General features: G+C 40.9%; 1 protein-coding gene and 1 pseudogene across 6 annotated transcripts in view; one reads left to right on the forward strand and one right to left on the reverse strand.

The window, feature by feature from the left end:
• Positions 1 to 3,127: 3,127 nt before the first annotated feature.
• LOC118584580 lies at positions 3,128 to 32,005 on the reverse strand (annotated as a pseudogene).
• Positions 32,006 to 44,127: 12,122 nt separating this feature from the next.
• The window catches only part of Hecw1 (HECT, C2 and WW domain containing E3 ubiquitin protein ligase 1), a 272,667-nt gene continuing 244,705 nt past the window's right edge, over positions 44,128 to 72,089 (forward strand). For 5 of the 6 annotated variants that reach the window (XM_036187474.1, XM_036187473.1, XM_036187478.1 and 2 more), the window contains exon 1: positions 44,128 to 44,481. Coding sequence is in view for 4 of the 6 variants with exons in the window: in XM_036187473.1 (XP_036043366.1) it covers positions 44,452 to 44,481 (30 nt within the window). In the remaining 2 variants the exon portion in view is untranslated. Of the gene's footprint in view, positions 44,482 to 45,429; positions 45,870 to 72,089 lie in introns of those variants that run through there. The other variant, XM_036187475.1, reaches the window with a different exon arrangement.

A 72,089-nucleotide genomic window follows, 5' to 3' on the forward strand; every position in this document is an offset into this window, starting at 1 on the left:
CATGAATTATGGAGAGCCTGCTCCTTGTGCAGCTCTTTAATTGTAGCTGATAGGGCTGCTGCTTCAAATGCTCCTAATGCACTAGCTCTTGAATTATTGATGGGTCTCCAACCTCAGCACATTTGCCACTGGAGCCTATTTCTTTAGTGTCAAGCCTTCCGTATTGCAGCAGGCTCCGTCCAGAGACATGACTAGCAAGGTTTCAGTTTTATGTTATCATTATTATTATTTTATATATGATATACACTCAAAGATACAATATGAATTTTAATGACATGGGTTGAACCTTCTGCTTGCAATGCTTTAAGATTTCAGGGACTCTTTCTAGTCTACCTCCAAATTTAAATATGAATTTACTTTAATACTAGCTAAGCTTAAAAAACATGTTCTCTAAATCTTCTCATGCCCAGTCTTCTCCAGTACCTGAATGACAAAAAGAAATAAAAAAAAAAAAAAGAAAAAAGAAAAAGGAAGGGCACGACTGCTCCTGGGTGAGTTTGAGGAGAAAATTTATTGTAGATAAAAGGGAAAACATAGCCATAGGCAGGGACATCTGGAACAGTCCAAAGTGAACATGACCCTGAGCTGGGCCATGTGAGGAGAGGGGAGCACCAGGAGACCAGGAGGGTAAAGGCTAGACCAAAAGGGTGAAAAGGCTGGGTGACCAAAATGGTTGAATTATACAGCGAGGGGCTGGTGGAAGAAGCGCAATTCCCTGGGCTGGAGAAGTTTAGGGTACTGGATGGGGTATGCCAGCCATACCTGTAACAGGTAGGGACTGAGGGATGTTGGGAGAACCTGGGCCAGGTCTACTTTGATATGTTAATAGGCACCTCAGATAGCCATTTATCCTGGGTTTGAGTGCTAACAGTACCTCAGATGAAATCTGAGAGAAAAAAAAAAAAATCTGGTTCTTTTTATTCTTTTAAAGACATGGAGAAAGATTTGTCTCAAAACAAAGAGGATTTTTAGAGGCTGGAATTGAATATGGCCATTAGGTTATGCTCAGCTGACCATGGGATATGCCACAAAAGAGCCCCCATAAGATAAAACAAAGCTAGACAGCCGATACAAATAGAAAGGCTCACTACCCAGTAACTTTCCAACTATCTGCTGGTCTACCTCCATCTTTTCTGTTGCTAGAAAGGAAGTACACACAACAACAAGTTGCTATCCTGGGCATAGTCATAAGGGCACTGTGTGAATGTGACCCAGAACATCTTGTGCAGGTGCCAGGTGATCTGATGCTGATGCTTACCAGAGAATTAGGTGCAGAATGTAAAGTACTGACCACTTCTATTCTACGGAAAGAGACTCTGACCCAGGAAGCAAGAATATGGCTCAGATAGCTGGTCACTTTTTCCTAGGGGCCTGTGCTGTCCAGTCAGAAGAATTCACTACCTGAGGCTGAGGATTAAATCACCATCACCTCCTTGTTTACATCAGGAAAACTAGAGAGAGCTGGATCAATCCCCAGGGTAGAAAGTGTTCTGCTGTCTCCAGGGATTTTCTGTCCAGTGTAGAATATGATATTTGCCAAATTTGTGAACATAATGAGCTGCCCAGAAAGATGCAGGCTAGTTAGGGAATTCCAGGCTAATTGAACCTGCCTGTTAAATGTGTCCCAGATTAGTTCAACCCTGACTGCAAAAAGGATGGAAAGGCAGTCATGTTTAAAGAACATAATCTCTATATTTTCAGTACACTTGCTTGTGCAATGGACAATGACTTGCAAAACTAATGAAGTCTGCAGCTCTGGGGTCCTAAAATAGTTCCTTTTCTATTCTCAGCACAAGTTGCCAAAGGGACATATTTATTTTAGACTTGAATGTTCAAAAATGTATGATAGCCACCCTGCTACACATGGTTGAGTTCACTGAGAGAACTCTATTTTCTCATTTTCATTTTACCTGTTATTTTCCTCCACTAAAATGATTTTCCTGGACCTTCAGTGAGAACTCTTTAACATGTGACTATGAAAACGATGAAGACTACAATCAGATTAATTGTCTGAAGCATATCTTGAGAAATATATTCTCCTCTCTGCAGCCTTCGCTTTCTTCTTTGCATCCCTAAAAAGGATTTTCAGAGTGCTTTGAAGCTGTCTGTGAAATGCCTCCCGGTGTGATCCTTCCTCTCTGCCCTGACAACAACTGCATGCCTTACTCCCTGGCTCTGTTTCTTCTCAGGCCTCCTCTTGAAGGAGGCGAAGCTTTGCTCATGCCGGCCTTTCTCTTACTTTTCTGCCTCCAGTGATCATTATCCAAACCAGAACTATAAAATACTAATGAATACAGTGCTCATCAAAATGAAAAATGTTATTTACACATATTTTTGAAAAGACAGAAAATCCACAGCCTGAATTTGATTCTGACTTTGAATTCAAGCTACATTGATGTTATTTTGTGTCCTGTAAGGTACCTTGAATTTTACCCAGTCCTTTTCAAGTGTTAGTTACATTAATGAGCCATTGTCACACTGGTGCTATTCGGCAAACTGCTCCACAGCCAGTGTTAGGTAACAACAACACCAACAACATGGCTGACCTGTGACTTGTGCAGGATGTGGCTAGCCTCAGACTAGGCCAAGTGGTGGGTGCAAGACAGTTCCCACTATTTCTCATTCTTCAAGAAATGGTAAACAAGTACAGGCAATGATGAGCACATGTGCAGTAGGACAATACAGCCACTCAATGCATTTTAAGTCTTTGTGGGACATCTGTTACATACTGACAAAAGTAAGTCACAGGCCAAATCCATGTGTGGCAATCTAATTAGATACATACAAACTACAGCCAGGAAGTAAAGAATTGAGACAATAAGTCAGTCTACCATATTAGAACTTTTCCTTATAGTATCCTTGACAACTTTCAACAGAATACACATAAATATAAATTAACAAAATTTAATTAACTTACTAGGTTAAATATTATGGCACCTTTAAAAAACATTTTAATAAATTCTCCTTCCTCCTTGAAGGATGAGAAATAATGGGGACTGTCTTGCACCCACCAAGTATCCTAGGAGGAAGCTAGCCACATCCTGCACAACTCACAGGTCAGCCATTTTTTTTTTTTTTTTTTTTTTTTTTCTTTTTTTTTTTTGTTACCTAACACTGGCTGTGCAGCTCAGGACCAGCCAGTGGTGGCTCCAACCCACTTAGTGGCCTGTGCTGTGGGAGCTGCTGACCAGTCCTCAGTGGCTTGCTGGGCACTTCAGTCCTCAGTAGGGAAGTGATGAAGAGCACAGAGGGCATCCGCGCACCCTCAGACCAGTGGGGGTCCTCTGGCTGAACAGCAGTGAACTCTGGAGCTGGCACAGTCCATTCACCCTGAAATTCCTCCTCAGTCACAGCTTTCTTAGCAGCAGCCTGCTCATCCTTCTCAATCTCTCTGTCTCTGTAGAAGTAGAAATCAGACATGACTTTCCATGAGTGCTCACGGGAGATAATGCTACGCATGCGGAGTATTCTCCAGCCAGCATCCACATCAAACCCACCCAATGAGCTCCCTTGTTGTTACATGGGATGGAAATGTTCATGTAGCGCAGAGGAGAGCTGGTGTTACACAGAGCAGTGGTGAGCAGGCTGATGTAAAATGCCTCTGTGAGGGACTGGTGGTAAGCCCCCGGGATTAGTCACCACTAGAAGCCATGTTTCCGTGGAGGCTGTTTAAACCTGGTTAGTGAAGGTCCTAGGTATGAAGCGGCCAGCAATTGGAGTGACTCCAGGGGCTTCAGTGAACTTCAGCACGGCTTGCTGGCCTGTGCTCCTGGAGATGATGCTGAGACATCATATACATATACATATAAATATATATGACAGAAACCTTCTGAATCTTTTAAACATGAAAACTTATTTTGAATAAGGTTTCTTTGTTTGTTATGATTGTTTGCTTACCTTAAATCCCTACCTTATTCAAAATAAGTTTTTGTGTTTAAAAGATGTATATATGTATGTATATGTATACAGGTATACACACATATTATATATTTATATATATATATATATATATATATATGTATGTATTTATATATGAGCAAGAGAGATTCTTTTTTTTTTTGAGCTGAGGACTGAACTCAGGGTCTTGCGCTTGCTAGGCAAGTGCTCTATCACTGAGCTAAATCCCCAACCCCATATAATAAACTCTTTATTATTATTATTATTATTATTATTATTATTATTATTTATTATGTATATATTATTCTACCTGCATGTTTTGCCTGCAGGCCAGAAGAGGGCACCAGATCTCATTATAGATGGTTGTGAGCCACCATGTGGTTGCTGGGAATTGAACTCAGGACCTTTGGAAGAACAGCTAATGCTCTTAACCGCTGAGCCATCTCTCTAGCCCGTGATTCTTATTTAGTATAATTTGGATAAAGCAAAAGTATCTTATTTTTAAATTAACTTTTAACTCCATTTACTCTAACTAGAGATGTGCAAAGATTTGAGACAACTCTTCTTACCCAAATTATACAAAAGACATCACTAGTAACAACATTCATATCTTAAGTGCTGATGTTTCCTGATTAAATGAATATCTAAGATGTTGTAGTGGTTTGAATAGGTATGACTCCCATAGACTCTTGTGTTTGAATGCTTGGCCCATAGGGAGTGGCACTATTAGGAGGTGTGACCTTGTTGGAGTAGGTGTGACCTTGTTGGAAGAAGTATGTTACTGTGGAAGCAGGCTTTGAGGTTTCATATATGCTCAAGTAACATACCCAGAATAATAATAGTTCATAGTTACTTCTTTTTTTTTTTTTTCATAGTTACTTCTGTTGCCTGTGGATCAAGGGATATCTCCTTCTCCAGCACCATGTCTTTGTGCACACTGCCATGAAGATAATGGACTAAACCTGAAACTGTAAGGCAGCCCTAATTAAATGTTTTCATTTATAAAAATTGTCATGATTGTGGTGTCTCTTACAGCAATAGAACCCATAACTAAGACAGCTATTAGTACCAGGGACTGTGGTACTAATGCTGTGATAGGCTGTACCATGCTTTTGCTTAGAGGAATTTGGACTTAGAGTTTGGGTTAGGAGAGCAGTAGAATGCTTTAAGTACTGTTTAATGGGCCAAACTGGTAGGAACATGGAAGACAGTAGTGCTGAGAATGACTGAAACTGTGGGGGCTGGCTCAAGAGGTTTCAGAGGAGAAGAATCTAATATGTTGCCTAGAGATTGGTCTTATGATACTTTGGTGAAGAATGTGGCTGCTTTTTGCCCTTGTCTGAAAAGTTAGTCTGAGGATAAAATGAAGAGATTTGGATTAACTCTCTTGGCAGGGGAAATCTTAAAGCAGTCTAGTATAGACTCTGTCATATGGTTATTGCACTCATTCTTATGAAGATCTATAATAAATAGGAGCAAGCATAACAAGAAAAAATACAAAGTGTACATTTTGAGGAGAAAAGGGGCACTAGGAAGTGGAAATAAACTAAGTCCTGTATTCAAGGAGATAAACAAATTAAGGAATGGAATAAAAGGAGTGGTAACCTCAGGGAAAGACTCCACCCAGCCAAGCTTCCAAGTTGTGGAAAAAAGCTTAGAGCCAGGTATGGTGGTGCACACCTTTAATCCCAGCACTCAGGAAGGCAAAAGCTGTCAGATCCCTGAGTTTGAGATAAACAGAGTGAGTTCCAGGACATCTTAGCTTAGGCAGTGAAGAAAAGCATTGAAAACAGAAAGTTGGTAGAGATATAATTGAACAAGGGGGCCATGTTCCAGGCCCAGCAAGCAGCAGAAGTTGGCAGTTTTAGCCATGTGGTTCTGGCTTTAGAGTCAAGAACTGAAGAAAGGGGTATGGAATCTCCCTCTGCAACTAAGGAAAGCTGCCAAGGGCATTTGTGTATCAGGAGTGTCCCTGTGTGGAGGCCAAGAGAGACCATTTCATGAAACTGTGAAGTTGAAGCCTGGATTGCTTGGAGACCCTAAGATGTTGGAGATGTCACAACTATGGAAAACCCACCAAGTAGAGCTGCTAACAGGGAGTGGAACCCACCCAAGAGAAAGAAGTGTGTTGCAATCAACAAAGCTGAAAAGAGTTGGAGATCTGAAGAGTGTTTTAACATCAGACATGAAGATACAGAGTTTGGAGTTTGCCCAGCTGGTTTTTTGGTCTTGCTTTGGTCCAATATTTCTTCACTATCCTCCCTTCCCTATATTTTAAAAAGGTAATATATATCCTGTGCCATTATATGTTAGAAATATGTAATCTGTATTTTGATTTTTATTTTTTGGGGATTACAGTTTAAGAGATTGAATGAATCTCAGAGAGACTTTGAACTTTTAAATGTTGTTGAGACTGTGATAAACTATGGAGACTTTTGAAGTTGGACTAAATACATTTTGCATTATGTTATGGTTACAAGCCTGTGGGGGCCAGGGAGTAGAATGTGGTGGTTTGAATAGGTATGACCCCCATAGACTCAAGTGTTTGAATGCTTGATCCATAGGGAGTGGCACTATTAGGAGGTGTGGCCTTGTTGGAGTAGGTATGGCCTTATTGGAGGAAGTGTGTTACTTTGGAGGCAGGCTTTGAGGTCTCATATATGCTCAAACCACACCCAGAGTGACAGTTTACAGTTGCTTCTGCTGCCTGTGGATCAAGATGCAGAATTCTCAGTTCCTTCTCCAGCACCTGTCTTCCTGCATACTATCATGAAGATAATGGACTAAACCTCTGAAACTAATAAGCTGGGATTAAAAAAATTAAACAATATTTTTTTCTTTTTGCAAAGAAAATGACAATACCACAGTGACTCCTTTCAGATCCCGTTCCTAACTATTTAAGTAAGATAGTTCATAGACTACAAATAACTATGAATACAGGGACAAACATACAGTTAATCTAGTATTTTTTAAATATGTAAATTTTAGTTATTTAAAATGCATGTCTTCTTTATCTGTTACCTTCACTCCATTAGGCCAAACTGTGTTCTTGGTTATTTTAACTGTAGGCATAATAATCCTATTATATGTTATATGTAAATTTTACATTAGATATAGAGGGCATATGGAAAGAAATCAGATCCAGATCATGATCCAGGGATTGGTTTCTTAATGGCTTTACCATCTCTTCCTCTGTCCTGAAGACTGCTGCCCTGTCTACTCCTCAGTTGTATCTACATCAAATCCTAGGAATGAGCTTCCTAGATAGGAAGGACTTTATAATATTTAATAAATAATATGTGTTCCTCTCCATGTACAAAATGTGATGCTTTGTCAGCAAGAGAAACTGTCAACAAGAATTAGTGGAAAGAAGCTGTGTGTGCAGAGACTGATCGACTGACTGTTTAAAATTATAATGCTATGAAGAGATTAGAATGTTTCAGGTCCAATGGCTAATTACCTTATTTCTGGCTAACATTAGATCCCTGAATAGCCATTCCTTGCTAATCTCTGCATCAGAACTAACATCGTTTGACTAACAGATAAAAATTCTTTCAGAATCTATTAACTAGCAAACCCCTAGCTTCCACCAACCCAAAAGCTGAGACTGTCATTAGATAGCATCTGAGACCTATAGAAAAACTTCCCCCATCTTGCTGTAACAACTTTTTTGATGTACCCACCACTGTATTTTAAACATATCTTAATTTATGACTTTCTTTGTTCTGTAAATCTATAAAATTTCATGAAAGTCCCTCCACATTAGGACATGAAATTTGGAGTAACCTAAATCTGAGTTCTTAGGTGACTTAAAATGGCCCTAGAATAAACTATGTCTTATTCTCTTTAAGACGAGAGATACATTTTCTTCACTGGCAATGGAAATAGCAAAAATAGAGAAAGAATAGGGGAGAGTTCTGAAAGAAACACTGGTCTACTGTAGGCTACGGCACATGACACGGTAAATAAGACAAAACAACAGCCTACAGAATGAGAAAAGATCTTCACCAACCCCACATCTAACAGAGGACTTATCTGCAAAATATATAAAGAATTCAAGAAACTAGACATCAAAATACCTAACAATCCAATTTAAAAAAAAAATGGGCTACAGAGCTAAACAGAGAATTCTCAACAGAAGAATATCAAATAGCTGAAAGACATTTAAGGAATTGCTCACCATCCTTAGTCATCATGGAAATGCTAATCAAAACAACTCTGAGATACCATCTTACAACTGTCAGAATGGCTAAAATAAAAAACACAAATGATAACTTTTGTTGGAGAAGATGTGGAGCAATGGGAACACTCCTCCACAAAATTGTACAGCCACTTTGGAAATCAGTGTGGCAGCTTCTCAGAAAATTTGGAAACAATCTACCTCAAGAAGACTCAGCTATACCACTCTTGGACATATACCCAAGGGATGCTCAATCATACCACAAGGACACTTGCTCAACTATATTCATAGCAGCATTATTTGTAATAGCCAGAACCTGAAAACAACCTAGATGCCCCTCAGTGGAAGAATAGATAAAGAAAATGAGGCACAGGCACATATACACAATGGAGTACTACTCAGCAGTAAAAAAAAGCAATGGCTTTATGAAATTTGAAGGCAAATAGATGGAACTAGAAAACGTCATCCTGAGTGAGGTAACCCGGACTCAGAAAGACAAACATGGCATGTACTCACTCATAAGTGGATACTAGATATAAAGCAAACGATAACCAGACTGCAACTCACAACTCCAGAGAAGCTATCTAACAAGGAAGACCCTAAGAGGGACAGATGCATGGATTGCCCTGGGAAGGGAAAATAGATGAGATCTCCTGAGTAAACTGGGAGAGGGGCAAGGGAGGGCAATAGAGGGTAAGGGATGGGAGATGAGAACATAAGGGAACAGGACGGTCGAGGTGGAATAGGGACAGAGTGGGAGAGCAATGAAAGAGGTATCTTAATAGAGGGAGACATCATGGTGTTAGTGAAAAAACTGGTGCTAGGGAAGTTCCCAGGAATCACAAGACTACTAGCAATAGTTGAGAGGTTGCCTGAGCTGGCCTTCCCTGGTAATCAGATTGGTGAATACCCTAACTGTCATCATAGAGTCTTCATCCAGTGGCTGATGGAAGCAGATGCAGAGATCCACAGCCAAGCACCAGGCCGAGCTTCAGGAGTCCAGGCAAAGAAAGGGAGGAAGGATTCTATGAACAAGGGGCATCAAGATCATGATGGGGAAATCTACAGAGACAATCAAACCAAGCTCGTGGGAACTCCTGAACTTTAGACCAACAGCTATGGAGACTGCATTGGAGTGGACTCGGCCCTCTACATAAGTGAGACAGTTGTATAGGTTGGTCTGTTTGAGCGGACCCTGGCAGTGGGGATAGGATCTATCCCTGGTACATGAGCTGGCTTTTTGGAGCCCATTCCTTATGGTGGAACACCTTGCACAGCCTTGATGCAGGGGCAGGGCTTTGGACCTGCCTAAACTGAATGTTCCAGGCTTTGCTGACTCCCCATGGGAGGCCTTACCTTTTTGGAGGTGGGGATAAGGGGTGGGTTGAGGGTGGGGGGGAAGGCTGGTGGGGAATAGGAGGAGGGATGAGAGGGGGATCTGTGGTTGTTATGTAAAATGAATTAAAAAATTTCTTAGTAAAAAGAATCAGTTTGACACGGATGAATCATTTTTGTCTTGAGCCATTCTGTAGAGTTATAGAGAATCTATCACTTCCAAACCAAGACAAAAAGTAAGTGGATGTTAGGTGAAAATGGACTTGGAATTTGAATTTCTGTTTGCTGGACTCTAAAGTTTTTACAGAACACCTGTTGCCAAAGTAGGATACAAAGCTAACCAGGAGCCTTGCCATCTCTAGATTTATATTTTATTTCCAGTTAATTCATTAATATTATCATATGTAAGCAGGACAGCAAATAAACCACTGAAATGGCTGCTCCATTAGGGGGAAGGTTTTTATATTGTACATCAGAGAGAAAATATCCAGAGGTATCTGAAAGAGTCTAGAGCAGTGAGAAAAGAAGTAGACTGGGTATGTCCAAGGCTAGGGAAGCAGGAGCAGAAGAGAACAGAGGAGACAGAGAAAAGCAAGGTAACAAGAGAACACAGTACAGAGAATGACCAGACAGCAAGAAAGCAAGGGGACAGCAAGGAGAGGATAGCAAGGGGACAGCCAAGGAGAGTATTGGTGAAATTATTAAGGCCACTCCACATAGTTAAAAGGGAGGTTCATTTTGTGGGATAACGTACAAATGAAGGGGTAAGTTGCAGGGTCTGGCAAAGGTATGGCGCAGTCCGGCGGTGTTCTCTGGAGAACTCTCTCGGTCTACCTCCAGTGTCCAGCGTCCCGGAACCAAGAGAGAGACCTCCTCTTCATCCTTGGTCTTCCGCTCCCTCCTCTGCCCCGCCTTGTGGGCGTGATCATTACCGAAGACTCAATGGGGGTTGGAACTTCCAGGCCAATGCTGGGATGGCTATCCACTACAGGAGAGGATAGCAAGGGGACAGCAAAGGAGAGGATAGCAAGGGTATCCAGGTTCTGAGGGGGAGAAGCAGCAGTGGGGTAGAAGAGGGGGATAGAGGTGTGGTGGGAAGGGCTAAGATGCTAGCTAGCTGCTAGTGTGGGAGCTTTAAAATGTGTCCTCAGTACTTGTGAATAGGGACTGAGACCCTGGAGGCCAGCATGGGCTTTGATATGCAACCACTAGGTGTGTCCCTTCTGCCAGCTAAGGGAGACTCTTTTTGGGTGATAGGAGGAACCTGTTTCACAAGTTCTGGAAGAATGCTTGTTTCCATCTTTTTACCTAACTGCCAGAAATCCTTCTATTGTCCTGCATGAACTCATTTCAGGACATGTACTGCCTGAGACCTGTAGCACAAATTGTTAGACTGTCTTATTAATAAAAACAAACCTGGAGCCAGGTATTGGGGTGAATGCTGGAAGATCAGAGAAGCAGAACAAGCCACAGCCACCTCACCTCACCAGTTTCTCAGCTGATCCTGTTTCCTCAGACTGGAAGCCTCTGAGTCCTCATCCAAATGGATCTCAGTGAACTGCTGCTCAAAAGCCTAAAAGCTTAACCAGGCTCTAGTTCCTGGTTTTCATGCCTTAAATACCTTTCTGCTTCCTGCCCTCACTTCCTGGGATTAAAGGCTCTTGTTACCTTGCCTGGCTGTTTCCAGTGTGGCCTTGAACTCCCAGAGATCCAGATGGATCTCTGCCTCTGGAATGCTAGGATTAAAGGCATGAGTGCCACCATTTTCTGGCCTCTGTATCTAGTGGCTGTTCTGTTCTCTGACCCCAGGTAAGTTTATTAGGGTGCACAATATTTTGGGGAACACAATATCACTAGAGAGACCTAACAATTATATTGTGTATAAAACACAAAATTCTTTTTTAATTTGTTTAGCCATTCTTTGTGAAGGTTGATAATACTTATTCTTCATTTCTCATGGGACATTAAAATAGTAATTCCGTAAGTAGTTATTTCTGAGGACAAATCCTTACATTAAAAAGACAACTACAATGAAGAGCTGGAAGAGCTTTTAGAGGCCCCTTGGTGTTGCTGCAAAGGGTGGGGTGTAGAGGGAGGGAGGGACAGAGAGAGAGAGAGAGAGAGAGAGAGAGAGAGAGAGAGAGAGAGAGAGAGAGAGAATGAATTATAAGAAACAAGTTAGCAGAAAAAGTCTGGGCTACGTGTCACTAAGCATGTATAAGAAAATCCCCATTGGTTATACAGACTCAGGAGATGTTGAATGCTATGCAAACACCCTGTAAAGAACCAGAACTCAGGCAACTCAGAGCCTTGAGCATCTTTTCCTAGCTCACCAGCCCACTTCTCCTCTCAGGACTGTGGACTTTTTAGCTGACCTGTGCAGATCTTGTCTGCTGGACATGGGATCTGAAGACCTGAAAGAATGGGGCAGACTACAGTCTAGTGCTGTAGACAGCCTTACTTCAGGTTCAGTGTACGTTTATACATGAATGAAACAAAGAAAATAATGATCCAAGAAAGGCTGTTTGAGTTCAGAAAAACACAATTAGAAATATATAATCAGAAAAACATGTAAATAAACATCAGTAAGCACCTACTAAACATTAACAGAGCAGCTCTTCCCCAGAATTTCTCAGAACAGACCAGTTTAAACACAATTCCTGACATGCACTGTAGATTATATCTGGGAAAGCAGGAAAGCAAGGAAGAGGCCATGTCCAGACTCAGGTTCACTGACCAGATTGGGCTCTATCGCTGTGTTCTGACATCCAACAAGAACAAGCATATCTTATAAATTTAATGTAAATGTTCATCACAGGAGGCATGGATTCATATCCAAGCACAATCCAGGTAACAAAATGAACATGAGGTAAAGACCCTTTGCCTTTTCCCTGGAGTCTCTCTCACAGTTCCCCAAGGCGTTGTTCGCCATGCTCATTCTTTTGACTGTGTTCTGACAAGGACCCTTTGCCTATACTAATAATTGCCTTTACTTTTACAAACCATTTGTCTCTGGTCCAATGTATTGCTCTGGTACACAAGAACATGGAAATCTTAGCAGCAGCCCTCTGGACTCTGGTCTGCTCTTGCAACACTGGGGAAACCTCATTCAACAGAGGAAGAGACCAGGTTTAAGAAAAAAAAAAAAAGGCTTGATTGTGAGTTCCTCACTGACTTCTCTACAAAGGAGAGTTAAGCTGAGGCAGAGGACTGTCCTTCCTTGAGGAGATGAGGTCTGGTTGACAACAGGTCAAACTTTTGGTGACTTATGCAAGGACTGTCTTCTAGCATCCTTCTCTGCAGGCCTACAGGGGGAAGAAGAGAGAAGCGTGGCTCCCTCTGGGCTAAAGCACATTGCAGCATCTCACCAGTTTCAAACCTTTGCCCAGCCCACTCAGAAATAATAAAAGTGATTTCTAACAATATAGTAAGTGAACTTACGTGAAATATTTATAGGATCTAAAGTTAGTTGATACATCATACTTTGTTTTCACTGCTTATCACTTCCCTGTTCTCAGATCACCCTTGCCTAGCAAAGCCTAGAACTAGGGCTCCAAATGATTCTGAAGGTTATAGAAGGGATACTTATGTCACCTGGATTTCAGGGTCCCCTCCTGGGATTCTTAGCTTTGGTAATAAAAAAATTAAGATTGGACTCAAACAGAAGCTCAAGTACAATTCCATTGAGTTTGAAAGAAAATCTCCAAAGGAGACAAGCTGTAAATCTTGGCATCTGCCCAGAGAGGGAGAAGGAGAAAAGGGGAGTGAAAGCCATGCCATTTGAGTTAGGCTAGCATGGAGGCACAAGGCAGACAAGCAGCCAGCCACAGAGGAGAGAGGAGCTTTAAAGAAACCGTGAAGTCCCAAGTGCTGAGGAAAACCTTCTTAGGCTCTGGCATCTGGAAAACCAAAAAAGACAGAAGGAAGAAAAAGTCAAAATTATGCAGGCCCAACAGGTATGTCTCCACGGACACTCTGAGGTGGACTGCCTGCAGGAGGGGCTGGGAATTCTCTGATGAAAATGTGCATTATCTCATCATCCTGAGTAGTCCTTTAACCAGGTGATCGACCTGCTCAATCTACCAACCAAGGGAGGAGACAGCGGTAGGTAGATTCCATTCTTTACTGTAAGTAACACTCATATAACCAAGAGGTCTAGGCAGACCTGGAACAGCAGGTATCTGCTGAGAAGTCCAAGACAAAACCAAACAAAAACAAAAACAAAAATAAACCTATTCCAGCGAGACTCCTAGTCAAATATGTGCCTTGCTTTTTTGCCTCCATTTTCAACTGGAAAATAAATTCAACAATATAGCCAATTCTTTCAACATATGGCTATTCAAATTTAACTGTAAAAGAAAATGGGCAATATTATTAGTGACCAAAGTGGAAATGGGATTGAATTTTAGCTATGTATACAGAAGAGAACAGTGATTCTCCAATTCCCCATCTCCAAGTAGGATATGCTGTGCACAGTGCCCTGGGGAGGAATTAAGCTTCTCATCATGCCCTTAGTAGAAAATGAAAATCTGCCAAACTGTGCATAAATTAGCAAAAGGCAACTTATGCAAATTGTTCATTCATCCTATTGTGCTGATTGGTGTTAAGTGAGAACAGGTTAATTATTGTTACTGCTGGATTCCACACAAGAGAACTGGAAAGCTCGAGTTGTTACATCAACTTTTTGTTGTTGTTGACGTTTGTTTGGGCATTTGAACTTAATTGACTGAAACAGATACAACCTATCATCCAGAAATCAGCTTTAAAATTAATCTTTCTGTTAGGCAGTGGGGTACACACCTTTAACCCCAACAGTCAGGAGGCAGAGGCAAGTGGATCTCTGAGTTCAAGGCTAGCCTGGTCTACAGAGTGAGTTCCAGGACTGCCAGGACTACACAGAGAAATCCTGTTTTGAATATATATTCTTCAGAAGAAAGGTTTTAATCTAGATTGTCCTTTCTGGTGGAATTTAGAAAATAATTTCTGTCTAGAGCCTGCTATCAAGACCTTGAAAATTCTAAGAGCCATTAGTACTTTAATTTGATTGTTTTACAAAAGCGTAAGAAAAATGAAGAGCAATTAAGAAACAAAGTGGCTTAAAGTGAACACTAAGACCCAGCAGACAGGGAGGGCCACCTTTCAAAGGCTGGCAATGTAGTGGCCATCAGGATTGAATCTTCTCTATTTCAGCATGGCCTGAGCGCTTATGCTTTGCGAAGAGCCTATGGTAGTTATGGAAGGATAAAAAATGTATTTTTCTTTCTTTCTTTTTTAAATAAAGTACTGTTTTTTAAGTTTATTTATTTATTTTATGTGCATTTGTATTTTGCCTGCATGTATGTCTGCATGAGGGTGTTGGGCACCCTGGAACTGGAGTTTCAGACATTTGTGAGCTGCCATATGGATACTGGGAATTGTACCCAGGTCCTCTGGAAGGAGCAGCTAGTGCTCTTAACCACTGAGCCATCTCTCCAGCCCTGGAAAAATGTATTTTTCATTAGGCAAATTAGGACATGCAATCCTAAACATAGAAACTGAACATTTTTGTGAGCTCATGGTAATTAAGGTGAGATTTTCAAGTTTCACAATATCCATCCGTGAGTCCACATAACATTTCATTTGGCTGTGGAATCCATTTCTTCTATCTTATCTTCAATACCTGAGATTCTCTTTCACAAGTCTTACAAGCTGTTGGTGAGACTTACTGCTGAAATTTTGTTTGACTTCCTAAGTTTTTTTATGTCCAGTTTTACTTCATTTTTGGGTTTCTTTAGTGATTCTGTTTCTTTGTTAGATTCTATTTTCAGGTCTTGAACTATTTTCATTATTTTATTCAATTGTTTATGTTTTCATGGACTTCATTAAGGGATTTATTCATATCCTCTTTAAAGTCCTTGAGCATATTCATAATCGCTATTTTTGAAAGCATTATCTTATGATTCATCTGCATTGAATTTCTCATACTACTGTAGTGTGGTTATTAGCTTCCAATGGAGGCAGATTGCCTCGTGTGTTTATGTTTGTTTGTGTTTTTTTCTAAGCATCTGGAATTATGATGTTTGAGGTGTTTCTGGATGTCAGTATCTTGTCTTATCTTTGTTAGTAGGGGAGTGTTCCATCCTTTGGTTGTTGCCCTCTCTGGATCCTAGGCAAGGGTGATGGCTGTGAGATCCATCTATGGTAGAAAGCGTGTCTGCTATTTGGTGGGTGACAGAAAGGAATAGAGACGGGCTAAAAGGAAAGGCTGACAGGGGCCCCAGGAAAGAGCTAAAGGTATCAGGGTTCACGGCAAGAGGCAAAGTCCACAGGGAGTGGAGGCAGCGTGGGAAAGGGGCTCCTGAAAGCAGGCTGCAATAGGACAGATGACATGTCTGGAGAGACAGGGACAAAAGGACTAAGGGGACTTTGCATCAAGAGATGGAGCCCACAGGGAGCCGTTGTGGGACGGGAGCAGAGGTTTCTATAAACAAGCTGTTTTAAGACTGAGAACAAGTCTGGAGAGAGTGTAATTGAGGAGAGGAAACAGTGAAAATTGACTACTTGAATACCAGACTTGTGTGGCCACTGAGGTCCCTAGCAGAAAATACTTCTGCAGGTCAGCCATGGTGGTTAACACAGATGAGTGAGGATGGGCTAGAAGCGAAGGCTGACAGGGTCAGCAGGAAAGAGCCAACCTGAGTCTACACCAAGAGGTAGAGTCCACCGAGAATGGAGTCAGGGTGGGAAGAGTGGTTCCTTCAGGTGGGCTACTACAGGACTAAGAGTAAGTCTGGAGAGACAGGAATGGAGGACAGCAATGTCAGTGAAAACCGCCTACCTGAGTCTCCTGTGGCCACTGGGGTGCTGTAGAAAGTGTTTCTGTAGACCAGAGGTACAAACACAACATACTGGAGGTGAGCTAGAAGGGAAGGCTTGCAGGGTCAGTGGGAAGGAGCTAAGTAAGCTAGGTTCATCCCAATAGACAAGAGTCTTACTAATTTTTTTTTTAAACTGGAAAATCTTCCTTTCTTATCTAACAAACTGTAGGAAAAAGTTGTAACCTGCCCTATTCATTCTCTACTTCAAACTCCATTCTAACATGATCAGAGTTCCATTACTTTACACCCAGAGTCCTAGTTACATTAAAATCCTGCCACAGATTTCCTTATTGGTGGGATTATGAATAACTTTTTTTAAACTAATACGAATAAGTTGAACTTAACCAACAGTTATCTGTAACGCCCTTCTTGGGTACTTCACATTCCCATTTGGTAAAAATATCTCAAATTCCCATGAGAGAATTCCTCATCAAATCAATTTTCAGTGTTTCCAGGGACTGCTGACTTCTCCATTTTTAGGACTAAAAACATGGCCAGACAGTCAGAACTATCATGAATACCATGATAGAAATATCAATAAATAAGCATTTTGTTAGTGTTTTATCTTCTCCTCCTCCTCCTCCTCCTCCTCCTCCTCCTCCTCCTCCTCCTTCTCCTTTGTGTGTGTGTAGGTTTTGTGAGGACTGGAACAAAAACTGTCTACTAATAGTACAATGAACAAACAAAATTGTGATATATTCATATGATAAAACATTATGTAACAAAACCATATGTTAAACTAACAATGTAGATGAATCTTAAAAGCATAATTTTGGATGGAAGGAGGCACATCACAAAAAAATGCACATTGTGTGAGTCTGTTTTCACATAGTGGACACAAAGCATCATGACTGAGAAAAGGTCAATATAAGGCTTCCATGTGCTAACAATGTTCTTTTCTTTGAGTGGGATGGTGCTTCATGAATGTGTTTACATGGCAAAATTCAGTGAGTTGGATGTTTATTATGTAAGCACATTTTCACTGTGTGTCATACTTAAACAGAAAATGTTAATTCAGAAGGCTAAGAGAATGATATTGCCCATAGTTCCAGCTGTCTCACATGCTGACATAGGAAGATTGTTTAAGGCTAGGAATCTGGAGCCAGTCTGGGAAAAATAGTGACTTACCCTCCCAGGAAGAAAGAGGGAGAGAGGGAGAGCAAGAAGGAGAGCAAGAGGGGATGAGAGTGAAGGGAAAAAGTGATTCATCACTTCAAATGATGCAAAACTTATAAGACATAGATTTTAAAAGAAAGGATTAGATTTCATACCATATAAAATAAATAGTAACAAATTAAATAACCAAACATGAAAATAGCACGATTGAAAGTCTGAAACACAAATATGTTTGGTTCAAGTGGAGGGGAAAAAGGCAAGAAGTGAAAAGTGATTCGACACATGATGTTTCCTGAACAACATGGAAAACTAAAAAAATGTTTCTATCATGTATACAAAAGGGTAGCTATTCATAAAAACATTCAAAAACCAATGATGAACAGGAAAATATTGGGAAGACTTAAGATACAAAAGCACTTAAGAACTAAGAGATTGGCTGCTCTGCCTTCAAGAGCAGTAATCAGTTTGAAGGTCTGAGGAAGCATTTCTCTTTTAAAGAACTGTACGTATTAGTGGATGCGTGTGGTATACATGGGAGTGTGCATGCCGTGGTACAATATGTGGGAGTCAGAAGACAACTCTGTGGAGTCAGTCTTCACTCTTCAGCTTTATATGCTTCCAGGAATCAAACTCAGGTCATCACACTTGCAGAACAAGTGCCTCAGCTGGCGAGCCACCTCACTGGCCCCAGGATTTCTTTTTAGGGTAAACACTTAGATTTAAGTAGGTAAAAGATAATTCAAAGAATTCAATAGGACAGGAACTTTACCCAGAGTAACTTTTCTGAAGCTGTTGGTACAAATGTTACAGCTGTAGAGGGAAAGGTACCCTGACTGTCAGAAGTCAAGCTTTACCTGAAGCTGTGAAGGGGAGGTATCCTGGATACCTACAGCTCTGGAGGGAAAGGTATCCTGACTTGTTGGGAAGTCAGGTCATACCTGAAGCTGAGTTCCGGTGAGGGATGGTCTCCCCATAGGATGTGGCAATCCTTCCTGCTCCTCTCCAAGAGAGAGCCATTACAGCTCAGCTCTGCTCCTCTCCCCTAAGGGAGTTTCCCAGCAGAGGTATCCATTGCCTCTTCTCCACTCCACTAGGGAGTTTCCCAGCAGAAAGGTCCCTTTCTTCTCAGCTCCAGCCTAAGTTGTTACTTCTCTGCTTCACTCTGCTAAGGGGGAAACCCCTGCAGAAAAGTAGCAATCTGCTCTTGCTCCCACTAAAAGTTATTACTTCAGCTCTGCTCCCCTAAGGGAGTTTCCCAGCAAAGGTGTTGTTGCTTCTCTGCTCCATTCTGCAAAGAGAGTTTCCCAGTAGAGGTTCTGCTCTGCTCTGGTGAAAGAAGATCTTCACCCAAAACTCTTTCAAGAGATTTATTTTGGAGGGAGGAATCCAGGAGAGTGGCTGCCTTTGCCAGAGAGGAGAAGAGCAGCTGCCAGCTGAACAGGCACAGGGCTTACATAAGGCTTCCTAGGGGCAGAGTTTTTCCAGGGAGAAGATTTTCGGGTTGGGAATTGGTCAGATTTCAATCCCCTTGAGTTTGGACAAACTCAGATTGGCTGGATTTTGTGCTCAGGGATTGGTTGGTTTTCCTGCTCCAGGATTGGTTGGTTTTATGCTGAGTTGGTCAGGGTCAGATTCGGCTCTGGTTTCGGGCCTAAAATATGTCTCTTTCACTGGCCCTTTTTTAACCTTTTGGCTCTAGTTTCAGGACCAGGGTGTGTTTCTTTCACTGGCTCTGTTTTTAGGGCCAAAGTCTGTTTCTTTCACTGGCTTTGGTTTCAGGGTCAATATGGGTTTCTTTGACTGGCCTTTTTACTCTACAGTTGGTATTCTTTCTTATAAGTCTTATAAAAACATTTGAATACGACATATTCAACTGTAAAGTCAGCACATTTATGTGTGTTAAAATTGTCAAAAAATTCTATTAAAATCTTACTTAAAACCAAATGCAAAGCTTTAGGAATATTCCATGGAGTCATGGTTTGCCTATAATTGGAGAGCACAAATAGGTCTTCGAAATCTCCAGCCCCTCTTCCGTGGAGGGTGGAAGTGGATCTTGGCCCAAGCCTGGAGATTTGGGATGCACGGATAGGGCTCATCAGATGAGGCTGAGGCACTGGATGCAGGACCCGTACTAGACCTGAGGATTGAGAAGCTGAGGCAAAGTAGGACCTGGTAGACCTGCTGAAATAGAATCTCCTATGTGACCCAAAGCTCTAGGCTTGGGTTAGGATACACTTCCTGCTTGCCAGCCCAGGACCCTGTGATCAGCTGATTTCATCCCTTCCATGGTACACCCAACTTCCAGACCCAGCCCTGCCCAGCACATCTTGAATTGAGATCTAAGCCTTTTCACAGGAAGTGGATCTTTGGGGTATGTCATTTGAAGATATACCCTATTCTGGTTACCCTCACTTCCTGTCTGCTATGAAATGTGCAGCCTTTGACACATACTCCAACTCACCACAAGGTCCTACCTGACTGGGGTTTGAAAATAAATGAGGCAAGGACTGTGGATTGGACCCTCTGTCACGAAATAAATCTTTCCTCGTTGGTATTGTTCGGCCAAGTATTTTGTCAATGACTAAAAAAGAAAAAGTCTAACTAGGACAGAAAACTGATGGTAGGAATAGGTTGTTGTTATTAAGACTGCCTGTGCAGTTCTTAAGTCTTTGGGATTAGTTTACAAAAAGGAATTTGGAGAAGTGAGTTAGAAAAAACCTATTATGCCTTAAATGTATGGTTTTGATTTTGAGCTCACAGGTGCAGAATGACAATAGAAATGGGCACATTTTTGTGCTCACGAGGTTTTAGATGAGAATGAGAACTTTGTTTGACCAGAGGTCAGGCATGTTACATTTTAGCAATGAACTTTCATACCTTTTCCCTGTCTTCAGCCTTCATATGTGGCTGATTTTTAAAGTGACTGACTAGATAATGTGGTGAAGGAGTTTCAAAACAGCATGGTGTTTAAGCTATAGCATTATTTTTATGCCAGTTGCTTCAAACCAGATTTATAGTGAGAATCAGAAGTAAAAGCAGGGTAAACAATTTAAAAAACATGCTGTTTGACCCAAAATGGATCTCATTCAAAGATGTGGAGAAGGCTGCTGATAATTTCTTTCTTGTTGTTTATTTGCTGTTATTGTTTGTGTGGTGCCGGGATAGAACACAAAGCCTTGCATGTGTACATGGCTCTAATCTCTTCAAAGGTCACATTATTCGGCTAGGAATGTAGCTAGGTGGAAGAACACTTGTTTACCATGACTGAGGCTCTAGATTCAATCCAAGTACTGAAGAAAAGGGAATGAGAATAAGAAAGAAGAAGAGGAGGAAGAAGAGGACAAAGAGGAAGAAGAGGAAGGAGTCATAGGAAAGTACTTTGCATCACGACAAAAAGAAAGATGCCTTAGTCTATAATCTCAGCACTTATAGCAAAGCTAGGATAATTGCCCTAAATTCTAGGCTAGCCTGGGCTATGAAATGAGATCCTGTCTCAATAAATAACAACAGAATAATGCATTAAGGTTATCTCAGAAATTGCTCAGACCTCAACCATCATGACAGGATCGAGTGCAAATGTTTTAATTCATTTAAAAAACTTTAAGAGACGAATTCAGGTCACGTTGCCCCTCCAGAGCTATGTAGAGAAGTGCTTCCCCACTGTCAATCATTAAGATACTCAGAGGTCATTAAAGACATGATCTAAGGAAACTGAAATACTGCTCACCGATGACAGACCTTACCATCATTGCTGTAGAATGGGAAGTGTTGTGGCACACAGAACTTAATATCTGGATTTCAAATGAAGGTCTAGGAGGCCAGACAATGAGCGCATGGTCAGAATTCCTGCAGGTGAGGCCAATGACTCCAGGAAGTTAGAGGTGCCAAGGATATGGAACATTGGCTGAGGAAAGCTGCAAGCAGTGAGCAGAGCCCACCCAGAAGAGAGGTTCTGTGGACTGCTGCAAGCAAGACTACAGGGGCAGGTCCTCCTGCGGGGGCAGGTCCTCCTGCGGGGGCAGGTCCTCCTGCGGGGGCCGGTCCTCCTGCGGGGGCCGGTCCTCCTGCGGGGGCCGGTCCTCCTGCGGGGGCAGGTCCTCCTGCAGGGGCAGGTCCTCCTGCGGGGGCCGGTCCTCCTGCGGGGGCCGGTCCTCCTGCGGGGGCCGGTCCTCCTGCGGGGGCCGGTCCTCCTGCAGGGGCCGGTCCTCCTGCAGGGGCAGGTCCTCCTGCAGGGGCAGGTCCTCCTGCAGGGGCAGGTCCTTCCTGCAGGGGCAGGTCCTCCTGCAGGGGCAGGTCCTCCTGCAGGGGCAGGTCCTCCTGCAGGGGCCAGTCCTCCTGCAGGGGCAGGTCCACTAATGCTGGAGCTCCATCATGCCTCCAGTTCTCACCAGATGTCAGACCTGGAGCTTCAGAATTTCATGTCTGCCTGGTTGGATTTTGGTCTTGCTCTGGGCCTATCTGATCTTTCTACGTCCCAATCCCTCCCTTTTGGAATGGGAATGTTCACTTTGTGACATTGTATATATGCACAAACACGTAAACACAACCTGCTGAGTCTGTGTTTTGATGTTTGTGTGTATATGAATTCCAGCGCTGATCACGTAGTATGTTTGGATAATCAACTAGAGGGCTCTTTTCTGGGAGAGGCTAATTTTTCCTCTCAGCAGTCATTAATTGCCTATAGCTCTTTGCCCAGGAGGTGGGGCCCCATGAGATTTTCCCCTTTCCATGTTAGCATGTAATATCTTGCACATAAAGGATTTTCCCACACTATCTTGCTGTGTGAACGCTGTTCCCATAGAACTTTGTTTACTCTCCCAGGAAGAACTCCTCTGCCTGCCCAAGGAATGCCTCAGGAAAGATGTTTCCTCCCCCTCTCCAGCAAAGCAGCTTAGCTCACTCAAGGACTTAGGCAAACAGCCCCCATTCTGTCGTGAGAGCTCCTGTATCCTGAGCATATTCAGTGCTAGTGACGAGAAAAACTCCTTAAATTTTTCATGTTTCTCTGTCCCTGCTTTGAACTCTGAACTATCGAGAATAAAAGCTTCACTGGATGTCAGTAAAGGCACTTTTGAGTAGCATAGTCCTGAGTCCCCTCGTTCTGTGGAACCCCTTATTCAACTTCAGTCCCCCAGCAGTGGTGGAACTTGATAGCAGGTCTATTGACATTTTCCAGGTCTTGGAGGCAGCCATTTCTAGGAGACCCAACCTCACGGCAGACTTCCTGGCCCTCTGGCCCCCACAACCACTCTACCTCGTCTTCTACGATGTTCCCTAAAATTCAGGAGTAGGAGTTGTGTTGTAGCCGAGCGGTGGTGGCGCACACTTGTATCCTGGCACTCGGGAGGCAGAGGCAGGTGGATCTCTGTGAGTTTGAGGCCAGCCTGGTCTACAGAGATAGTCCAGGACAGGCTCCAAAGCTACAGAGAAACCCTGTCTCGGAAAAAAAAAAAAAAAAAAAAGAGTTGTGTTGTAGATGTACACATTGAGACTGGGCTCACTATGATCTATTGATCTCTGCACTGTGTCCAGTTGTGATTTTCTGTAATAATCTCCTTTTGCTATTCAGAGAAGCTTCTTTGATGAGGGGTCAGAGCTATACATCTCTGTGAGTATAAGGATAGAGCTTAGAATGAAGTGGGGAATTATGCCAGTCTAGTAAAGGAGTAATAGTAGATTCTCTTCTAAATTCCATGATCTCACTAGTCCCAAGTTGTTGGCTAGGTTTCTATTACCAGGCATTATTTCCTCCTGTTGCATGACCAATTAGACAACTATTAGCTACTGCAAACATATGAGTGTTACTATTCCATCTTTAGGGACATCTTGCCATGCTGGTCACTGCTGTGGTTCATAGGCATCATAGTTGGATGGGACTGTTGTTTCTCTCCCTTGGCAGTTTACATAGTACTATCTGGCACTATGGAAGCTGGTTGGCAGGAAGAAGGGTTTTAGGTTAATTCCACCTCAAGTCATCTGAATCCTGTGTCCTAATTGTGCAGTATCTTCAATAGATACTTTCCTTCAATATCTAAGGAGCCACCAAGGAGCACAATAGTAGCCTACATTGTTTAGGGAGTCCCTACATTGACCAACAACTCAAACAGAGGTTTCTCTTGCCTGGTACTGAGGTTTTTATTAGGTTGTCTATAGTTCTTCTGTGGAGTGTTATCAGTACAAGTAGCATAACCATGTTTAAGGAGTGTGTGTGTGTACATAAACTTACATGTATTGCATTTAATTTTAGGTAAATACAAAATGATTCCTGGAGGCATTATCAAACAGCCTTCATGTTACTTGTTCCCCTTCTTTATTCTTCTATATTGACCTCTCTCCTCCCTCCCCAATGAATGATCCTCTCCACTTCTCTAATTTCCCTCTTCATATCACCTGTATCTTGCTATTCCTCTCTCAAGTCCACTCCAACCTCATGGTCCCTCTGTACTTTCCTTAATTCTGCAGTTATTCCTGCATATACACACATATTTTGGAGCTAGGAACTAGAGATGAAAAAGCACATTTGGTTTTTGTCTTTCTGGGACTATGTTACCTCCCTCCACACAATCTATTCTAGTTCTATAAATTTACTTGCAAACTTCATTTTTCTTAGCAGATGAATAGTATTCCATTTGTATATGTAACACATTTTCATTATCTGTTCATCTGTTGAAGGAAATATAGGTTGTCTCCATTTCATATCTACTGTGAATAAGGCAGCAATGAACAATTCTGAGTGGTCTCTATGGTGTAGGATGTCAGTTCCTTTAGGCATATGCCAAGGAGTGTGGTATAGCTAGGTCATGTGGTGGATTTATTTTTAGTTTTGGGGGATTCTTCATGTTGATTTCCAGAGTGGCTGTACAAGTTTGCATTCTCACAAAAAGATCCTTAGCTCCACTACTACCACTATCCCTAGCCTCCACTATTTTTGTGAGTGATAACCGTTAACACAGCTATTTCCACTTGTCAATGTCATGGAAGCCTCAGGATGTTGACACTAAAGAAACAATGGTTTCAATGTTTTAGATCCTCAGGTTTGGGAACTTGGGATCTGATCTTGAAGATTCCACTGCCTAGAGTCCCCTCAACACACAGGGGAATGAATCTCAAGTACCTCCCTGCCTCAGCACGTCTGGCTTGTCTTCTTGGTCAAGCAGTTTGACTTTTCTCTAGAATAAATGGTTTAAAATAAGGTGCTTACAAAATTCCCACTAAAGCTGGGTGTGGCAGCTCTTGCCTGTTATCTCAGTACTAGAAGCTGAGCCACCAGATCCTGTCTCAAAGAAATAAAAGAAGTTGTACTCCAAATGTTCTAATACTGAACAGATGTTATCCAAGTCTTCTGAGGACCAGTTTCCCCTTCTGTAAAATGAAGGAGTTGAGTCAGAGTCAGTGTCTTCACCAGGCCATTTCAAGGGTGTGTGGAAGAGCAACATCAATTCTCTAATATGAACACCAACAGAGAGGCAGATGGGGCAAAACTGGGAGAAGTGAATGTGAGGTAAATTGGGAATTGTGTGACTTTGAACAAGCCAAGGCCAAAGTAAACTGTGAAACATAATGGAAGTCTAGTTTGTTTATTTATTTATTTATTTATTGTTTTGTTTTGAGACAGGATTTCACGTATCCCGGACTAGCTCAAACTTATTATGTTGCCAAGGATGACCTTGAACTCCTGATCTTCCTGCCTCAGCCTCCTGAGTTCTGGGCTCATAGATATGAGACACCATTCTGAGTTTATGCAGTGATGAGGATGGAACCCAGGACTTCATGTATTCTAAGAGCACTCTGGCAACTGGGCAGCCAGAACTTTACTCATTGAGTTATATAGTCTTAACTCTTTAAAAATATAATCAACCCTGATTGTATCATCCACCCCAATGTCCATACTTGATGTGAACTTAGGTACAGAACTAAATATCCCATTTACTAATTTATAAACCATAAGAAAAATGAGACAGGCCTTTCCCCTCCTCGGCAAATCTCATACTGGAAAAGGAAAAACATGTTATACAAATAACTGCTATGTTATACAAATAACTGCTATACCATGGAAATTAAAAAAAAAAAAAAAAAAAAAAAAAAAAAAAAAAAAACCTAGCCCATTTTTTAAATCAGGTCATTTGTTTTGACTATTTTTTTTTTTAGTTCTTTGTATATTGTCAGATGTATAACAGCAAGGATTCCCCCCTGCTCTGTGGGCTTCCATTTCTCTACATTGTTTCCTTAGCTGTATAGAAATGTTTTAGTTTTATGAGGTCCCACTTGTCAAGTATTAGCCTTAATTTCTGGGCAAATCGAGTCCTATAAAGAAAGTTCTTTCCTACCCCTATATTTTATAGGGTACTGCTTATGCTTTCATCTTTCAGTTTTAGCATTTCAAATTGAGGTCCTTAATCCATTTGGGATCAATTTTTGTTCAGGGAGATACATAACAGTCTAATTTCACTTCTCTGTGTGTGGTCATCCAGTTTTCCCTGTACCACTTGTTGATGGTGCTGTCTTTTCTTCACTGTGTATCTTTTTAAAATATCAGATGGCTGTAGTTATGTGTATTTATGTTGGGATCTTCTATTTTATTCTGTTACCTTACATGTCTGTTTTTGTGCCAGTACCATATTGTTTTTATTATTATAGCTCTATAATATGTCTTGAAAACTGGACTGACAATCCCTCCAACACTGTTCTTTTTGCTCAGGATGGCTTTGTGTATCCAGGATCTTATGTGGGTACATCGAACATATTGTTTGAATCTTAGATGGTCTTTTAATAAAAATCCTGGAGCCAGATATTGGGGTAAAAGCTGAAAGATCAGAGAAGCAGAGCAAGCAACAGCCACCACCTATTACCTCACCAACTCCGTGAATCCTCTGACTGAAGTCCTCTGAGTCTTCACCCAAAAGGGTCTCAGCTAAACTGCTTTAGTTCCTGTTTAGTTTCCTCATGTCTTATATACCTTTCTCCATCCCGTGGTCACTTCCTGGGATTAAAGGCATGTGTGCTTCCCAGTACTGGGAATAAAGGTGTGTGCCACCACTGCCTGGCTCTGTTTCTAGTGTGGCCTTGAACTCACAGAGATCCAGACAGATCTCTGCCTCTGGAGTGATAGGATTAAAGGTGTATGCTGTCACTGTCTGGCCTCTATGTCTAATCTAGTGGCTATCTCTGTCCTCCAATCCCCAGGGAAGTTTATTAGAGTACATAATATATCACTACAGGTACATGTGAGTTTTATGATTTTTTTTCTATTTCTGTTAAAAAAATATCATGGATATTTAAGGGGGATTACATTAAGTCTGTAAATTGCTTTTGGAAAATGGTCATTTTCATAATATTGATTCTGCTGATCTTTGGAGACAGGATCTCTTTCTGTTTTCGAGTGTCTTTCTCAGTCTCTTTCTTCAGAGATTTGAAGTTTTCATTGTAGAGGTCTTTCACCTCATTGGTTCCTTTTATTCCACAACATTCTATTGTCTTTGAAGCTATAGGAATAGGAGTGTGTCTATGATCTCCTTCTTAGTGTGTTTGTACTTGGTGTGTAGGAAGACTGCTGATTTGTGAAAGCTGATTTTGCATCCCACCACTTTGTTGAAAGTGTTGATTGTTTCTAGGTGTCTTATGCACAGTATTATATCCTCTGCAAATAGCAATAGTTTGACTTCTTATTTTCCTCTTTGTAGCCTATTAATTTTATTTTCTCTCTCTTTTGGAAACATGTGTATTTTAAAATTAAAGACCATTTGAAATATAATTGACTTTGTGAAGGCACAGAGAAAATGTCCTTTACTATTTAATACTACACTGAAAGATTAAGGAAAATTTTTATTTTCATAGGAGAATCATTTTTTAAGGCAAACTTTTAGTCTAATGCTTTTCAAGTGGAAAGACAAAACCCAGCTTTTGAATTAGTGCTGACACCCATGAGCAGTAATCCTGCCTTACTACACTCAGTGGAAGGTTCAGCCAGTGAGAGGTAAAGCCACTCTCCCTGGGTACACACTGCATCTTTGCCACTTCCCAATTGTGTGATTGTGGACATCATAGGATCCATGAAATGAATCACAGGAGGCATAAAATCTTTCTCTGTAAAATGAAAGTAACTACAAATAACTACAATCTGTAATTGAGTATGCAAATCAGTGAGTACTCAGTTAAGATTTGTGTTGTTGTTGTAATTCTACAAGTGGGTTTTAATTCATCGCATGGAAAGGCTTGTTTTCTTTTGTTTTATAACAGGCCTTTCCCTTATTATTAAACATAGATTCTTTTCTCATACAATATAGTCTGAGTACAGTTTCCCCTCCCTCTACTCCTCACAGTTCCTCACCACCTCCTCTGTCAATTGGATCCACTCCCTTTCTGACTCTCATTGGAAAAGAACATGTTTCTAAGAGATAACAATAAAACATTACAAAATAAATATAATAAGATAAGACAAAAACCATCATATCAAAGTTAGCCAAGACAAGCCAACAGAAAAATAAAAGGGCCCCAAGAGAAGGCGCAAGTATCAGAGACCCACTTGTTCACACATTCAGGAGTCTCGTGGAAATGCTAAATTGACAGCTATAGTATACATGCAGAGACCCATGTAGGCCCTGTGCTTACTGCTTCAGTCTGTGAGTTCATCTGAATTTTGCTCAGTTGTCGTAAAGGGCCTTGTTCTCCTGGTGCCCTCTGTCTCATAGATCTCCTTTCTGCTTTCTCTTGCACAGGGTTCCCTGGGCTCTTGGTGGGGGTGGTTGTGGCTATAGTTTTGTCGTGTTGAGCCTTTATTATGTTGATTTATGCCCCTGTAGTTCCATTCTCTCTAGGAAGTTTGTCATGAAAGTATGTTGGAGTCTGCCAGAGTTTTTTCAGTGTCTATTAACATGAGTATGTGAATTTTGTCTTTAAATCCATTTGTTTGATTTATTACATTTATTGTCTTACTATGTTGAACCATCACTGGATCTCTGGGATAAAGCCAAATTTATAATTCTATTCAGCCCCAAAAGGCATTCTTCATCTCAATCTATACTTACTTTCTGATACTCTGGCTTTAAGAAAATGACCTCTGCTTTATTTGATCCAGTGCATGGATTGCAGTTGCTATTGAAATCTTGGTTTATATTTTAGCCTTTAGGTAGTTGAAAATGTGTTTTAAACTCCACTAGAACTTATTAAAATTAATCAAGTAAGTACTTACACTTTTCAAATTACTAAAATCTTAATAGGCAATGGTGTATAGCATTAATGCTTGTAGTAGTTTGAATGAGATGTCCCCCATAAGTCTTGGGTATTTGAATAGCAATCCCCTCTTGGTAGCTGCTTGGGGAAGATTAGTAAGAAATATGTCACCAGGGGCAGCTTTAGACCTCCTTCCTGTTCGTGAATTGAATGTGAGTGCTCTGCTGCTGCTCTGGCCATGTGCAGCTTGCTGTTTCAGCTCTGCCATCCTGGGCTCTAACCTTCTGAAACTGTCAGCTGTGGTCTCAGCATTGCCTTCAAATCATGGCCCAGGCATCACAATCCCTTACACTAAGTCTTATGATTTCTTCAAGGTTCCACACTCTCGCCCCAATAGTAAGTATCAGATCTGGTGGCTTTTCTTTTTTAAAGACATAGATAGTTGGGATATTTGAGACTCAAACCACCCTGTATAACACAGTTAAGTGGTGCTGTGTTTGTGTCTTAAAGGGCCGTTCCAACATTTCATCAAGCCAGAAGTTTCAGGATGGTGAGAAACATGGTAAGAGCAGTAGATTCCATAAGCAAGGGACCACTGTCACAATTCTCTGTCTAGGAAGTGCGTTTCTTCGTAGGAAACAATGCTATGTGGAATACCATGGTTGAGGATAAGGTGTTCTGTAATCCATATAAGCAGTTTTGGCACCAGGGAAAAGTGCCGTTTGGGGGACTCTGTGTTGGTCTCTGCTGCTGGCAGATCTGGCACTCAGCAACAGCTGTAGCCAGGTCAGCTTTAGTGAGTGAAAGTCGATATTGCTGACCTCATGCACAACCTTCATCTTTGTTACCATGATTACATTGTTCATGGGCCCATTAGGCAAATGGCAGCAATGGCTGGGGAAAGAGGCATCTGTACATAGAACGGGTCATCTTAGCTACTTGATTGCTTGTCTCATCCTCTCTGAACTCACTTTTGTTGAGCATTTACATGTGACACAAGAATCTTCACATCTTTTGCCATTTGGAGAGATCTATGCACATATTTCTCAAATGACTTTCTCAACAATTTTCCAGCCATGCTCTTTCTGAGTTCCTGACCATCCACCCAATTGATTGACTATACCCCATTAGTCAGTAAACAATTGCACATCTGGCTATTTCTCCTTCTGAGTGTACATTTCTGTGCACAGCTTGAAGTTCTTCCCACTGTGGGGATTCCCCTTCATTGGTGTCTTTCAAGGTTTTCCCAAATGGGGTTGTAACGCTGTAGCTGTAAACTTCTGTGTGGTATTGTATAGCATGCAGAACTATTAGTAAACCAAGAAGTCTTCTCTTCCTTGGTCACCTGGCCCTCTTAGACATTCTTGGGAGTAGAAGGCATTGTAACAGCATTAGAAACTATAGACATTTTGTGGTGATATTTGATTTGTGCTGAAATGTGGTGATATTTTATTTGTATGTTAATAAATAAAGTTTGCCTGGAGCTCATAGGACTAGTAATAGCCACCAACTAACCTTAGCTTACCATGTTGCCGTAGCTTCCCAAGAGAACCAAAACCAGTCTCTTCCTGTCTAATCTGCTCCTTTATTGCCTTGCTGTTCTGCCTTCTTATTGGCTCTTAGCCCAGCCACCTCACTTCCTTGTCACTGCCTGTCTGTACAGACCTCCAGGTCTCTATGGTTGGTACTGGGATTAAAGGCTTGTGTCACCACTCTTGGCTGTGTCCTTGATCACACAGAGACTCTGCCTGCCATGTGATCAGATTAAGGGCATGCGCTACCACCACCTGACTTTTGTTTATGGGTGGCTATCTATGTCCTCTGATCTCTAGGCAAACTTTATTAACATACAAATAAAATATCACCACAACATTTGGGCAGTTTGGATCTGATAAAGCTCAATCACATATATACCACTTCCATTTTATAATGAATTGCTACTGTGCATGTACATCTTTATTACATAGCTTATTATGGGTATCTCAGTTCACATGTAAACTTGGTGGCCCATTGTCCAACATTCACTTTTTACTAGGGCCCAATAACAGGCCAAGGGCTGTTTCTAAAAAGAATAGTTGTCTATAGACAAGATGGTAGAATCTTGCCCTAAAATCCCAAGAGTATCATCTGTGATTTACCTATATGGGCCTTCAAAGGTTCCAAAAAGCATCCACATCTACCATTAATACCTCAAGTGTTATCAGGTCTGCTGGGTCAGATGGTTCAAGTGGTAGAGCCACCTGCACAGTAGCCTGGACTTTCTGAAGAATTTTCCTCTCTTCTAAGCCCCACTAAATGCTATCTGGTGGTGCTTGTGGGCAGATTTCTAAAATAAGAAAGGGATTTGATAGATCAATGGCAATCTGTTCAACTAAGGATACCACATCTGATACAATAGCTGAAATCAAAGTCACTGCTTGATTAAGCTTTTAATAGTCATTCTCCATGATCCATCTGTCTTCTGCACAGGCCAAACAAGAGAGTTAAAGGGAGATGTAGTGGGACCCACTACTCCTGCATCTTTCAAATTCATGACATCTGTAATTCCTCTGGGGATTTGATATTGTTTGGGGTTCACCATTTTCCATGGAGAGACAACTCTTATGGCTTCCTTTGGCCTTTTCATCTATAAGAACGCTCACTCCACAAAACAGAATGAATGCGGGGATTCTGCAAACTTCTAACTGTATCAACTCCAATTATACATTCTAGAATTGGAGAAATAATTGTAAGATAACTTCCAGGACCCATTGGACCCACTGCGTGTCAGAATTCAGCAAAAACTGCATTCATCTCCTGGCTTTCATAAGCCTCCAATTTAACTAGAGGGCCACAATGCTTTTTGTGGCCAGAACCATATCCATTGGTTACCATTGTAAAAGGCCATAGATCACTCTTGGACAGGATGTGAGAACGGTAAAATTCTGGAGTATTTTATCAAGATCCTTTGTCAGGGGTGCCTGGCCTTCCCTTTATCAGGGGGTAATCTGGGTCTGCAAATCAGGTGGAAATTGGTTAGCAAGATTCTATATGGCTATGATCCAATGTAGCCTTTTTCTCATTTTTTTTGCTTTTTGTTTTCTGCTTATAGAGATCAAACAAAAATATAGTAGGTGTCTTATCTGTTTCATTCCTAGAAACATCATGACTGGTTAACTCTTACCAAAAGCATACAAGTTATACCACCATAAAAATCTTTTTACCAACGCTGCCCATTATTGGTCAGGCCACTGTAGACGTTGCCTTGCCTGTGCTGCCCTTTAGGAGAACTGTGTTCACCTTGCCCTTGGCAGTTCAGGGCTGCCACCTGGCCCCTGCTACTCCTTGGCCCAATTAAACACATTGCAGTTAATTCATCCAACTGAGAAGCAGCATCTCTGACCCTAAGGTCTGGCACAAGGGAAAGAGCAATGACAAGGCTCTTCAAAGGTGCCTGTGCTCCTCTCACCATTTTGTGTCTTACAGCATCAGTGAAGCCCTTTCCGTTGTGGAGGATTAGACTCTACACAGCAAACCCACTCTCAAATTAGTTTCTCTCAGCCTTACAATTCTTTCAACACTATGCCAAGGGAAATTACACATCTCCAGCTACCTTTTGGTAGGCCATCTTATGACAAATGCTTCAGCTAACCAGTCAAACAAACTGACACCTTTTAAAACTGTGCAAACTTCTACATTACACCTAGAATCTCTACTCAGTGGGCCTATATCAAAAAAATCAGCCCGACTCAATTTTACCTTTCTACCATTATCCTACATCGTTAAAATCCATTCTGACATATATTCCCCAGATTTCTGCTTGAACAAATTAGCAAACTCATTCTTCTAGCACACCTTTTCATAGACCATATTTTCTATTCACCCTCTAGGAAGGAGCCTACTTAGTCTTAAGTCTGTTCACAGGACTAGAGACAACTCTTGTTGAGGACTGAGTGACATCAGTATTGTTCTTCCTGGGCTCTTCTGTAAGGTAAGTCACTGTTAGTTCCATAGACAATGAATAATTAATTCCCTCATGCAAAGGGCAATATAGCAGGGGCTGGGGGTGGCAATGCAGCCTCTGCTAAGGGTGGAGAAACTGTTCCTCAGGTGAGATAAATTCTTTAGACTCAGAGGCTTCCAAGTCCTCAACCTCTTTAGGGTCCTCCTACAGATCTCCATCCTGAATTACGAATCCCACTCCTTACCAATCAGTGCCTTTACTTTAATCACTGACACTCTCCAAGGCTGAGACTCAAATTTTCACTGTAGGTCAGCCAATGTTATGAGGACTTGGGTTTGCTTTTCTGAAATTTGAGCTCTATGACTACTCGAGAGAAGGTTCTCTTCAAGGGCACACTTATAAAGCTCTCGACAGCTTATCCGGAGCCAGTTAGATTTTTTTCATTGAATACATACATTTCCTTTGTCAGTTTATCTGAAGCCTCTAAAAGCAACCTGTCAGCATCATCATTTTCCACAAGGTGTCAAAAGTTTTATATATATAAAATATATATATATATATATTCATTGAATTCCTTGTTCCTCACAGTAAGCCCTTCTGATATTCCTTTCTTTTTTTTAAATTGAAAATAGATTCTTCTCTCATGCAATACATCCTGACCACAGTTTCTCTTCCCTCCACTTCTCCCAGCTCCCCATCCCCTCCCCTCCCCCAGATCCACTCCTCCTCCACTTCCCTTCAGAAAAGAGCAGGCCTCCAAGAGACACCAACCAAACATGACAAAACAAGATACAATAAGACAGAGCAGAATCCCTGACACCAAGGCTGGACAAGGTAACTCAATAGGAGGAAAAGAGTCCTAAGAGCAGGCAAAAGAGTCAGAGACACATCCACTTCCACTATTAGGAGTCCCACAAAAATACCAAGCTACCAGCCATGACATATACACAGCAGACCTGGTGCAGACCCCTGAAAGTCCAGTGCTTGCTTCTTCAGTCTCTGTGAGCTCCTATGAGCCCTGCTTAGATGATTCAGTGAGCCATGTTCTCCTGGTGCTCCCCCCCACTTCTACAGTCTTTCTTCCCCATCTTCTGTGGTATACTCCAAGCTCTGAGGGGAGGGACCTGATGGAGACCTCCAATTTTGACTCTCTCTCTCCACATAATATCTGGCTCTGATACCCAAAGCATGTTGCATCCTACCACAAGAGCAGTTATTCAACCAAGTCCATGATGGCTTTATTCATAATAGCCAGAAACTGGGAACAACTTAGATGTCCCTCAACCAAAGAATGCATAGAGAAAATGTGATATATTCACAGAGTGGAGTATTACTCAGCTGTTTAAAAAATGACATCATGAAAATTTCTTTTGTAGGCAAATGGATGCAACTGGAAAAAAAATTATCCTGAGTGAGGTAATCCAGACCCAGAAAGACAAATATGGTATATATTCATGTATAAGTGAATAGTAACTATAAAGTGAATGATAATCAAGCTACAGTCCAGATCCAGAGAGGTACGGTAAGGTGGAGGGCTTTAGGATGGAAGAATGGATCTCACTGGGAAGAGGACATAGAATAGATTTTGCAGGTGGACTGGGAGTGAGTGGGGACTGGAGCAGGAAAGATAAGGGGGTGTGGGCTGGAGGAAGAGTGTCGGGAGAGACATCTGGAATTGGGGGGGCACTTTGGGGGCAGTGTGGAAACCTAGTGCAGTGGAAACTTCTGGAATCTATGAGGGTGACCCTAGTGAGGACTTCTAGTCATGGAGGATACCGATCTGAATTGGCCATCTTATGTAGCCGGGCAAGGCTTCCAGTGTTGGGACTGGGTTGCATTCGGTTGAGTTGTTGGCTGAGGGAGTCTCATGGAGATCTCTAAACAACCCAGGCTGATGCTCTGGAAACTGACAGTGGGACTCCGTTGCCAAGGACAACATGCACACAGCTCATTGAATGTAGAGAGATCTAGCTAGTGCCTGCATGGAGCCTTCACCCCTACGTTCCAGTCTCTTTGGCATTGGAAAACACTCTGCAGGCTACAGAAAGAGAAACCTGGACTCTAACAAAACCCTTGACTTACAATATATCCTTCTTTCAGATATTTCTAACCATGGCCTTTCAGTGTTCTCCATTCTACCAGGGAAGTCTTAAGTAATTGTAGGTATAGTGAATTGTCAAGATTATCCCAGATACTTAAAAAGGTTCATACTTGCTATTCTGTTTTTCTAGGGCACTCCCAATACCATAATCCATATTAACACTCTAAAGGAGCAGAACATGCTTATAGTTTGGGATTTAGGTAGCCTAAAAATGGCTGTCTCACTGAAAAAATGTTCAATAACCGTGTATTTATTGAGTCTGTTAGACTGGATGTCTCAGCAGTCAAAATCTGGTGCTGGAGTCTCAGAAAATTCCTAAAGAGCTGACAGCCTCTGGTCTGCTGGTATCCTAAAGAAGCTGGTTCTAACACCAGTGAAGGAATTCTTCAACAGCAGGATAGAAGAATTTGCACAAGTCTTGTACAGTTGTTTTAACTGCTTTGAATTCACACATGCAGCTGCCTTGTTGTGTCTAAAAGACACTGTTTCCTTATGGTCATCTCCCACCTATGACTCTTATATTCTTTCAGACCCTCCCTTTTTGATGGTCCATGAACTAGCTGTGAACCCTGAGAGCCGCAATAATGACTGGCATAACACAACATACCACTGGTGTAATAGTGATATGGGCATGGTGGGAATAACTAAAAACATTATGATTGGATTGAAGTCCTGCTATATAGGATAAAATTCAAGCTTGGTACCATTATTGGGTCAAGAACCCATGTCTAAGCAGACTATAGTCCCTAAAGGAAAGCTCACTACTAGTGTGTTGCTAAATAGACATAGCACTAAACTGACTCCTAATGACTTATTATTATACTCATACATGAAATTGTCTCTCAGCCCTCATCAGAGAAGCTTAAATTTGCAATAGAGAGTGATTAACACACAGATCTACAGCTGGCCAAGGTGCATACAATAAGAGACTGTGAAAGGTTCAGCCCTAAATGGAATATAAACAGTGTGCCTCTCTTTATGTATTTTTAATATCTAATTTTTCTCAAAAAGAATTTTCAACTTTTAGTTAGTTATGTTTCAGTTTTGTGAAGACTCCTTTTTGTGGTTGACAGATTATTGGTGAAAATTCTTGGTTAATAATTGCCTGTTTTTACTTGTTTTGTGCTTTTAAATAAGTATTTTGATGGGAAAGTGAGGGAAAATTAGCCAGTTGACATCCTAATCTGACTCTTCCCTTATCAGCATATCGTAATGTTTTAAAAGTATTGCAGACTTAAAGTTAGGCCATATAAATTGTTTTGTGATATAGCAAAAGAAATTCTTTTTAAAATATTTTTATTTTATAATTATTTAAATTTTACATATCAGCCACAGATTCCCCTGTCCTCCCTCTTCCCATTCCCCAGCCTTCTCCCCCTCCCCAATCCACCCTCCATTCCCACCTCCTCCAAGGCAAGGACTCCCCTGGGAAGTCAGCCCAGCCTGGTGGATTCAGTTGAGGCAGGTCCAGTCCACTCCTCCCTGTATCAAGGCTGAGCAAAGTGTCTCAGCAGAGATGCTAGGTTCCAAAAAGCCAGCTCATGCACCAAGGACAGGTCCTGGTCCCACTGCCTGGGGGCCTCCTAAACAGTTCAAGCTAATCAACTGTCTCACTTATCCAGAGGGCCTGATCCAATTGAGGGCTCCTCAGCTATTGGTTCACAGTTCATGTGTTTCGCTAGTTTGGCTATTTGTCCCTGTGCTTTTTCCAGTCGTGATCTCAATATCTCTTGCTCATATAATTCCTCCTTTCTCTCACGGATTGGACTCCTGGAGCTCCACATGGGGTTTGGCCATGGATTTCTGCATCTGCTTCTATCAGTCACTGGATTGAGAGTTCTATCTTGACAGTTAGGGTGTTTGGCCATCCGGTCACCAGAGTAGGTCAGCTCAGGCACTCTCTCAACCATTGCCAGTAGTCTATTGTGGAGGTATCTTTGTGGATTTCTGAGGACCTCTCCAGCACTCTGTTTCTTCCTATTCCCCTGGGGTCTTCATTTATCATAGTATCTCTTTCTTTGTTCTCCCACTCTGTTCCAGATCCAGCTGGGACCTCCCACTCCCCTAGCAAAAGAAATTCTTGTTTCATTTACTGGCTTTAAAACTCTTTAGGGTTCTTCATACTCTCAGTAATAACTCCTTGCTCCTAAAAGCTGGACTAGGCCAACATTTGATTCATCATACATCTTAAACCTTTCCTTCAAGTTGTATCTCTGACTTTGCTTTGTCTTTGTATCAGTTAGAATGAACTCTTCACAACAATTACATTTTACTCCATCACTCTTTTTCTTCTTACATATTATACTTCTTGTACAGTGTCTTTTGAATTTTCAATAAACTTCTCTCTATAAACTCATATTTTCAGAGTTTTTCTTGCTTTCCCACAGTTGGTATTATTGTTCATATTACACTGAAAACACACCTTTGGTAATTATATCACATTATTCTTAAGTTTAATATAAGCACACACATTTAACAAGTTTACACTGCCTGTCATGAACTAGAAGCTAAGAATAAATTATTTTGTTAATAAATAAAATAAAAACATACACAATAAGTAAAACAGCCAGTAAGCTAAAGAGGAAGGCATACAGAATTGAAAACAATAAATAAAGATCCCTCAGGTCACAACAAACAGAATTGCTTATATTGACAATTCAGGAAATCTCCACAAAAGCTTCCAAAGACTAAAGAATTAATCAAGTCAAGTCCCAACATAAAATACAGACATTGATTTGTTTTTATCTATGCTGGCAATGAACAAGCCTATCAATCCTATTTTTTAGTTTTAATAAAATTTATTTTTATTATTTGTCTGTGATCATTTGCCTGCAGGTGTGTATGTAAATCATGTCGGTGCATGGTGTCCTCAAAAAATAGAAGTGGGCATTGTTGTCTTGGAAGATCATACCAAGGCCAAGGAAAGAATAGCTAAAGATTAACATATGGCCTAGAGCTATAGGAATTTCCTATCCTGCATCACCTTTTTGTTTCCACAACAAAAATACTGACTCCAGGCCATGCTCTCCTTTTGTTCCTTCTGCATTCTTACTGACTCCATTGCTTGCCCATGTGACTCTGCTTCAGCCACTTGTCCTGTTTCTAGTGACTGGTCAGTATACACTTCCTACTTCATGGCAATGTTGAATCATTCCTGTATCAGTTGTCAGTATGTCCATGCGTGAGTAATATAAATCCTAGATACATTTTAATAGAAAGTTGGTGAGATGGCTCCATGTTTAAAAGTGCTTGCCACCAAGCCTGATGACCTGAATTTGACCACTGAGATCCACACATTGGAGAGAACAGACTCTCCTAAATTGTCCTCTGATCTCCACATGCATATGAAGGCACATTAACACCCCCCAAAAATAAATAAATGCAATTTGAAAAGATAAGGAAAAATTCAAAATCAGACTCAATAGCTTATACAATATCACCAAAAAAAGAGAAATTATTGAGTAAATATCTTCAAAAATCTGTGTAGTATCTATATAATATACACAAACTTCAACATCATAAAATAAATAAAGCTAATACACACAGAATTATAATGTTTATGGATTATAAGATATTAATGAATTGGAAAATTGTTAAAATTCTCCCAAAATTGACCTATATGTTTAATATAATTTCAATGAAAATTTAAGCAGAAATTTTTGGTAGATATTAAATATCAAATAAGTTGATTTTAAATATGGGGAGAGAAATTTAAACATTGAAAAGAATTTTGCCAAATAACAGAGTTAGAGGACTAACATGATATAAGTTTACATAATCAAAATAGCATTGGCAAGCAGATGAACATACAGATCACTGATGAAGAACAGAGCATCCAACTGACTCTTTTTTTTTAAATTGCAAAAGCAATTCAATTGAGATAGAACAGTCTTTAATGAATGGTGCTGGAATAATTTGAGATGCATAAACAGTGAATTAAAGTAAAATAAATCATGGCCTATACCTCACAACTAAGAAATAACACTAAAATGAAAGGGACCACACACATAAGTATAAATATAAGACTGTAAATCATCCCAAGATAAACTCTTACAATCTTGATTTGTCAAAAAGAGTTCTTAGATGTGATGTCAAAAGCATGATCTGTAAAAGAAAACAGGTAGTGTGAACTCCATCAAATGTGAACATTTTCTTGGAGAAAAGAAAAACTAGAATTAAAAAATAAGCCACATGCTGAGGGTAAATACTCAGATATTACATGTCAGACAAAGAATTTATATGTAAGACAGACAACTCTCCAAAATAAACTGTGTAAAACCAAACAAACCATTTAAAATGGGAAGAAGTTTCAAAAATATTCTTCACTAAAAATGACATTTGGGAAAGAAACACAAAAATCCACACCATATCAGTAATTAGAAATGTGCACACTCAGAGTACAGTGAAATAGCACTGCCCACTGCTGTGGAATAATCTTTATATACACTGTAAAGATTTGTTACTTGAATTGCTTTAATAAAATGCTGACTGGCCGATAGCTGGGCAGTATTGGTGAAATTATTAAGGCCACTCCACGTAGTTAAAAGGGAGGTTTATTTTGTGGGGTAACTTACAAATGAAGGGGTAGGTTACAGGGTCTGGCAAGGGTATAGCGCAGTCTGGCGGTGTTCTCTGGAGAACTCTGCTAGGTCTACCTCCAGTGTCCAGGGTCCGGGAACCAAGAGAGAGAGCTCTTCCCGATCCTTGGTCTTCAGCTTCCTCCTCCGCCCCGCCTTGTGGGCGTGACCATTACCAAAGCCTCAGTGGGGGTTGGAACTTCCAGGCCAATGCTGGGATGGCTATCCACTACAGGGCAGGAAGAGATTTAATGTGAGAGCCAGACTAGGAGAATTCTGGGAAGAGGAAGGGCAGAGTAAGAGAGTTGCTGGCCAATGCAGAAAAGCAAGATAAGAATGTTGAACTAAGAAAAGGTACCAAGCCATGTGACTAAACATAAATAAGGAATATGGGTTAATTTAAGTGTAAGAGTTAGCTAGTAACAAGCCTGAGCTATTGGCTGGGCATTTGTAATTAATATAAGCCTCTGCATGGTAATTTGGGAAGCAGCTGCTGGGTATTTGAGAGTGGCTGTGGGACAGAGAAAAACTTCTGTCTACATATGGCACCCAATGTGGGACACCAGATGATATATAAACCTAATTAATCTTATCAATAAAAATTGGGAGTCAGATATCTGGATAAAAACCTGAAAAATCAGAGAGGCAGGGAAGCAGCCATAGTCACTTCCTACCTCTTCCATTCCTCCAACCAAAAGGACTGAGATCCTGTCTTTACCCTGCCTTATCACTTCCTGTTTCCTCTCTGTACAGACCTACAGACCTCTATGATTAACTCGTGGGTAACTCCACCCTCTGACTTCAAGCAAGCTTTATTTGTCAGAAAACAAACAAAATACCACACAGCAGCCCACTTCTGCTATAGCCAACATTTGAACCAGATTCAGCACTGCAGGCCTCACTGTCATCTTGCTACTCTCTGTCTTCTGGCCACTCTGTTTCCCCTCCTTCACTTGATGTTCTTACTAATCCTTCAAGCCTCAACTCAGGCACTAAAGTTTACTCTCAACTCCCCTCCTTTCTTTTCCCCTCCCAATCTGGATCTGTTACATACAACCTCTGTGTATTGTCAGCTTGACATTTGACCTGTCACTGTTCCTATCAAATGTTCAATGCTTGCTTGTTTCATTAGAAGTTTTCATGCTCTCAACCTTAATTTTTAGCAAGTAAAAGACTGTCTTCTTCAAAGTTTCTTCCAATAAGTCATCACACTTCAAAAATTGTTTAACAAAGAACCTCATATGGAGAGATTCCTATGCTCTTTCATACAATGCCAGCCTAGAACTGGCATTTGACCTAAAACCATCCTAAGACTTTTATAGCTTCTAAGAAGGCCACTGCCACTCAGTATCCATATGCAGGTTTACCCCTCCTTCAAAATTAAAAATATTCTTTCTATCATTGCAATGATTCAGATATGTAACTTGCTCTGTTAACTGAAGTTGGGCAGTCTTGCCTATGAGCTATTGTTCTAAGCCTTAAGTCATAGCAGTCTATATCAAATGTTTTCAGCTTCTTAGCATCTTGGCTCACACAGACTGCAATGTAGCAGGGAAACTTTATTTAAAGTAAAGTGACAGTACAAATTGGAATACACTATCAAGAGTGACAGTGCCCATCTAAATGAGAATACTCAGGGCCAGTTTTTGTTTGGACCTACCTTTTCTGGAGTTCAAGCAAGGAAAAAGTTTTGTTGCTAAGGATTAAAGGCATGCACCACCACCTCCCAGCTGAAGAGTTATACAGGTTTAGGGATGGGGTCTTCCTCTAAGGTCTATGACCTCATTAATCATGGGTGGTTGGCTATCATTCCAGTACTGAGCATGATTTCCCTTCCATTGAATAGACTTTAAGTCCAATTAGACAGCTATTGGTTATCACCAAGATGTAAATGTCAGTTTTGCACCTTTGGGATGTTTTTCCATACTGATTAGTGTTGCAGTTTGTAGGTACCACAGCTTAACAGGTGGAATACATAATTGAATTTGTGTAAAGCACTTTCTGTATGCTTCATCTGCCAGTGATCTCTGCAGTGCTGAGAAAAGTGTGACTGGTCAGAGGCTTCATCTTTGGAAGAGACCTTCAATGTGATGTCAGAAGTGCATGCCATACAACTAGGAAGAAGATGGAACTGTTGAGGTGGCACTCGTGGTGTAACATCTGACACTTCTGAGAGTCGGGGCTCTTTCTTTGGGATGAATTGTATCTGGTTTACAACATGTTATGGGGTAGGCTAGCATAAGAAGTGACTTAACAATAACTTGGCTTGGCCTATGCTCACAACTCACTCTAAACAATGTGCCTACCAATCTGTTAGCAACCTAAAAACCCCATCTGTATCTAGATGCATGCACATTTCACATCAAAGAACAGATGAGTCTCTTTAACGACCATCAAACATAGACATCTTCTATTCAATCATACTTTAGTTTTAGCAGGGTAGGGGGCTGATATACACAATAAGGGCTTCACATACTTAATAAGGCAACCTATGTCCTTTAAGATAATTTTTAGAGAGAATCTTCTACTTACCATCTTATGCTTATTCACTATATGACTAAAATGAAATGTATTATAGGAATGGAAATGCATAGTGTTCAAAGACTCATGACATTCAAGCTTGTCAATCAAAAGAGAACCACCTGGATGAGCCAGGCAGATCTCTGTGAGTTCAAGGCCAGCTTGGGCTACAGAGTGAGTTCCAGGAAAGGCACAAAGCGATATAAAGAAACCATGTCTCGAAAAAAACAAAAAAAAGGATAACTCTTAACTACATTCTAAATATCTATCCTTATACCTACAGATAAGTATAGCTCTCAACAGTTATCAAAAAAGTTTTTTTTTCAGAGACCATTACAGAAGTCACACCCAGTTAAAATGCACAGGACAACTTGACTGTGGGATGCCCAGCCTTTTGGTGTATCTATAACACAACCTCTATATCTAAGGCTCAGGGAACCTCAGGGGAGATGGTGCAGAAAGATTGTAAGAATGGGTGGACCAGGAAGTCTGCTGTGAGACTGTATCTTCCAGAGATGATCAGGAAGCTACACACATGAAATCTCAATAATGTGTCTGTTTAAATAAGACGTGAAGAATGACAGCACCCGCTGACATGCTAACATAGGTAGGGAACGTTGTGCAGGGCCCCAACCCTATATGAAGGGCTACAGGCAATTAAAATCTGCTGTGGGAGGGAGAATTAGCCCTCTCCAGGGATAATCCCCTAAATGTAATACTGAACACACTCAGCAAGTTATTAAGTGTGTGTGTGTGTGTGTGTGTGTTTGTGTGTGTGCAATAATTAAAGAATAAGAGTTCATGAATTTTAAAGAAAGTGGAGGGGTGTAAATGAGAGGGAAGGAAAGAGGGGTGGATGAAATAATTATATTTTAATTAATTAAAAATTCTAAAATTACCAAAGGTGTGAAACTTTGATGTCTTTTGCCTTCAGTAGAAAAAGAAATAGAAAAGAAGAAAGTGTCCAGAGGAAAATAAGTGGAAGCATCCCCAGGGTTGCTGCCTCGACAACTCCCGGAGAGATGGTGACTTGTCCAGTCATCCTCATGACACAAGAGGAAGACAATCTCTTTGAGCCAAATTGATGCTGCTACACTGAAAGTCAAATTGAACATCATAGCAACTGAGGTGAGTAATTATCCTTTGTTGCAGTTTGTTGGTATTGTGTGTGCATTTGGAAACCTTCAATACTGCTTCATACAAGAGACTTTTGTTTTTACCTTTTTCCGCCTAAGTTTCTGGTTGGTATTATAGTTGTTTCTGGTGTTTATTGTTGCAGCTCACCCAAGTCTCTTCTTGGAGGTTTTCTTCAGACAGCAGTTCTATATTAATTCAAGTGTAAAATCTGGTAAAAGGTATGCTAATCTTTGAACTCACCTGGCAGGAAGGATGAGACTCCTGCCAGACAAAGGGAAGTGTCTATTGGGAAAGGGCAAAGCACCTCAAGTGAACAGAGAGAAGGGGGAGAATGGTAAGGGTGTCTTCAGCTGGCCCAGGTTTACTCTTCTGGAAAGTTCCTACTGTGAGAGTGTAATCAGTGATAAGAGGTGGGTCAATGCAAAGGGTATCACTGAGAAGCCACCCGTCTTGTTATGAATGGGTTGGAGATGTGTGTAGTCAGGTAGTTCTTCAGTAAAAGGTTCTGGAGATAGAGGTCTTGTCAGGGTAAGAGGAAAAAGATCACTTCTAAGGATATGAAAAATGGGGTATCTAGGGGATGCTGGGCAGGAAAATGGGAAGAAATAAATAAGCATTGTGAAGAGCACAGAATCATGGATTTATGGTGATTATGTGCTCAGAACCTTTATACTTTATGTGAACACATGCAAGCCCAAATTAGACCAAATGCACATGAATTCATTTATGTGGAGGAGTTGGCAATCAGTGACCAGCATTTCACTTTCTTTTGTATCTTGGTTGGCTGGTCAAAGAGAGGTTTGAATTTTTCCTACTTTCAGTTTTCCTATTGATAATGTGCACAGTTTAATACTAAGCCTGTTTGGAAAGCTAAGCTTGCCAACAATAGACACCCAGGGCGATTTTCAACCTTTGTGTTTGGGATAGCAATGTTGTTTTGGGTTCCTGCTGTGGAAATACTGGAGGACGCTCTGAAATAAGTCTGTGAGATGGACAAGAAAGGTGCTTAAAATTGCGGCAAGAACACCTGTCACAGTGTACCTACCTAGAAGGTTTATACTGCATCCTTTCGGAACACACCATTTGCATATGCACAAAGGGATTGATGAGCCATGGCTAGTGCAGGACCAGCCCCGCACGCGTGCTGGGTGTTGGAAGGATGGGGCCGGTGGTAACAAGAATCAATATATATTTACTATGGGGGCAAGGAGGAGGTGCGTGAAGCTGCAGGGCGGAGCACAGCTACAGAGAACAAGCCTGGCTCCTGGTTGGTTCTGAAGTCTGGTTCCCACAGAGGAGCAGGCAGGAAGGGAGGGGATGCAGGAGGGAGGATAAAGCAATAAAGTGTGCTGCGTTGCCACGCACCGGGAGCCCTTGCTTGAGCCGCAACACCACGCGCCTCTGACCCAGAAGGCCCCCTCCTGGCTCGCACAGGTTCACCAGCCGGGAGCTGCTCCAGCCCTGGCGGTGGCTCTGACAGCAGCTGGCTCTGTATTCCCGGCAGTCAGAGCAAGGCGAAAGACGCTAATCGCCCAGGGCTCGCAAACCAGGTCCTCAATGCTTGGCACCTCTGCAAGCCACGTGCGACCCCCAGTTCTAACCTGCGTGCTGACCGGAGCATGATCTGTGTCCAGTCGGAGGCTGCCAAGGTAAGCAGACACCACGCTCAAACCACCAGCCTCCCCTTCCCCCTTTCTCGGGCAGCTTCTTTACCCCGGTGAAGCCCCTGCAGCGCCCTCCCTCCTACAGCCGGGATCCACCCTTCTACCCACCCTCTCTCTTCTCCCGCGAGGTTCAATTGTTGGCTTGGGGTGGGTCGCCGCCCAGGCCGGGATGGCATCCCAAAGCTTGGGTACAGCAGGCTGACCGGGCCCTCCTGAGAGCCCCGGAGAGAAACAAAGAAGCCCCCAAATGGGTTCGCAGCGCCTCCTCCGCCCCTGGGCGCCCTCCCAATGACTAGGAGATGCCAGGGGAGGGGGCGGAGAGACCTACGTAATCCCCCTTCCTAGCCCACACCCACTCCTTATGAACCAACGCTTGGGATGGGCTTTTAGACAATTGTATCCCATGGTCTCTGCTCGAACTCTCTTGTGCTTACTCAAGGGCTCCTGCGGCCGGTGGCCAGGTGCAGTCCCCTGGGTGGTGACTGGCTGGGAAGATGCGCGGTGTGGGTGTTCCCCAGGCGACTCCCTATCCCTGGCTGGCTGTGCCTCTCAGCTGGGCCTGGCACCTGAGTTTCAGCGGGAGCAGCTGGTCATTTCGCCCACCCTACTGCTACCTGCACACAGGCGGGAAGAAGGGCAGGGGTAGGGGGTATGCAGGGGGCACGGGAAAAACAGCATCCGGTCCATTTTTGGCTGGAGATCCGACACGTTCTCCATAGTTTACCAGGCCATGACAATGCAGCAAAATCTTAGAGCTCAAAGTGGCCCTCCATCCTCCGTTCCAGGGCTTTCTGACAGCCCTGAAGCCTCGATTTCCCAGGCACTGGACTAATTTGGGGAGTGTGGATGTGTGGTCTGTTCATCTTGTGCACAGAGGCTTGGCAGGGTAACTTCTCTGCCAAATTCAGTGCATGGGGGTGGGGTGGGGGGAGCTGGCAGGGACACAGGCTGCAGAGATGCCCCAGCTTGCTGTGGTTCCGGGCACAGCTAGCCTCAGTCTGCATTGAGCTAACAGCAGATAGCATGCGGGGATTTTCCTAGCTGCTGAAGATATTCTTTTGACGTTGCTGTAGTTTGAGGCTACTTATTCTGGGATCTGCAGTGGTTCAAGTCTCCCTTGTTTTCCTTCTTTCTTTGAAAAGATAACTATGCTGTATTCAGCAGAAGTGGATATAAGAAGAACAGCATAGTTCAAAGATAAGGGGTGGCTTCTTTTTTCCTGGAATTTAAAAGTCGATTTAGGACGGTAGGTGCCCTACCTGAAAAGGCCACCCTTGAAAGACCCCAACAGTGTTGTGCTACAAGGCTTCTCAAGCAGGTGGCCAGATCTGCATTTCTCAACAGTGGGACTCGCTCCGGCTGTGGCTATCACGGTAAATCACTCTAGCTTGGGGAATCATTTTGAAAATGTGTTTTCGACTAAGAAGGGATTACAATCCACATGCTTACCCTAATATGAATGTATGTGTGTGTTCATAGAGACGTTGATTGTGGCAGAATTCCCTGTTGCCTGATTCCTCTGCTTGCTACCTCCTCTGGAATGTGTAATTGGTAAAATGAAGACCTATTTTAATCCCTAGACCAACAGGCAAATTGAGGTCTAGAGTATTTCTTTTAATGAACCATGTTCTGACAGACCCACACTAGGATCCCAGTCAAGCGCAGTTGGCTTCTTTGCAGAATGACAGACCTTTTCTTGTGGGGGATGGGTTTCCATTAAGACAATTGCCTGAATTTATTCAGCTTGTGACATTATTGCCGTGGTTCAGGAGGCCACATCCTGAGCCGGAACAGCTTTTCATGCAGAAGCATCATGCAGAAGGACTGCAGCTGCTGTTATTTGTGGATATAGCATCATTCGACTCATTCCTTTCACACTTGGGCTTTTAAAGATGGGCCTATTGAAGCTTTGCCTCCCATGCTTTAGATATGACTATTTATGAAGAAATACAGGAAAAATGTAATCATTAGAAGAAACCCCTTCATTTCACTTCTTAAGTGTAAAGTGAGTTCATCCAGTTAATTCAGTAGTTCCCTCTAGTTCCAGCACTCCTTGATAACTGATCAAGGGGACAAGAAAAGTTACCCAGTCTAGGAAAGACAATCATAGCCCAAACAATGGGAACAAATTATGGGTTTATTACAGACCTTATTTTTACATCTTAAAAAATGTAACTCCAGCATCTGCACTTTTTCCATAAATTAAATCAACTAATGACTTACAACAGATCAATTTTAGCCCACTAGAGAGACTTCATGGGGGAGGGGAGCTGGGGACACTGAAGAATGTGGAGTGTGTTGTGTAACAGGTCCTCTTACTTTAAGATTTGATTGTTCATTACTACCTAATGTTCAATAACTGAGAATTAACTTTTCCAACTACTGATTGCTGCTGGCTCGTTTCTAATGAAAGAGTGTAGACATGTGTTTTGTCTTGTGCAGTAATTAGTAATAGCATCAAGTTTACTTTCTCTGATAGGATTTGGTATTGTTCATAATAAATGTAAATATTTGCTGCTGTTTTGATAATGAGTGAGGCAATGACGAGTCTAAACAGGAAAATAAAGGGTTTTCATTTCCTTCAGTAACTATGAAAAGTTAGACAAGGTAAGGCATTGACTCTGGCCTAGCTACACAGAACACCACATTGGAGCGCTAATTTCCTTTAAAGTTACAATCAAAATAACATCCTGGAATACCAGTACCCTCCAGGCATAGTTTACTGTTTGCCCATAGCCATTTCATCTACAAAGCTAAGTTAGTGCTGATCCTACTGCGGGTACCCGAGTTGTGAATGTGCCACAGCCTCCTGCTTTAAATGTTCTTCTGAGCTTCTTCAGAACAAGGGCACTCTCAAACTCACCTCTCATCTCTGCAGTCCCTCGCACTTTGCCTGGTACATGATCTGTAGTGAGGAATGTTTACCGAATCGATTTCAGGTCATGGAAATGTTCTGTAATTGTATAGGCAGGAGGTAGGTGGGTATTTTCTGCTTCATGAGTCAGTTGGAAGAATCAGAGAGGTTATGTAAGATGCCTAATGGAAATGGTAAGCGAGGATTCAAATCCAGGCCTTCCAGCAGATACCTCTGAGGGAGGTTTTACTCATCTCAAGAAAACAAACAATACTATGTAAAGAGGACACTAAAATGCTGTAGGGTTGGGTTATTTAATTTTTTTTTACTTGAATGATCTGTATTTGTCTGCTTTGATAAAAATATATCTGGTCACTGCTTTTATTCTGTCTTAGCTTCGAAGGAAAACTGTTTGGCCCAAGTTCTCTGTCCTCTAACTTGTACATAAGCAGAACAAGGCACCGCTGCGGCTTCTGCCTCAAGTTTTGCAAGGATGACAGATGTGTCTAGAAAGTGGACTGACCCATATTTGTGCAGATCACATTGAACCACCATACACTGTATTTCTAAAATGACCTGGCAGTTTGAGACAAACGTATTTCCTGGGCCAGCTTACTTAGACAGAGTCTTCCTGTAGACAGATAAACAGGTATGACTTACAGACATTGAGACTTCCCACTTCTTATTACCAGGACAAGCCACCTTAGGAACCCAGGATGCCCAGACTCCTGTGCCCTCCCTGCACTACACTCTGAGTAGCTTCTTTCAAGTCACCTTGTCCTCTCTGTGATTTACTTCCTTCTTTAAAAGCAGGAAGTTTAACCAGACAATGTTACAGGTCACTTTGAGACCATGATTCTGTTTGTTTTATTCCATTGAGCAAACTGGAGGGTGAAAAACAATCTATAATCCAATTATCATTTTAAATGTATGTGTCTTATATGTGTGTAGAGTAACTTAAGGCCACTTGTGTGCAATACACGTTTCCTAGTAATCTTATTGAGCTTTCTGTTGATCCTATTCTCTGTGTATACTCACAGTAATTCTTTCCTAATTTTAAAACTAAATGCTGGCAGTGGTGGCGTACGCCTTTAATCCCAGCACTCAGGAGGCAGAGCCAGGCGGATCTTTGTGAGTTCGAGGCCAGCCTGGTCTACAGAGAGAGATCCAGGAAAGGAGCAAAGCTACACAGAGAAACCCTGTCTTGAAAAACAAAACAAAAACCAAAGAACAAAACTAAATGCATTGTGTTAAAAAAAAGGAGATCCTTGACATTTCTTGTTTGTAGAGTGCAGTGTTGAAAAGATGTACAATTTCAGAATGTTTAGAATTTCAGGAATTGATAGTCAAGGCTCTGCTTTCATTAGCATCAATTTCTGATCTGTGCTCAAAAGTGTTGCCTGAGATTCACCAACTTTCCCTTTTCAGTTTCTCTACTTTCCATTTGACCCTCTGTTTCACTTCAACCCAGTCTCCTGAAACAAACACCTCCCCCATCTTGAAAACACGTCACTACCACCCACCCCATGGGCTACACCACAGGGGCTGTCAGAGTCCACGGCTTTTTGCTTGCCTTGCCCAGTTCTGCATACTGAGGTTTACTTGTCAGCAGCACTTTTCCAGATCTGGCTACTGTGACTTGGAGAGACGGTTGGCGTCGTCAAGGATGTGGTAGTATTTTTATGTTTTCACAGACTCTCAACTCCACCTGAAGTGTAAACTCCAGGCAATTGTCTCTTAAAGCCTCTTTTAGATATTTTAGGAAAGAGAACAGCAGATTGATGATTTTATAGATCCTGTTTCATAATGCATGTACATGGGGTTATTAGTAAGTGACTATAGTGTTCTGTGGCATGGGCACTGGAGGAGAAAAATGGCAAGGGATGGTGCAAGATTTTTGATAATAAAATATAATTTGATAATAATGCCATGATTGTTGATTAAATACTTTAATGACCACTAGACTTCTAGGTTACTGAATTTCTATAGCAACTATACATATTCAGTCCGAGCATTGTGTGACCAGAAACCATACTTTTCTTGATTTATCAATCTAAAGTTGGATGCACACAAAGGACAGAAAAATAAAAATATAGTGTGCAGATGGGCTCTGCTGGTGTTATCTATTTGCATGTGATATTTTTGGATGAATACAGTGGATGAAACTTAAGCCTTCACTGAGGGGAGGGAGGGGTGAGCTAGAGGAGGACACCATCTGTGCCTATGATGATGAAGAACACTATCATGGAGACTTCATTTGGGGTCTCTTTTATGTATTTAGTGGAACAGATTTTTCATTTCACACTTTCTAGATATATTTGTATTGCACAGATGTCAGGGAAATATCATGTGTGTGAAAGGAAAAAAAAAAGAACCAAAATTTACTTCTATGACCAGGGATTATAATTCAATCACTTTGTCCTTAACACCTGTTTAAGTTGCAAGAATGTTGTCTGCTTTTTCTTGGGGGTTTAAGTCAGAGAAGTTTAAGAAACAGAAATTTTTGTCATATACATTATTAAAAGGCAGGTATTCAGATTAAGCAGTATAAAAGATGGAGAGATGAAATAGAAGACCATGCTTTGGATGGATGAAACCTATCAGTAACTCATCATTTTTCTGCTGAATGACTGCAGGATGTGGAGGGATACAAGAGCTCAGTTGGTAGAGTACTCGTCGTCTAGGATGACCCTAGCATGAGGGCCTAGGTTCCGTCTCAGTAGTGCATAAACCAGGAGCGGTGACACAAAAGCCAATAATCTTAGTACTTGCAGGTTGTACTTTTGAGCCACCAACCAGCTCCCAAATCATAACATGGAGACTTAATAATAGTTATGAATGCTTGGCATTATCTTACACTTGTCCCACTAGCTCTTAAAACCTGTTGCTCTTCATCTACATTTTGCCTCAGGGCTTTTTACCTTTCTTTCCTTCTGTATGTCCTACTGTTTGCTCTGTGTCTGGCTGGCTAGCACCTGGCGGCTGGCTGGCCCCAGGTGTTTCCCTTGCTTTCTCTCTCATTCTCTCCTCTCTTCTTTTCTCTCTTCTTGCCAACCCCACCTATCCCTTTACTGCCTAGTTATTGTCCATTCAGCTTTTTATTAAACCAATCAGGTGCCTTAGGCAGGCAAGGTGAAACAGCAACACATCTTTACATATTGTTAAACAAATACAGCACAAACAAACATAACACACCTTCACAAAGTTAAAGTAATATTCCACAACAGGATGTGGGAGGTGGTAGAACTGGAGAATTAAAAGCCAGCCTTGGCTACATAGAGAGTTCCAGGCCATCCAGGGCTACATGAGAACCTATCTCAAAACCAAAAAAGAAAACAAACAAGAAAACACCATAGCATGTGAACAGTAGATTGCTATCTTCCAAAGGATTTCTGTTGTTCTTTACTACATTCAGATTTCCTTTTACCTCTGTGAACAAGAGATTCTGGAAAGAAACTGAGTCCACAAAGACTGGTTGACTGACCAGCACTTCAGTGGTGTGCAGAGGGTGGAATGTTTCAGGTCCAGAGCCTGATTCAAATTTACCTTGGGAACCCTTTGGCCCTCTAAACAGCCATGCCTTGCTTACCTCTGTGTTGTACCTGACACCCTGTGACTGACTAATAGATAAAACCAGAATTAATATCCAGTGACTAACAGATAAAAATATTTGGAATGTATTAAGTTAACAAAGCCCTATTTTCCATCAATCAAAGGGCTAAGAATATTGTCAGATAGCATCTGAGATCCATAGCTGATGTTTTTCCACTTGGCTATAACCTGCCTCTCTGATGTTTCTACCAAGGTATCTGAAAAGTGTCTTGACTTATGGTTTCCTTTGTCTTGTTACTATATTAAAAAAAAAAAAAACTTTACAAAACTATTTCACGTTGAAAAAGGAATTGGGAGTAACCCAACAGTGTGTTTTCTGACCATGGTCACTCACATTGGCTCCAAATTAAATTCTTATTCTATGTGAGGTGAGAGCTGTGTTTTTGCATGGACAGTTATTGCACCCAGGGTGGGACTCTGGGGGAATAATCCATTTCACACAGCAGGAGTCACCTAGATAGAAACAAAGACCCATTCAGTCCAAGCCACTCGGAGTTATGTCCTTGGGTGGATTATTGGTGAGTTCTTTCCAGAACTCCCTCAAACTTCCCTTGGATTGGTGGATGGTCCATTTGTTTATTCTGAGCTGGTTACTTGAGGATCCTATTTGATAGATACCTTTCTTATTTTGGTTTGCTTTCAAAGTTTAAGGTATCTCTTTCATTTGTTTACTTTGGGAACATTTTGGTTTAGACATTTGGTATGCTTTTTTTGTTTGCTTGCTTGCTTGCTTTCAAATCTCCAAAGGCATTCTGGAGTCTGACTAGCCTGTTGTCAGCTTTTGTTCCATTTTAAACCTTTGAAGATATTTTGGTTTCTGGTTTGTTTTGTTTTTGTTTTCTTTGCCTTTGGAGTGATTTATCACATTTTCCCTCTGTCTCTCGATATCCTTCAAATACCTAATTCTGCCCCCTTTTGGTGGTGTCTTCTTCTTATTGCACAATTTAGCTTAGGACTTTGCTGAATGTCTGATCATAAAGAAACGAAAGGTAAGAGGCGCTTGTTCCCTCCAACCCATGGTCTGTCTCTGTCTCTGCCATGGTCTCATAGGCAAATCCAACAACCCCCCTGCTCCTGGCTCAGAAGGAAATTTATTACTTGTCCGGCAACATATACAGTTTGACAATTCATTGTCTCTGAGCAAATTCATGTTTTTTATAAATGTGCTGGATCATCCCAAGACCTAGCAGAAGAGGGTGGAGTGGAAGGTGAGAACAACAGTGGTCAAAGCAGCACGTAAACCTGATCCAGAGCAGGAATCCCTAGTTAATACTAAGAGGCTTGCAAGTTTTATTTTCAGGAGAAAGGGGGAAAGGCAGATGGGGGGTGGGGGAGTGCGAACAAGGTTTCCAGAAAGGAGGAAGTGTTTAGAGATAAACTGCCATCTGGTACCCCAGGCAGCTATATGTGTGACAGTTACAAACTCTCAACTCACGTGTTTGGAAAAATGGGACGATCTTTATGTTCTCTGCCTCTTTACTTTCCTGTCTGTCTCCTCTGCGCTCTATAACAGAGATAGCTTAGACAAGGGCAGCTCCATGGTTGCTTTCCTTATAATGTTCTGAAGAAGAGGCTGACTTCTATAATTTTTAAGGTCAAAATAGATACATTTAAACTCTGTATGTTTTATTTTATGGTTGATTTTTTTTTTTTCAAAAGCAGAACCTGGAAAGATGACTCATGAGCTAAGGGCATTGGCAGGTCTTCCAGAGGACCCAGGTTTGATTCCCAGTACCCACATAGTGGCTCAAAATCAGCTGTAATTCTAGTTTCAAGGGATTTGATGGCCTATTCTGGACTCCATGGGCACTGCATTCACGTAGTGCACAGGCATGTGTGCAAGCAATGCACCTATACACATAAAATAATAAAGCAACTTTAAATGAATAAACCTTCTACTTTTTAAACTAGGTGCATCCTGCATGTAATTGTGTCATGTGTGTCTGTGATAACTGTTTTCGTGTATCATTTGTGTCATAAGAAAAATTTAAAACTGTGACCATATTGGTTTCTTTTAACTCATCATAATTGTGTGCTAAAACATTATTTTTGGCATGCCTCATTAAAATGCACAAGTGTATATTTAAAAATGTGAGTATTTTGGTTATTCATTAAAAAGTCTGAGGAATATATACCACTTCATAAAGTTGGGGACTCACAACATCTTAAAAGTTTATAAAAGAATACCCTTGAGTCCATCAATTGTTTCATAAGACCCCAAAGTATTTACTGTTAATATAGAACAATACGCATTAGATTCAGAAGATAAATATTTCATTAAGCTATAAAATCTAAAGTTATATACATAAATTTTGATAAGGTTTTTCTTCCAAAAGAGGAAATATGCCAATTAAAAATTCATTTCACACTTGATAATAATCATAGGTAACATAAAAATCATATGGTTTCTTTTCCAAATTTTCTCAATATTGAAATGTTAAATGTAAAGTTTTTATTAAGGTTGGACTACATATGAAATAATGGATATTTATATTTACTAACGATCCTTGTATTATATTACCTTTTCATAATGAGGATTACAGATGATATAAATAATTCCTCAAAATAATAACATTAAAAAATCTTGGTTTTCAAAAATTATATATTTATGATTGATTATATATGTATGCATTGTCTACATGTGTTTGTTTTATATCATTACTTGGTACCAGATTGGCTTGTATGTAAATGCTCATATAAACTAAAGTTATTAAATTGGCCCAATTTTCTTTGGCTCATTGTAAAACTAAAATTTTAAGGAAAATAGTCTCAACTCCAGCTGCTCCAACAGACTAATGGTGACCACATGTCCAGTATTCCAATTATTGGAATACAGTTCTGATCCTTGTCTCAAATCTGCTACTATAACATGATTTGTATTACTTGAGAATATTAATTAATTTAAAGAGATGATTACTCCTGCCCCACCGTGCAATTTTTTTTCTATTGGATGATTGCCCTCCTTTGAGACAATAAACTCTTTGTCCCAAAGACTAAGTGGTTGACTTATCTCTGTGCTTTTATATGTGCTTTGCATGTATGTTGTGTGTATATGTCTGTGTGTATGCATATGTATGTGTGTGAGCATATATATGTATGTATATATGTGTGTGCATATATATGTGTGTATGTGTGTGTATATATATATATGATATTTTTGACCACTATTGACTCTTTGAAAACAAAAAAATGAATGAACAAACTTTTCAGGGTTTATTTCTTAGCCAAACCTATTTAAAATATCTAAGATATAAATCTCTAAACATTTTCCCCCAATGGTCTTTTTTTTTAAGCCTGCTTCAAGGCTTACAAGGTCATTTTAAAATTTACAGATAATCTTAAAATCTTACATAAAAATAATATAATTGGGACACTTATCCATCTCTATTTTTAGTTTAAATTAAAGATAAATTAGTTTAGGTATAATACTTGTTACATGATTTACAGACTTATTCCAAGGATAAACAGGTGGCTCAGAAGGAACAAAGTAAAAATAATGTCAGACTCTTTATCCTGCTTTGGATACCCCAATTTAAAAATCTAGTTTTTAAATGGACAAAAATTTACTTTAAATCTTCCAAAAGAAACTCCATATTGGGGTACCTATATTTTTAGATCCAATTTCTTATAGCCAAAGAAAACAAACTTTTTCCTATTAAAAACATATATACTATATATCCCTATTAAAATATATACATATACATACACACATATAAACTAGGTCCCACCATCTTTATTATTGTGAAGATACAACAAATCCAGTGCTGTAGATGGCTCTATAGCACACTATGTGTAACAAACAAAGTAACTTTAACTCCATTTATCCTTCCTAGACATATCCAAAGATTAGGTGGAATCTTCTTATCCACATTATACAGAAGACATCAGTCCCTATTAACAACAACAGTCATGATATCTTATACCTTAAGTACTGTTTCTTGATTAAATTGGTCTCTAAGGTGTCCTATTGACAGTTAGATGAGACTCATACAATTAATATCTGTACAATTCTAGTAAGTGGAAATGGACAATACTACAATGACTCCTTCTGGGTTCCATTCCCATTTCTGACCATTAAAATGAAAAGTAAAATTTGGTTATGTCTACAAGAATACAAAAGTCTGATTTTTAACAGGTCTGACTTCTTGCTTCTATCACTATTATTACTATTTGGTCCATTAAAAAGACAACCTTGTTAAAAAGAAAGTATTTTTTTAATATTATATTGTTATCTAATTTTTTCTATAATGTGACTTTCCACTTACTGTTACAAAAATAAAGCTGGTATAATACAAATACACTAGAACAGATCAAGTCAGTATCCAAAGAGAAGAGCTGTGATAATTTTAGTATTGAAGATCTGTCTTCCCCTGATTTATAGCTAGCCACTCTACATGACCTTATAACTATAAGGTCCAAATGGACAAAAGAAAAACTAAGTTTAAAAGACAATAGATTTATATAAATATTCTAAATATAAATAAGATAGTTCATATGGTACAAATAACTGTAACTTCATGGAGAATGTATAATTAAACTGGCTTTTATTAAAAATATGTAAATTATGGTTGTTTAAAATGCATATTTCATCTGTTACCTTCAGATTAAACAGTGTTCATGATTATTTTAAGTATAATAATCCTATTATATGTCACACATAAATATTATACCAGCTAGAGCAGATGAGGAAAAAAAAAAAAACAAGTCAGATTTGAATCATTATGCTAATAGTCAAAACTATAATCTAGGAGATTTTTCCTTAATAGCACCATCTATTTCTTTCTCATGAAGACTGTCTTCTCTACTACTCAGCTCATCTAATCAGATTCCTGGAATAAGTCTTCCTAACTACGAGGGACATTATGTTATACTATTTGAAAATAATATGCTCCCCCCCCATACACACACAGCACAGGATGTGATTGGTTCTGGAACTGGGAACGAGAACTGTCGGGGGGGAAAGCTGTGTCTATAAATGTGGTTTTAAGCTGTGTTGCAAAGGCTGACTGACTGATAGAACTTCAGTGGTTTGGAAAGGTTCTTGGCCCAGAGACTAATGCAATTTATACAGAGCTTTCTTTAGCCCTCCATATAGCTATTGTTTACTGAGCTCTGTGTTGAAGGGAGAAACGAGAAAATCGAGTGAACTTTAACTGGGGCAGGGGGTCAATACAGGAAGAGATGGGGGGACCATGAAGGATGTCTGAAAATCTATAAGGAGTCATTTATTTACCTAAAATTACATGTAATGTACATAATCTATGTGTATAGATATGCAGTTGAAATAAAGTTATCACACTTGAGCTGATAATACTCCCCCTAATAGCCATAGACTATCTGTTGTGCAGTAAGACTTCTCCTGGGACATTCAGCACACATGTCTACACAGATCAGAAAAGGATTCCCCAACAGACCTAAGTACATATACAGAAGATTTGGTGAACCAACGCATTTTATTGGAGTTACTTACAGGAACACAGGAGCAGCTGCACCATCAAAGCCCACCACCACATGGGTGACAGTTCACAAAAGCTGGAAAACCTGGGGCGAACTGCACAGCCTGGAGGCAACACAATAGGCTGGCTAATGCCCTTTCTAGTGGGCTCAGCTGGTCTTTGTTTCTTCTAGACAACTTGTCTGGTCTCTGCTTCTTTTAGGCTGGAAGGTCAGAATCAATTGGCATCAAAAATCATCTGGTTCCAATTTTATGGTCAATGCTGTCTTCTTTAATAACAATTGTCAAGGGAGAAGTATGGGAGGAGTTGGGGCATGGGAAAAGAATATAAAAATAAATTGTATTTAATTTTCAAAGAATAAATTAAAACATCAACAAAACAAGAGTCAATAGCAAGTTAGAACAATTTTGTTTTGAAAAAATCCATACGGTATATTTTGATCATGGTTTCCCTCCCCAAGTTACTCCCAGAGTCTCCCCAACTCCTTGGCCTCCCAACTTTATGTCCTTTCTCCCTCTCTTTTTTAAAAAATATAAAAACCCAAGATACACAAAAAAAGAAAAATGGAAGTAAAAACAAACAAACCAAAGACCAAGAAGACAAAAAAAAAAAAAAATCCAAAACAAAGCAAATAGAAACAAAAAGCCCATAAAAATGCCACTGGGCTCCTTTTGTGTGGACAAAAGGGAATGTGAACTACCCTGAAGTGTGGTTGATAAATCCAGGGAGACGCCATTGGAAAAAACTGGTTTTCCTTTGTCGGTGGATACCAACTGTAGTTAGCTCCTTGTTTAGGGGTGGGAGACCATATCTGCTCCCCCCTCTCAGTGCTGGGATCCCATCTGACTTGACCCTATGCAGGCCTTGTGTATGCAGTCCCAGAATAGTGAGTTCATATGTCCATCAGACCTGTTGTCTCTGGAAGACACTATGTCCTTGGAGTCAACCATCTGGCTTTTATAATCCTTCCACTTTCTCCTCTACATCGACCCCTGAATCATGAGAGGTGGGGTTTGATGAAAACATCTTATTTAGGACTGAGACTCCAAAATCTCTCACTGTCAGCACATTGTCTAGTTGTGGATCTCTGTAATAATTCTGATATAGTCAAGAAGAAGCTTTTTTAATGTGGGTTAAGTGAGGCCCAGATCTATGGGTATAGAAATATTAGAATATTATAGAAGTCATTTTACTATTATGTTCCTTTAGTGGAATAACAATAATAGGTTTTTCCCTAGGCCCATGATATCTAGTCTCAGGTTCTTTGCTACTTTAGTAGTGTCAGGTATGGGTTCAATCTCATGCAGTACAGCTTAAGTGCAACCAGAAAGTGGTTAGTTACTCCCATAACATGTGTTCCACTATTGTACCAGTGTGACACTTCTAGTTAGGCAACAGTTGAACTAGTCCATGTTCCATGATATAAGTAAGTGTTCTTTCCATCAGTATGGCACTATTTCTCAAAGGAACTTCGCAAATATTTTCCATCATTTTTTTTCAATGAAGTAAAATGTGTCTTTGTTAAAAGCATATCTTTAGATCATGGTATGACATCTTTGGGAAAATAGTGAAATCCAAACTTTTATCTTTGTCTTTTTCCCAAGACAGAGAAAAAGTATTACTATGTATGTGTATATACTATTATATATTCTTATACTTTCTTGATGTAGATAACAAATGTTAGTGATGTTTCAAAAGATGATTTGACCAAGGGATTCCTGGGTCACAAATAAAAATAAGAATCATATGTCTATATTTGTGTGTGTGTGTGTGTGTGTGTGTGTGTGTGTGTGTGTGTGTGTATCTTTAGACAAATACTACACATACACACAAAAATCAGGGGAAGGGTCTGTTTCTACAAAAACTTTAGATATAGGATATTTTTCTTTTTCACAAATAATATTTTGACTGCAATTGTTATTTTGTGGCACCATTTTCTCCCCAAGATTGCATATTTATTAGTCTTCCTTTGCTGACCATGGATTAGCCTAAGGATAGCCTATATTTACATTATTTGTTTCTTGTCACTTCAAAAGTTTTAAGATGTTTTTTAACAATTTTGAATATCATCCTGTGCTATCTAGACTTTTGTGGCTATTATTCCCCTTATCTGAACATGAACGCTTCCTTTGAATTCCCATTTTCCCTACAGTAAAACACTTCCCTAACATGTTTAGTGCATCAATTCTGTACCTTTATTATTTTTATGTTAGGAATTTTATTGTATATCTTTTCCTTTCTTTCCCTACTTCCCCCAAATAAAAACCCTGCTGGAACTTAGAAATATTTTCATCTTGAAAGTATTGTTTTCCAGTCTTCCTGTCAAGTGGATATAGTCATATGATATACTAAATCTTAAGAGATATATTTGGGAATCAGTAGGTGGTGCTTCTGAGAAGCTCTGTAAGGGAGCTGACTCATCTGGCAAGCTGTAGTATCTCTGCTCTTCCACCATATTAGATAGGGAATCTAATGTGGTGACTAGAATGCTGAGCCATTTTGTAATCTGAGTAAGGGAGCCAAACACTAAAGATGATAGACCAAGGGCTAAAATATAGTCTGGATTTCTGACAGCATCATATGGCAGCCATATCGGCCCAGATCTGTCCTAAAGAGGAAAGAAAAAGAATTAACTTTCTTGTCTAAGTGAACACTGCAATTTTTCTTGGTGCCTCAAAAGCCTTCTCAGATAACAAAGGTGTAAGGTATTTATACACAGCAATTGCCCTTTTAATCCATTTTTTCTTTATGTTCTCAGTTTTTTATCTTTTATGCATCTCTAAGTTCATTTTCATTTCATTTTTTAACAACTCTGGTTTTGCATCTGTGTATTTATGACATTTCATTCAAGATACACAATAAGTATGATCTATAAGATTTTAAAGAACTATTTGCTAGTAGACCATTTTCAAACTGCATTTTTCTGAATCCTTATATTTATGCTCTTATTTGACTGTTAGTGGTTACACTTCTTTTTTTTTTTTTTTTTTCATCTTTTACTTTTGACAGTAAAACCAAGTTGATATTGACCAGGTACCAGAGACACATATTCTCTTCTAAACTCCCTGTGGCCTTTGCTAGAGCTAGAGGGCCCCGATATTGATGAGGGGAGAGGGTAAGCTGTCTAGAAGCAGCCACTCAGTCTTTTGGCATTTATTTAGTGTGGTGGTTTGATTGAGAATGAGCCCTATGACTCACATGTTTAAAAACTTGGTCCCCAGTTGGTGGAACTGTTTAGGAAGGATTAAGAGGTGTGGCCTTGTTGAAGGATGTGTGTCACTGGGAATGGGCTTTGAGGTTTCAAAAGACTCCTGTAGTTCCCAGTGTGCTCTCTGCCTTCTGCTTATGGATTGAAATGTGATCTCTCAGCTGTTGTTCCAGCCAACTGCTGCCATGCCTTCACCCTGCCAGCATGAATTCTAACTCCTAGGAACCCTAAGCCCAATTAAATTCTTTTTTTTTAATTAGTTGCCTTGCCTTGGTCATGATGTTTTACCACAGCAATAAAAAATAAACTAATACATCTAATAAGACTCATTTTAAATAGGAATCTTCACAAAGTTGTATGAGGTTCTGTGATCACTGGAGCATGAGTTTTTGCAACTGGTAATGAGAGGGTGGCAGACTTGTAGAACTATTTCATCCTTCATTCCCAAGTGAGGTTGATTCTAGTCTCAGAGCAGAGAGCATCCCTTCCTGGTACTCCTTCCCAAGCTGGGTTTGGATTAAGAGACTCTTGCAGCCCCCACTAGGTATGGTAAGAGGCCACCTGGAGAAGAGAGGTGGGGAAAAGAGGCAGGTCCTTCTGTGACAACCACTTTCTGATAAGGCATGGCCCTTGTCTTGGCTGCTTATCTGAAACAGGAGCATGCAACAGATAGCAGTTTCCACCTCTATAGTCTTCAAAAATTATCCACCAAGCACATCAGAGGTTTGCTGTCCAATATACCCAAAAGGTAGTTAAGAAATTCTTCCCATTGATCTATGAAATATGGTTCTGCATTTTCAATCCTACCATGAACAATTGAGTGATGTCTTTCAGCCCAGGATTTTCTTAATTTAACACTGAACCCACTGAGATTACAAGGTTTTTCGTGTGAAAAATTTCTTATCATCTCAAGTTAGTGTCTAAAACCAAATTTATGACTTTTCCTGGTTATTATATTCTAATTCTTCTATTTCTGAAAACTTGTGTCCAAGTAAACATATCAGAGCTAGACAGACTCACACAGAGAATAACAAATTCAGAATTACACTTTCTAACCTTCCTGTTTTCATTGGTGTCATTCTTTGTTCAAGGTTTAAAAGTTAATGTCAGAATGTTATTGAACTTGGGGGTCACAAGCTGTACCCCAATAGGATCTGGCCTCCCCAGTCCTCAATAAACCAATACAAGGAGCAAAATTAATAGTGAAAAGTAGAAAAGGGAGATTTATTCAATGTGACGACATTGGGAAAAGGCATAAAAAAAATCCAGCAAACCCTTCAAGTCCGTGTTTAGGGACCTGAAGCAAGATCAAAGTCTAAATAGAGGGCTAAGGATATGCTCACCTAAATGGGCCCAGGCAAGGTGTGGTCATACCCACCATTGACTTATCATTGTCTGGGCTTCAGTTTCATCCTGTAAGGTGGTAAGACAAGATGTTAGAAACGTGTGAAATCTCTTTCTGAGAGTAGTTCTCTGGCTAGGAACTTTTCCTTTTCCCAACATGAGAGTCTTAGAGAAGTTCACATTTCTTTAGCGTTCATTGTTTCAACAGTTAGAATATCTTCATTTCTGCTAGGTCAGTTACAAGAATCACTGAAGCCGAGTTTACAACCTTACCCTTAGGCTCCTTTCCCCTCCATGGAAGATCCAGTTCCTTCTGCTCTTCTTACACTTAGCACTTTAGTTCTTCTGTTTGCTGAAGAATTTGTACCTGCTCCCTTCAACCTGTGCTATCAGGCTTACAGACCAGGAATGAACCTGCAGGGCTTCCTGGTTGTATTCCACACTTACACTTTCAATACTACTTCCCAGCCATCTGTAAAATGGATGATTGTCTCATCAATGTGTCCAACACAATGCATTCTCACTTGGATTTTTTTAAATGTCTTTTGTGCCTGGGCTGCTTTCTGCATTCTTTATAATCAATTTACATTTTGCCTTCTTCCAAAGATCCAGCTGAAATTCATTTTCATATTTCCTGATACTTAAAAAAAAATATTGCCTTTTACACATGGATTATAAGATGTTCAGATTTGGAAACTATTTCTAGGGTTAAATGTAGACAGTCACATTTACCCCAGGATGATAGTCCAATGACCCTTCTTACTCCCTCCTATGAAGGGACACCTACACTCGATAAGTCCAGCTGCCATGATCTTTTATAAGCTTCCATAGCTAGTCTTATGTAGGTGACAGTTACTTGCCCTAAAAGACAGCGCTGTGAAAAACCACATTAATAAAAGAAAGCTGAATCCCCTGTTAGCTGTCCTTAAAACACAATGCTTTTATTCATGGCCTATTATGTTGTTCTCTTGTTTGTTGTCACAGAGTCAGGGGGAAGCCTGACCCAGGACATTGAAATAAACATGCCTCAGTCTGAAGTGCGAGGGGCAGATTCCATCTCCAGGGTCAGCTTCTCAGTGAGTTTAAACAGCACAGGACAGTTCCACAATATAACCTATGCATAGCAGCTGCTCTGCTCCCGCCACCACACGTTTGCTCCAGCAGCTCCCACTTGGTCCATAGCAGATAAGATTTCATTGTAGCACACTTGAGCTAATTAAAAAACATTAGTAATCATGTAGACTGGGGGCTGTCTTCTTGTTCCTTGCAAGATTTAGAGGATCTCTCAGGAGGGATGAGATCTCTGATCTCAATTGGACCTTTTACAACCAAAGAAAAATAGATCTACAGTCCAAGAGTTTGAAGCATAGAGAGGATAAGCTTCAGGGATCAAAGGAGGGAAAGAGGTCAGTGAGTAACGTGGGGACAGGAATATGAGGGAAGAGAAGGTGTGTGCAGAGAGACAGAGTGGGGGACAAGTTTGGTAGGGTGAGGGAGTAATCTGGCTGATCAAAATTTGCAGGAGATTCCCAAGGAATTGGGTTTAGAAGTTCAAGATACTAAAACCTGATCCACTGAAACACAGAATAAAGGGCAAGACGTGAGTGGAGATGAAAAGGAGACTTGAAGGTAGGGAACCTCTGACCCTATGCCTACGATGTTTTGCTGTACTCCCCTAGATGGCAGGTTTGAACATGCTGAGTCAAGGCCAGCAAGTTCTGGTTATTGCGGGTATATTGGGCCCACATCAAGGTCCAGCTTGAGGCCCAGTTGTTCTTTAGGAATAGAGGAGCTATTGCCTATACTGTAGTTTGAATAGGCCAGGCCTAATTTCCAACTTGGCACTTCCTTCTGTTTGGGAATATCACCAGAATGAAGTTCCTGAGAGTTTTGCAAATCTCCCTGAGGGAACTATCAGGAAAAAAGATCCCAGGGCCCGAAATGAAGTCAAAGTCTCCAGGCACCACTGGAGTATCCATTGGGCTCTTACCTGTTCACCTGCCCAAGAAGAATGGCAAGCATTGTGTGTGTCTCCCAGAACTGCAAAGACATCCCTCTCAAGTGTGAGGAGTTGGATTAGAAGATAAGAAAAAGAGTGGATTTGCTACTCTGCCAACAAGGAGCTGAGACAAAACCTGTTGCTCCAGTCACATGGTCATAAGGCTGCTAGAAACCATGGCACCTGATGAGATTAGGTCTCTGGGTCACAACTGACTGCCATAAAACCATAGTAAACCTGGAGGGGTGGAGGGGCTCTTGGATGGTTAAGGAAAGATGAGAAACAGTATGTGGAGAAAGCACCTGGTGAAGGAAAGGTTCCCTTCAGGCTGAACCCAGAAGCAAGCTCTTCCCAGGTCTCAGCACCAAATGTGGAGGAAAATGGAACAATGGAAGCAGCTGGACCTCAGAATGGTGAAAGCCGACTCTCATCAGTCTGAGAGATTGCTACCCCCAGACCTTGCTGCTTGGTATCCCAGGTACAGGAGAACACAGAGTGTGAGGTCCTAGAACAGATTCTGTAGTGAGGCATATGGATGGGAAGGGCATGGCTGCTCTAGACCCAGGAACTGCCCTTTTGGGTAAAAGGCTTTTTGAAAATGCAGGATGGGAGATGAGGCAGCTTGTTTGCTTCTGCCGCCTCCAGGCTCCTCCAGGGCATGTGATGACAACAGGCTGCTCTCCAGAACCCCATGGCTGGCAGGTTTCCTGAAGCTCCAGTGTGGTTTTATAACCTTAGTTTTACAGGGGGGAATTTCCTTTACCTGCCTCTGAAGTGTCATACTTACATCATTTCTGTAAGAACATGCAATAAATAAATGAGGTTGTTCTTTAGAGAGTGAAAATAATAGCCCTCCAACTTGGAGAGGTAATGCCAGAATTTGTTGTTTTTGTGTAGTTGGAATCATTGCTGTTCAGGTTGGCATTGACCTGGTGTGGTACAGGGACTATTGAGAAGCAGGGTGAAGATATCATTTCCTTCGTGCCAAATGTGCTGAAGGGTGTACCCAGTGGTGGTGATTAAATATCTCTTTATTGGAACATTAGTTCTGTGTTGGTTTTGTTCTTTTGGTTCCTAAAGCATATCTGTTCCCACATTCTCAGTAAATTAATCATGAAGCACCCAGGTGGTTTCCTTCTGGGAGGCAGTAGTTGAGGGTTATTTGGGAGAAGTTCATTTATCATGTTCTTCAATATTTCTTGTCCTGATGGCACCATTACAAAAGCCCAAGTTCCCCAACTGTATACGTACTTGCTGGTGCGGTCTATTTATCACCGTGAAAGAACCATCAGCTTCCTAATCTGTATCTGTAGCTACATTGAACAGTGAGCACTGTGGCCCTGCATCTTAGCAAAGAGCTTTCTCATGGAGGAAACCACACAAAAGCTTAGGCAACATTTTTAGGACAAATGTTTTCAATAAAATTGCTTTAGCATGAAAACAGACCTTACTTGGGAGGGAGGAAAAAAATGTAAGAGTGAGAGAAAAGGAAGATTTCCAAGGCTAGAGAAGGCGGTTGGAGCAAAGTGAAGTGGGCTTCTTCTCTGCAGAACATCACAGGACCTTAGGTATCCATCCCTGAGTGAAGCCCCTCTGGATAAGGTTAATAGACAGCTCTCAGCAGAGGGTCTGCCCTGTCCGCACAGCAAGGAGGTCTCACGTGAACATGGCCTCCAGCAGGAACACAGTGATGTGATAGGAATTAAACAGAGTTCCCAATAGGCAGACACAGGGAGAAGGGCCTAACTAGGAAAGAAAGATGGAGAATTCCCAAGACAGTGGCTTCTTCTTCACCCTCCTAAACTGAGACAAAAGCCTGGAAGCTTAAAACAGTTCTTGTGGGCTTTTTCCCTGCCAGCAGGGGACCCTACTGATTTACTGTCTCAACAAGCTGAAGACAGGAGGCTCAGGACATGTTTACACTGCAACTGTGGGCCAAGCAGCCATCCTGTCTGTTCTCAAACTGACCACCCCTAAATTAGGGGATGAAACCCCTTCAAGTCCCTTTAAAAATGAAACAAAACAAAACAATCTAACAAACAAAAACAGCCTTCAGGCAGAGGCTTTCAAGTTCTCTGTGTTGGGCTGTGTGTGTGTGTGTGTGTGTGTGTGTGTGTGTGTGTGTGTGTGTGTGTTTGTGTGTGTGTGTGTGTATGACTGTGTGTGTGTGTCTGTGTGTCTGTGTGTGTATGTCTCTGTGTGTGTATGTATGTCTCTGTGTGTGTTTGTGTGTGTGTGTCTCTGTGTCTGTGTGTGTATGCATGTCTGTGTGTGTCTGTGTATGACTGTGTGTTTGTGTCTCTCTCTCTCTCTCTCTGTGTGTGTGTGTGTGTGTGTGTGTGTGTGTGTGTGTGTGTGTTTGCACTCGTTTCCTCACCCCTTATAAAAGTATTTCTTTACCAGCTGATTCTGTCTGCTGTGTCTGAGATTTCCCGGCTGCAGCTGCAATGATACCTGTTGCATCCAATTTGCCTTTTAATTCTTAAACAGGCAGAGAAAATGAATCTAATTAGGACCACTAGACATTAACAATGGGATCACAGAGGGGCTACCACAGTGCTTCACAAGCTCCTGGCATGAAGCTACTTTTCTTGAAAGCAGCTGTGAAGTGTGTTGTCTACTGAGGAGTACCACGGCAAACCTCCACTTAATCTGTCAGAAATCTGGTAATCATGGCAAAATTGGAGTTTGCCAGAGTTTAGCCACTAAAATGCCACCAGTTTGGCCCAGAAGTTCTCAAAGACCCTTTTACAGTGCTTGAGTGAGCCTTTTGAGCTGCCAAGAGTTCACAGTGTAGGAATCCATTTCCTGGCTAGAGACACCTGCTTTTGTGTGTATCTTACTGATGTCACATTTCCTTTTGTAATACTTGTATTTCAAAATTACTTTAATGAGGTGTTTGTACATCATCTAGGTTTTTAAGTGGTTTCCATTTTGTTTCTTCTGGTTTATTATATCTTTTTTCACTTATAATGTTTTCCTTTTTATAATGTCCTTTATTTCTCTTTCCTCACCTCTGTATTTCTATTCTTTTGATTTTCTTTCTTAATTCAAATTTGGTTACATTGTATCTTACCATTGTTATTTCATGATTCATTTTGAGGTGCCCTCTGTAGAAAATGGAGACAGCATGGTACCTAAGGAAGTAGACTTAGGGGCAGGTCACAAGTTGGACTGCTGTTTTTATCTGATCCTGCCTGGTCTCAGGCAGGTTGCTCAGCTTCTCTCCCAGCCTCAGTTTCTGACCTTCAACATGGAGTTGGTGATTAACTGTTCTTGGTTTTATGTGAAAGACACACACGTAAAGATTCCAGCCCAGGGCTTAGGTAAGTGATGTCTAATAAGGTTATTTGTAATGTGAATATTCTGGCAGTCCAGAATTCGTCCCCTAATTTAAGGGTGGTCAGTTTGAGAACAGACAGGATGGCTGCTTGGCCCACAATTGCAGTGTAAACATGGCCTGATCCTCCTGTCTTCAGCTTGTTAAGACAGTAAATCAGTAATTAGGAAACTAATTCTATCAGATGAGACCCCCCCCCCAACCTTAGTACTTCATTTATCTTTAGTTACTCTCAACCTGTGGCTTTTGAAGAAGCACAGACATTCCATCCATTATCTGTATTGGTATGGAGAAAGCTGACTGACTGCATTGGGAGATGGCACTTTTCACTACTTGATGGTGATTGACAGCTTGCACCCTCTGGCTGTACTGAACTTGCCTGAATCCACTGAATGTCATTACTAGGAAACTATTGTTCTGAGGACCAGCCATACGGTTCTAGAATCTCACAGAAGTCACCTGTCTAGAAAGTGCTGCATGCTGGCTCCTGGATGAGAGGACCTGCCCTTGGGCTATGTCTGACCTTGGGAGCCAGTGGTGTCTCTACTGTGCACTTTTCTTGAAATGAAGCCAAGAATAAGACGTTTCACTTGGGTTCTGTTATCATATTTATTGAGAGATTTTGACTGTAAAAAACTGATATTTCAGTTTGAAAGAACCAAAGAAAAATGAAATGACTGCTTTTCTTTCTTCATATCTGGTCTGGATACCTTGCCCCCAAACCATTTGACCAGGCTGAACCAGAGCAAGAGTGGCACCTCAGGGCAGCAGCTGCCAGCTAGGGACAAGGTAGGCAAGTTGGTATGGTTGGCTCCTGGAGTTGAGATTCAATGCACTAGCTTCTGTGTATGAACAGGCTTTTAAGAATTCTTAATTTAGGTGAGAAAGCCAACACTGGAATGTACAAATAAAACTCGTTTGAAAATGCAGACTTCAGGCACTATCCACATCATTACTGTCCTAGTACCAGGGAATGCATCCTATTCTGGAATTTTAGAATCTATATGTTAATTAGCACTTCTCAAATGGTTTGGGGGCAAGGTATCCAGACCAGAAACGAAGAAAGAAAAGCAGTCATTTCATTTTTCAATCAGACCCCAACAATAGTTAACTTGAGTTTTGTTCCTCAAAGAACTTTTCCTCACTGTAGAAAATGTGGATTATAGGAAAATGAGTAAATACAGAGTCTGGTACATCATAATATTCAGATTTTTCAGGAAGGATAAAATACTGAGCTCCATTGCATCCAAACTGACAGAGGTTAGCTAAGTACCAAAAGGAAGAGTCCTGTGGTCATGTGAACTCAATCTACTTGACTTACTAATCCAGCTAAGAGAGTTCCAGTTCTGCTCTTGCTTTCCCTTGTATATTCTAATGAACAGTTTCTTAAAGTACGCATGTCTTCTTGCTAAAGATGTCTAAAAAATGCGTATCTTCCCTTACTTGGAAACTACATCTGCTCTAATTTATTGCCAAAAGAGAACTTGGTGGCACAGTCTTATCCAAATTATGGCTGCCAGGAACAAAATGAAAGTTTTACAGTCAGCTCAATACTTTGAATCTTTTGTGTAACTTCCAAGGTGGAATAGAAGAAAGACAACAAAGCAAATATTGTCTTGGACTCACCAGTTCGTGTCCTTTGTGAAATGGCTCTTGCTGAACTATGCTGTATTTCCCCTCTGCTTTGTATTGTGGTGCTACAGGAAGTAGGCACACTGGGGTTGCTCCTGAATTCCCTTTGGGAATGTGTGATAGAGTACATGGTCCTTTCCACCACCTTATGCTGCCCCTACAAAGAGTTTATATCAGATTTTGAGTTAGCAAGAATTTCTCCAAAGTACTTGTATTGAGAGTCTAACACAGTGGTTCTCGGTCTATGGGTTGTGACTCCTTTCTGCTCAAATGACTCTTTCACAGGGGTCACATGTTGGTTATGTTGCATGTCAGATATTTACAATACAATTCATAACAGTAGCAAAATTACAGTTAGGAAGTAGCAACAGAAATAACTTTATGGCTGGGTCAACATGAGGAACCCTATTAAAGGGTCTCAGTGTTAGGAAGGTTGAGAGCCACTGGTCCACCAAGTGGTGTCTCCCTCTTTGTGAGTGCTGACAGGAAACTCAGAGCTAAGTACATGGCTCATTTATAGCCCAGAATTCATATCTGATTGAGTTCACTACTCTGTTTTCCATCTGTACTTTAATTTCCTTTTCCATTAATTATTTGGGTATGGACTTGGAGTTTTGTCATGTGTGTCCTTTATGTCACTATAACGAACATCCAAGATGATCAGCTTAGAAGAGAAAAAGGTTACTTTTGCTCACAAGCATAGAGATTTCAGCCCATGGTCCATCAGACCCATTTTTGGGGGCCAGTAATAGACTGGTGGGAATCCATGGAGGAGCAAGAACACCGGCTCACTGCAACTAGGAAGTGAAAAAGAGGAAGAAGTGAAAATCTCAGAGTTCTCTCTGGGGGTATGCCCTCAGGACTCAGTGATATCATTGGACACTGCGCCTTTATTCCTAGACCTCTGATTAACATTCCAGATCCAAACTATACCAACCATTCTTCCTCTGAATTGGCATTCTAGACTTCCCTGTGCTATGGAGAGTGTTTGCCAACATCCTTGGTTTCTGCCCATTAGTGCTACCACCCTACATTTCCGACACCCACATGTAAGAGTCTAAAATGTCACTAGACATTTTCCTATGTTCCCTAGTGAACAAAACTGGTGGCATTTGCAGAACCAATGGATACATCTCAAAAGACACTCCCACACCTGAGGCTCAGGGAACACTGTGGAAGAGGAGGCAAAAAGATTGTGAGAGCCGGAAGATCGAGGAGTTTGCTGTGAGACTGTGTCTCCTCATAATTTCATAAGCTAAACCCATAAAGCCTGACGGACATGACTGCCCAAATGTGAGCTGAGCAAGGATAACACCAACAGGCAGGCCAAAATGGACTCGTGAGGAGGGTGAGGCCTCAACCCTACACAAAGAACTACAGGCAGCTAAGGAATGCTGAGAGCGGGAGAGACGGTCTTCTTAAGGGAAGAGCACACTGATTGGCGATATATGCACACATACATACATGCATGCAATAACAATGGAAAGGGGGACCCTCACTTTTAAAAAGATGAAGGAGGGAGGTATGGGAAGGTTTGGAGAAAGGAAAGGGAAGGGAGAAATTAATTATAATCTAAAAAACCAGATCACATGCATTTATGTCAACATTAAAATATTTTTGGGAGCCAATTATATTAGCATACACCTTAGATCTCAGGAGGCAGATGAATTTCTGTGAGTTTGAGGCTGGTGTGGTCTACATAAAGAGTTTCAGAATAGCCAGGGCTACATGAAAGACCTTGTCTCAAAAAACACTTTTTGTTCCAAGACAATTTGTGACATTTTAAATTAACAATAATGAAATGAATAAGCCTCAACAGTTTTTTAAAAAAAGAGTACAGCATGTATGTCTATTTGAGCCTAGAAATAGTTATTGGTGTCCATTGTTAACTCTGACATGCTGCCAGTCTATTCATTTTTATCTGGAAGTAGACTTTAGCTACAGAGTATGCCATGTTTTGGGAGAGAGGAACTTATAAAGTGTTATAAAAGAGAATGTTTACTGCACGAGGCTCCTTCGGCATGCCCACTACATTCATTCATGAGCCTGGCGCATCAGGAGCCAGTGATAGCCGGGTGTTACTTAAGTCTTGTGTATGTCCAGAGGGCTCACAAACAGTGGCTTCTGCTGCCCATCAAGGTAGAGCATATGATCTGGAATAGGCAGGCATGTGAAGGTGAAGGTTAAGAAGGCGAGCAGATTATAATGAGCTTTACATCATGACATAGGGACATGGAAACATAGGGACATAGAGACATGGGACATAGAGGGGCACACAATGTGTCTAAGGGCTATTTTAGGGCTGTATAATGTGGTTCTATAATTGTGTATCCCTTGAAGAATTTTCTAGGCAAAGACATGTTTCATCAGATTAAATAATTGAACACTGAACTTTGTATTATTTGAGCCTTTTAAAAGAAGTTACTTAGAGTGCAAAAAATTCCCTTTGCTTTAAGAAACATGATTTCATTCTACTTTCAGTATATATTCCTCTGAAGTAGAGCCATGAGGTGGTTTTCTTTTGTTATGGCATATGAAATGAAGACATTTAAAAACATGTAAGAAGTACTTTTCAAAGTGGAGCTGTGGAATTTATCCAAGCTGACGGATTACATATCCATGAGCTTATACCTGTCTAGATCTTTGTATGAAGGATGAAAAAAAAATATTTAAGGAAACAATGAATTCCTTTGCTTTAAATGCATGTTTTTGTTGTTGATCAAATGGTGACGTTCTATCTTCCAAGGTTCTCCAAAGATAGCCCCTGATGGAGTATCAAGATATATAGTGCTGAGAGTATTACTCAATAATAGTACACCATTTGGTTAGCATGTGAAAGACCTTGAGTTTATCTCAAGTTCTGACAGGAAAAGAAAAATAAAATGAAAAGTATATGCTAAAGAGTTTGGATTGAGAAAGAACTGGCCACTAGCCATGGATATCTTACCAAAAAAATTTGAATTTTGTTTAACTGCACAAACTTGTTTATTTCAATCTTCCCTGACAGGTGGCTAGCCACAATTCTGCTAAATTCCATATTCCTAAGCCTAGCACAAGCCAGGTGCATGACGGGTACTTAATTCATATCTTAGTCAGTTTGTGTGTAGTAAGAGTGCAAAGCTGTCCTCCACAAAGTACAGCAATCATATTCAGAACATGTAATCCCTCTTAGAGAGAACTCATTTTGTGCCATGTGGCATGCTGGGTTTTCTTGCAAATGGCCTGTGGGATAGAGTTGGGACAGAAATGGGACTGAACTGTGAGGCAAGGGACCCACATAGGTCTGCCAGAAAGATGGCCACAGACATCACAACACTCTGTAGCAGAACTATCTCAGCATTTTTCCATCAGGCTTGGAAGGCTGGGCCTCTAGTTCTTGTCTTTGGATGTGATTCACTTTGCAGGAGTGTGGATTGAAGAGAACAGCTCTGTGCCGTGTGCTGATCCTGTAGGACCCATCAACACTCCCACCAGTCCAGCTGTAGTGTCCCCTGGAAGAGAACCTCCCCACAGCCCAGTGTCCTCATGCACCACTACTTCCCCGGGTGCTTCCTACCTATTAACTCTTACTTTCTTTGTGACCATTGGAGTAGTTTGTATCTCCCCCATTCACATGAAGTTTGTTGTGCTTAAATTACTTTTTTCAGATAAGCAGTATTAATTATCTAAATGTAGGCCTGGGTCCAAAGCCTATAAAATACCTTAGATTTCTTTAGAATATAAAGTAAGGTGAAGAACTAAACTGGATTTAGGAGCCTGGGTATCCTGCCACTCTGCTGTTGATTTTGCATATGACCTTAATTGTTCAAGCCTCTTAACAATGAGCATGGAATTGAAGAAACTTTTGAAATAGAAGAGTCCTTTGGGGATTTTGTCAGTATGAAGGTTATGAACGAGAGGGTCTACAGGAAGTGCCTAAGGATCCATATTTATAACTGGCTCTCAAGTGTTTTCAATACCAATCCCATCCAAAGCCTCATACTACTTCAGCTTTAAAAACCAGTGAGTCTTAAAATGTCAGTTATTTTCTGCAAAACAATTCCAACCAACATACATGTGTATATATAGGAAGTTAAGGAAGTAAGAAATCGCCATTATAACACACTGGTTGTAATTTTTATAGGTTAAACTGGTAGATGGATGCTGAA

This window comes from Onychomys torridus, chromosome 5, assembly GCF_903995425.1.
Source record: "Onychomys torridus chromosome 5, mOncTor1.1, whole genome shotgun sequence".
NCBI lineage: Eukaryota > Metazoa > Chordata > Mammalia > Rodentia > Cricetidae > Onychomys > Onychomys torridus.